The sequence below is a fragment of the Myotis myotis genome, unplaced genomic scaffold (assembly GCF_014108235.1).
Source record: "Myotis myotis isolate mMyoMyo1 unplaced genomic scaffold, mMyoMyo1.p scaffold_m19_p_6, whole genome shotgun sequence".
In the NCBI taxonomy this organism is placed as follows: Eukaryota; Metazoa; Chordata; class Mammalia; order Chiroptera; family Vespertilionidae; genus Myotis; species Myotis myotis.
The window spans coordinates 29,550,625-29,604,591 of NW_023416368.1; the positions used below are offsets into that span (position 1 = coordinate 29,550,625).

General features: G+C 40.3%; 1 protein-coding gene across 1 annotated transcript; it reads right to left on the reverse strand.

The window, feature by feature from the left end:
* Positions 1-2,649: 2,649 nt before the first annotated feature.
* UBE2D2 (ubiquitin conjugating enzyme E2 D2) lies at positions 2,650-53,548 on the reverse strand. Its single transcript, XM_036312213.1, has 7 exons — positions 53,075-53,548; positions 21,423-21,486; positions 13,511-13,542; positions 13,354-13,431; positions 13,162-13,267; positions 7,427-7,520; positions 2,650-4,312 (listed from the first exon to the last, which is right to left on the reverse strand). Exons 1-7 carry the CDS (start codon positions 53,096-53,098, stop codon positions 4,267-4,269), a joined length of 444 nt encoding a protein of 147 aa, XP_036168106.1. The 5' UTR covers positions 53,099-53,548; the 3' UTR covers positions 2,650-4,266.
* Between the last annotated feature and the right edge of the window lie 419 nt (positions 53,549-53,967).

The window sequence follows — 53,967 nt, forward strand, 5'->3', positions numbered from 1 at the left end:
TCAGTACTACGGAAGAAACAATAGGAGAACAAGTGACTCAGGGCAAGGAGAGATCGGTTCCTGGAAAAATGGTAGCTACCACCATTCATATCCTTCAAAGTCTGAAAAAGAATGCACAGCACATTTACCAAGGCTGCCACGGCTCTTCCCTGGACAGCAGTTACCAGAGACCTGGCCAGGCACTTAGTGGCTTCTTCTCGGCATTTCCAAATGTAGTCAACCATTTGCTTTCAGAGTACACCGTAGGGCAATCATGAGCCCTAGCCCTGGAAAAGGCATTCTACCAATAACTTATACAGGAGGTTAAAAACAAAAACCTCACTCAATTCAAAACTATTAAGTTGCTGTCTTGATGCTGAGATATTCATAGCTCTACATCTGCTAAGAGGCAGATTATACTTTGCCTTCAATGAGGTGCAGCTCCCCAAACAATTCAAAGATGAAAAGTGACTACTTAGAAAAATGTTGCCTCTGCCTCAACCAGTCCAGGAACAGTCAGAGAAAGGGCGAAGCTGGTTGTTGACTGTTGTTATCCATTCAGCCACTGAGACCTAAGGCCTTAAGGCTTTAGTAGTCCCAACTTTTGAACTTTCCCACTTATATTAACTAAGATAAAATATGGCAACAATGGGGGAATGAATATTATAAATACTAACCCTGGCAAAGTGATCCCATGGCCAGTTTTCATATTTCTAAGCTCATCCCAAGAATTGGCCTGGAAATAGTCAGAGGGCCTGAATATTAACCACTTACACCTGCCAGGGCTTAGGATGATTAGAATAAGATTTTGAAGAAAGGCTTTTGTCGGGTAGCAAACTTAGAGCCACTTTTCATCTAAGTGCATACACAACATAAGGAAAAATTAAATAGGGAACAGGCTCCAGGAATGTCCCGAAGGTCTATTTTCTCTTCTTAGATGTGTATGAATGAATATTTGACAGTCTACTACATTCACAGTTATTTTCGTATTAAAAATTTGCTTTCTCTTATATCACACCCATCAAAATAACCCATCATCACTTGAAATAAAGAGTACTCACAAATGAAATCAAGAGGTAATGGGTCCTTAACACTGGTGACTATTTTCTTCAGGGGCAATAAAGATGCTTATTTCTGAGTAGTAAGAAAATATATGTTCATAATTCAGAAGACCCAGGAACTGAAGAAAGTTCTATTAAAATCTCGCCACCAGGTGTTAGGCAGGGGTCCTTAAACTACGGCCCGCGGGCCACATGCAAATACAAATATTGTATATTGTTTTGTTTTTTTTACTTCAAAATAAGATATGTGCAGTGTGCATAGGAATTTGTTCATAGTTTTTTTTTAAACTATAGTCTGGCCCTCCAACGGTCTGAGGGACAGTGAACTGGCCCCCTGTTTAAAAAGTTTGAGGACCCCTGTATTAAGGAGTACCTTAGAGCAGACTGAAACAAAACCCACAGTTTCACCTTAATTGCAAACAAGGAACAGTTTACAACTATAATGTAGAAATAATTCATCTCTCTTGACAATCTACCTAGGGCTCAAAATAATTTGTTAAGGCAAAGAATGACTCAAAAAGTGTAATACTGGAGCAGTAGGAAGTACAATGATTGCCTCTATTGCTAGGTCAGGGCAGAGAACATGAATCCCTCTCTGACCACCACCATATCCTTCTCTCTATAGACCCTGCCACTCCCTACCTCAACAGCCTTTCTTCCAAGTCTTTGTACTACCCAAAGTATAGAAACCAGCAGGACAACGCTAACTTTGACCACTGGCCAATAACAGAGCATATAAGTATCTGAAATCATGTAGTTTCACTAAAAGAAACTACTCCAATTATAACTTGACACAGCACTCTATGTAATTAAGAAGCAAAGCAAAGCAAAGCAAAGCAAAGCAAAAGCAAAGCAAAGCAAAGCAAAGCAAAGCAAAGGGAAACCATACAATTGACATTCCCTTATAACCACTGCCTCACTAATCAGGGTTACTGCAAACAAGCTTTCACATGTGATAAAGCTGAGACACTCCTGTAAAAAGCAATGTGAGAACCATCCTGAGTGACACTTTTTTTGTTTGTTTGTTTGGTGAGTGGGGAAGGTGGCCTCCCTGACTGAGCCTTCATTCTGACCAAGGCATATATATATATGGACTGGACCAAATAAGCTCCACACTCAAATGAGCAAAACCAAACTGCATTCAAGGGTCTAATGTTTATGACTATGAAATCCCTTTCATTAGAAACTTGCACACCAGGATAACTACTTAGCACTTAAAAAAATACGGACACTTTTGTAAAAGTATTTACATTTTGACCTAATAAATAGTAATGAACTGGCAGCTCTCTAAGATAACAAAGAATCAGCTTTCAGGATGTGTGCAACTGACCCATAGTCAACAATATAGCTAATAGCAAGTCAAAAATTAATGAATTCCCACCTGCCCACGATAATGAGAATACAGGATAATTTTAAGTTAGAGCTCAATTTTAACTCCTTTCACCACAACTGTTAACAGTCAAACCTTCTTTGCAAGGTCAAGAATGCTAGAAATACTAATAAGTAACCAGCAGCTAAAATGCAACACTTTAATAGTTTTCAGGTTATGTCACACTTTAGTTCTGAGATGGGAGAATAGTGACACTGAAGATAAGACAAGTTGAACAAGTTTAAAACCAAAAGCAGTGGACATTTATTCCTCAATTTTTGTGCAAGAGTGTAAAGATGCATTTGAAAGAACCTGATGGCTAGTGAGCACCAGCCATGGCCTTCAGGCTGGCCAGGTTTACAATTAGATTAGGAGGAGGGGAAAAAAGGTAACTTGCCTAGTTCACACGAATGATGTTTCTGGCAAACACAGTTGTTTACAAGTTTCAAACTACATTTTACTAGAGTCAAGGGAAGACTTCAAAAAAGCCACATACAGTACAATTTAAAATGGAATGAACATCCTGCAATGTTAGTGCAAAGTAATTATGAAGACTCTCCAATACAAGATTGTGCTCATGTTTCCCAGGTTTGGTCAATGTTGCTCTTTTACAATCACAGAAGCTTAACTTACCAAATAGCAATGCCTTTGTTCTATGTCCTATGTATCAAGGGAATGTCACAAGGTTTTGGTGATATGCAGCTTGGTTTCATTAATAAAGCAAATTTCTTAGTTTAACAGTCATATTCCTGGAATACTACACATATAAATTTCATGGAAAAGCTTTTAAGCTTATGCCCTTATCATGTTCAGTGAAATTACTTTCAAGATATCCTTTTTACTATGTAAACTGGAATTGTTTCATGATTTTAAAATGCAACCAGTATAAATGAAAACGAAAAGCAGTGGACATTTAAAGAATAAGGGGAAAATCCACCACTAATCTCAGCTAGATAAAGTTCTTAAAATCAAAAAGCCTATTCACACAAAATTATATGTAATGACTGTAGTAATCAGTTTATTACACAGATTAATCATTCTTGAACGTACAAGCTCCAGAGGAGCAACTGGGTCTTTAAATATACACAAGTATTTCCATCAAATGAATTTTCACCCTTACATCCAGAAAGACCTAAGTAGTTAAAAACATAAGAAAAATAAGAGCTATTAGCTATGTATTAACTGAGAAACCACATACAAACCAAAGAATATGGAAGAGAGAAAGAGGGGCTGAAAGGACGAGGGTTAAAGGGTGGGGAAATGTAAGAGGTGGGAACAAAGCCCATCACACTTTATATACTAATAGCTCCAATCCAGTTAAACTTAGACCTTAAAATACAGGATGTGGGTAGATTTTAATCTGGTTGGTCATAACTTTCACCTAAGACGTAGGTCCTTCAGCATAAAATGAATACAGAAACAGCTTCATGTTCTTCGCCTTGCTTTTCATATCTGTTTTGAGTTTAAAAGGATTCCACTTAAAAAACATCTCCTACAGGTCAGTGGAGCTTTTCTTTCCCATCCAAGCACACAACATACCCACCACCCCTCAACTTGCAGTTATCCAAATTTAAGTCAATAGGAAAGCTTTTAGTCTCACACCTAGGTTATGTCTGAAGAACTGGCTTGTCACATACACACTTCTCTGCTAGGAGGCAATGTTGGTACAGAAGTACAGTATTTCTATTTGTTGTTCGAAGTATGTACAACACGCAGCACTGCTGTATCAGGTAAACATGTGCACAGGGGAAGATGAGGCGTGGGCTCATAGAAAGCAGTCAAATGGAAATCAAAAGGACTTTCTCTTTGAGAGTTCCCCTATCTTTATTTGTAGAGGTTATCCAATAATTTCTTTAATTACATCGCATACTTCTGAGTCCATTCCCGAGCTATTCTGTTGTACCTGTACACACAAAGAGAAGCTTAGCTTAACACAGGTGAGAAGTCAGTTAGAAGGCATCATTCATTATCCCATTTAGTAACATTTTTATCCTCTCTGGTGTTCTTTATTAAAAACCCATGTAGTACCATGGCAGGTGTGCTCAGTGGTTAAAGCGCTGACCTGAGCACCACAGGGTCTCAGTTTCGATTCCCAGTCAAGGGCATGTGCTTGGGTTGCAGGTTCAATCCCCAGCACTGATAGGAGCGCATGCAGGAGACAACTGATTGATGTTTCTCTCTCTCTCTCTCTCCCCCCTTCTCCCTACCCTGCTTCCATTCTCTAAAAATCAATGGGAAAAATATCCTCCGGTAAGGATGAACAAAAACAAACAAATAAACAAACACACACCCATAACTTGAGGGGGGAAATGTACATTCAAGTAAAACCACCTTTTACCCCAAATTTCTAATTTATTTAATGATAGTGGTAAAAAAAAGCTGTTAAGAGAAAAACAATGTCCTGAAAATGCTACTAATAGAGCAGCGGTTGCCAACTAGTGGTCCGCAGACTACTGGTGGTCCGTGAGGTCTGAAAGGTTGGCAACCACTGTAATAGAGGGTTCTGATTCAATTTTAGCATTTGCTGGCATACCCTTATTCTACACTTGCTTGACTTATTTCTAGGAAAGATCTTCAACCCTTGTTCATTTACTTGGAGTTCTTCAAACTATATACTTCTACATTATATGGTTCTTGAAATCATATACTTATAGTGATTAAATTGATATAATAATTTCCTCTGCCTCAATAAAATCACTAGTTCTGGCAGAATGTATTTTAACAATTTGGTTTCTAAAATGAATAGGTCTATTGCTCCAGAAGAACATTCTAGTAGTAAAATAAGGAGGCCAAAAGGTTCTACAATTCTTTGATTTAAAAAGGGATGCAGCCCTAACCGGGTTGGCTCAGTGGATAGAGCACTGGCCTGCGGACTGAAAGGTCCCAGGTTCGATTCCGGTCAAGGGCATGTACCTTCGTTGCAGGCACATCCCCAGTAGGAGGTGTGCAGGAGGCAGCTGGTCAATGTTTCTCTCTCATCGATGTTTCTAACTCTCTATCCCTCTCCCTTCCTCTCTGTAAAAATATCAATAAAATATATTTAAAAAAAAATAAAATAAAATAAAAAATAAAAAGGGATGCAGGCCCGGCCAGTGTTGCCCAGTGGTTGAATATCAACCCATGAACCAGGAGATCACAATTCATTTCCCAGTCAGGGCACATGTCTGGGTTGCAGGATCCATCCCCAGTAGCAGAGGTGGAAGGGGGGGACCTCCAGGAGGCCATTGATGTTTCTCTCTCTCTCCCTCTCCCTTCCTCTCTCTGAAATCAATAAAAACATATTAGCCCTAGCTGGTTTGGCTCAGTGGACAGAGCACTGGCACCATGGACTGAAGGGTCACAGTTTCAATTCCCAGTCAAAGGCATGTACCTCGGTTGCAGGCTAGATTCCCACCCTGGTTTGGGCCCATGTGGGAACAACCAATTTATGTGTGTCTGTCACATCGATGTTTCTCTCTCTCTGTCTCTCCCCCTCCCTTCTACTCTCTCTAAAAATCAATGGAAAAATATCCTCAGGTGAGGATAAACAACAAACACATATTTAAAAAACGATAAAAATAAATAAAAAGGGATGCAGGCAAGTTCTTCTGAACATTACAACCACAATGGCTTAGGAAATGCCTTTTTGTTATGCCCACAATTCCAGATATTTGACAAAATGGTTCTCTAATAAAAGAAATGTATTTGCATAAATTCACAAACAGAAAAAAGCATGATCTAATTTTATTCTGAATGCAGCCAGAAATACATGACTACAAAGACTATTTAGACCTAAATACAGACAAAACTAAACTAATAACCAATTGCTGTTACAATCCCCCAATGCCCCACCTAAAAATATGGTATCTAGCCTTGGCTGGTATGGCTCGGTTGGGTGAAGTGCCATCCCATACACCAAAAGGTTGCAGATTCAATTCCTGGTCAGGGCACATACCTAGGTTGCAGTTTCAGTCCACAACTCGGGGGGGGGGGGAGTACAAGAGGCAGCCAATTTATGTTTTTCTTTCCCCCATCCCCCGCTTTTGCCTTCCTCTAATAATAATAATAATAAAAAAACCTAACCCCTGTGTGAAGATCAAGAAAACACATACACACACAAACGTTGTATCTATATGCCTCGCTTATCCAGAAGGATTTAAATAATTCTTTAATTCTTTATATTTTAACTTTAGAAAATTATCCACTTTTCCCCATCTATTTCCTCCTATTTTAATGAATATACCAAAAAAAAAAAAAAAAGAAAAAGATCAGAATACTTTTAGTTACTATTTCTTTGGATATCCTGACCATTCTTAATAGTTTGTAGTACAATTCTAAAATATGTAAATTCTACATTAAGTTTCATTAAGTTTTATTTTTTTGAAGGAAATTTTGGGTTTTTATGTCTGGTGGCATTTATTCTCTTTCTTTTTTAAAAATATACCAAATGGTAGAAAAACAATTTCCTTTCCCCATTAATTTTCAAATACCTAAGATAAATGGGCTCTTGATGCAAAATGAGTTATAATATCAAAAGCCAAGAAGACATAAAACTGTTGAAAATATAATGCAGAAAAGTTTCTCTAGACCAGCTGTCGCCACCTTTCAGACCTCACGGGGGTCTGTGAGGTTTGACAGGTTGGTGACCGCTGCTCTAGACAGTAGGAGTCATATCAAATAATTAAGAGATAATACCAGCCCTGGCTGGGAAGCTCAGTTGGTTAGAGCATTGGCCCGATACACCAAAGTTGTGGGTTCAATCCCTGGTCAGGGCACATAAAAAAACCAACCAATGAATGCATTAATAAGCAAAACAACATATTAATGTCTCTCTCTCTCTCAAATCAATAAAAAGTATCAGTGTCATCTACATGTAATGATACTCAATGCAAACACTCCTCTTTTCTATCCCCAGGTGAGTGTATTAGGATTTCATTTTAAATATCTGATCCATACCCAGCCCTTAGTTAAGAAAGATGCGAGTCACAAACATTTCTACCCTACCACAAGTCCGTTTCTGTCTGGTGGCCATACTTACTTTTCTCTATCTGTTTTGTAGATCCGAGCAATCTCAGGCACTAAAGGATCATCTGGATTAGGATCACACAACAGAGAACAGATGGACAAGAGTACTAGAATGAAGAAAACATATAAATTAGTAAAGATAAAAGCAAAGAATTCAAAGAAACATGAGGTGCCAACACATGAGAAAATTCTAAGAATCTATTTATATTGCAGTGCCTAGCAGCTTTGTTAAGCTCTACCTAACTTTATAGTTATAGTAATCAACAAAGATTATAAGATTTCTCTATGCTTAAATCCCTAAGGAAGTTAGCCCAGGCTGGTGAAGTGACTTGCCCAATGTCCCATTAGTGAGTAATTATAGTGAAATTAGAATCCAGGTCTTCCAAATCCCAGACCAATGACACTTTTCAGAGCTCATAAACTTTCATTTTTTAGAAGCCCATGTTCAGGAATAAATGGCTTTCAAAATTCCAAAGAAACCACACTACTGAATGTTCTTAGTCAGAAATAACCAACATGAAATCCAACAATCACTGCTTTCTCAATGGCAGATATTACATTCAGATGCAATGGATTTGTTTCATTTTCAGTTGAAAACAATTTAGTCCAAAAACATAAAGGCTAGTATCTGCCCTCAAATGGGGCTAGCTATACTTATTACAGAGGGTACAATATACTTCTACTAAAATCTCAAATTCTTTTCAGTGACAATTTAGAATCTCATCTAAGCCATTTCCTCAGTGACAACCTGGAATATAGCAGAAAATCTCAATAGTACAATTTCCTCTGTTAAATTTGTTGTTAATTTATGTATTCATTATTGAATGTAAAAAGGAAGCCAAGGCCACTAATTACATAAAATCCAGTGGCTTCTGGTATACTGAAATAAATCCCAATCCTTCTATTCTGAGACTAATAGAACTCAGCTTTAATGTTTGGCAGTAAGAGATAATAATTCTGATCCCACTTGACTCCCAAAACATCAATTCAGCAGGAAAGGATTTATTCATTTTTCCTATCAAATCTATTTTGTAGAGATCAAGGGCTTCTGAGAGGTAAAGAAAAAGTTTACATGCCCTTTATCATTCAGTTTAACAAAAAAGCTATTTCCTTGCCTTAAGAATATATGGAAAATAAAAAACATCAGGAAAGATGTTTTCTGACTCTTCATTCCCGTTGCCCACAATTCTGGCAGATGGCATTCCCAAAACATCTTCTCTTCCCATTGTCAGGTGTATCACCTGATGCCCTCTTCAAGCACAGAACATCCTAACAGCAATTAGGAAAGATTTCATGTATTTCCTGGAAATGACAACAGGGAGTTATAGATTTTTGAATGTTCATGAAATTACTGACTATAAAAAGAAGAAACTTGTCCAGCCTATCAAACTGGGAAGAGTACAACTGATTCTTCACCTAAAATTAGAGTACAACTGATTCGTCACCTAAAATTAGACATACTACCAAAACAGTATCAGTTATAAATTTTTTTTATTAATATATATTTTTTATTGATTTCAGTGAGGAAGGGATAGGGAGAGAGAGAGAGAAACATCAATGATGAGAATCATTGATCAGCTGTCTCCTGCACGCCCCTCACTGGGGATTGAGCCCACAACTGGGGCATGTGTCCTTGACCGGAGCCGAACCCAGGACCCTTCAGTCCATAGGCCGACACTCTAGAACAGGGGTCCTCAAAGTTTTTAAACAGGGGGCCAGTTCACTGTCCCTCAGACCGTTGGAGGGCCGGACTATAGTTTAAAAAAAAAACTATGAACAAATTCCTATGCACACTGCACATATCTTATTTTGAAGTAAAAAAACAAAACAGGAACAAATACAATATTTGTATGTGCATGTGGCCCGCGGGCCGTAGTTTGAGGACCCCTGCTCTAGACACTGAGCCAAACCAGCTAGGGCTACAAATTTTCTTTATTTACAATTCCGATCATTCCAATAAGGCTATTTTAAAAGGTACATTTTAAAGAAATAACTTGTCTTTCTTTCCAGGAAAGGAAGCTGGAGTGGTGGTTATCTGGAGCTGGTAAAAGGATTCTTAGTATACTAGTTCCTTTAATTCGCAGAAAATTAATTTTGCCTTATACTGCACTATACCTTCCTTCACTGTAAAGAGACTAACTCCTATTTCTACAACCTGCATAGACTCTTCACTGAAATAACTAATTTTTCACCTACGTATACATCTTCATCTGTATATATTCATTTTCATTAGTGTCATAACCCATAGTCACTTCCAATTCTAAAAACATATAACAAAGAGGCTTTATGGCACATTTATCTGCTTAAGTTTTCAATATATTTAGATATCTAACATATATAGTCAAAGTAGAGTGAAATTCGAGTCAAAATTATGGCCCTTGAAAGCAGACTACATTAAAGGAAAAATTGCCCTGACTGGTATTTCTCAGTGGTTAGAGCGTTGGCCTGAGCGCTGAAGGATTGTAGGTTTGATTCCCTGTCAAGGGCACATACTTGCGCTACAACCAATCGATGTCTCTGTCTCTGTCTCTGTCTCTCTGTCTCTCTGTCTCTCTGTCTCTCTCTCTGCCTCTGTCTCTTACTGCCCCTCTCCCTTCCACTAAAAATCAATGGGAAAAAAAAATCCTCTGGTGAGGATTAACAAAAGAAAAAGGAGGAAAAAATTATTTTTACACACAAGACTCAGGTCTTTCGCAGAATTGCTTGCTCATACATTCCATTTACAAAAGGGAATCATTAAAACATTAAACCTAGATACCCTGATATAATCAAATTCACTAAAATGGCACCTCAATGATTTTAAAAGATAGCTACCCAGATAGAAGGAACATTAAGTCTAATAAAACTAGCAGCCCTTATGATTGAGAATAACTGAAAAATCAACACTAGGCACAGAAGAGGAAGGGAAAGAAATTTGTGGTAACAATTTCAGGTATACAGACCTCCCCACTTCCCAACACACACACACACACACACACACACACACACACACACACACACAATTCCACCTCTTTTGGACCCATTACTTTACTAGATTTATTTCTCTACTGCTAACTGCTACTTTGTGAATGAAGAGCAAGCAGGCCAAGAAGTCACAAGAAAAGTATATGAACACTTTCACAAGTAGCCCATGACGTGCAAGGGGCCTACAAAAAGAAAAGAGGCCACTTATCTCGAAAAATTATTTCCATTACAATTTTTAAAAACGTGGTCCTCTAATTCTTTGTTTTTAGTTTTGCCTAGAACCCCCCCAAATTTTAATTTAATGCCCCAGAGTTCTTGTTTCCTCTGAAAAATTAATGTCAGAGTATACAAGTCTTATAATAGTTATAACATGACAAATATACAACACTTTTTACAATAATAGTACCTTTATCCCAGTTATTTGAGTACTTATAAAGAATCAGTTAACTGTGCATTTTTGCTTTTTCAATCTTCGTAATAACCATGAAATAGTAATTATCATCCCTATTCTATAGATGAAAGAGAACAGAAACTTAGTTGTCTTAAGTCTCATTCAATAAGAGGTAAAGCTCATATTTGAATATGGGTAGTTAAAACCAGAATGAATCTATGTTCTTTAACATGAAACTATGCTTCCTCTTGTCTAAATGTGTACATTAAAGAAATGATAAACTATAAGATAGAAAACAAAAATATTTTTATACATCAAATTTCAGCACCGAGATACACAAAATGTTTCTTTGTAGCTATTTAATATACTTTTCCATATAACTTGTTATAGTGTATATTAATTTTATCTTTTCTGCTTTTTTCAAACACAGCATTTCCCCATTTTCACAATATTTGTAAGGCTCAATCCTCCTTTAAATGCACGTGTTAGAACTGATTTATTTCTTCCTCTATAGTTGGGCCTATAAATAATTCCTAATTTTCAGAAATAAATAGCACTGTCACAAATGTACTTGCACACAATGCTTTTTCATTATTTGGGGTTGTTTTCTTAATACAAATGAATAAAACCAGAATTACTGGGTCAGAGGGTATTAATTACTCAATCTCATCTCTTAATACATCCTGGGCTATACAAACCTATGCTTCTGTAGTATATGAACACTCATTGTAATGTACCTTATCAGCATTTAGTTTTCTTTTGGAAAGATCTTTTGTTAATTAAAAAAGTGAATAATGGGAACTATATTAATTTTCATTTCTTTATTTTGTTCCTTTCTGTCCTCTCATCCATTGGAATATAGGTTTTTTTCTCTTACTGATTTATACATGTTATTTGTATTGTAAATATATTAGCCCATTATCTTATTTACTAGAGGCCCGGTGCATGAATTTGTGCACCAGTGGGGTCCCTCGGCTTGGCCTGTGGGATCAGGCCTAAACCAGCTCTCCGATATCCCCCGAGGGGTTCTGGATTGCAAGAGGACGCAGGCCAGGCCTTGGGACCCCACTGGTGCACCATTGGGGCCAGGGAGGGATGCGGGAGGTTGGCCAGCAGGGGAAGGACCATGGGAGGGCTCCAGGGCATGTCTGGCCTGTCTTGCTCAGTCCCAATTGGCTGGACCCCAGCAGCAAGCTAACCTACTGGTCGGAGTGTCTGCCCCCTGGTAGTCAGTGCACGTCATAGTGAGCGGTTGAGCAGCCTTAGCATATCATTAGCATATTATGCTTTGATTGATTGAATGGATGACCAGAAGACTGGACACAGAGCATATTAGGCTTTTATCATATAGGATGGCCCATGGCTTATATTTGTATTTTGACAACTTTAACCCACTTGTGATTAAAGGTATGATATTGAAGGGTTGCACAATTTCAAATCAACACATCAGATAATGTTTATTAACTACCCAATCAGCTCACTGACATAAAAAAAAAAAAAAAAAAATCCCCGAGCTAGGTAAAAAAGGCTTAAGAACTAAAAATTTGTAGTCACAAAACAGTTCCAGGAATATAAAGTACAGCATGGGGAATATAGTCAATAATATTGTAATAACCATGTATGGTGCCAGGTGAGTACTTGAAATATCAGGAGGACCACTTTGTGAAGTATATGATTATCTAACCACTGTACTGTACACCTGAAACTTATACAAAATAATACTGAATGTAAACTGTAACTGAAAAATAAATAAAAATGTTATAATGTGAAAAAAAAAACCCATCTACTCATACAATTAATTATGTCTTATTTAAAGAGCTACTGGGCCCTGGCCGGCCTGGCTCAGAGGACAGAGCGTCGGCCTGTGGACTGAAGGGTCCCAGGTTCGATTCCGGCCAAGGGCACATGCCTGGGTTGTGGGCTCCATCCCCAGTGTGGGGTGTGCAGGAGGCAGCCAATCAATGATTCTCTCTCATCATTGATGTTTCTATCTCTCTCCTTCTCCCTTCCTCTCTGAAATCAATAAAGAAATATATTTAAAAAAAAAAAATAAAGAGCTACTGGATCTTTCATCACAAAATTAGTAACTAACTTTCTCTATACATTTTCAAATGCACAGGCAACTATATACCAAAGATTGTTAAGATGCTCAAATAAAAATTTATTTTCCAACCTATAGCATTTAGAATAGCAAAATGAACACAATAGTCACAACACAAAGAAATATATATACTTGAAAATCCAATGCTTTCCATTGGTCTCAAGATCTATTCAAAAATAAGGGGAATTGCTACTTTCTCTTAAAATAAATATAAGTAATTTTTAAAAATAACCTTAAGAAGACTTTTAAAACACAGTTCCTTTATCTTGATATTGAATACCCATTCCATTACCTTTTGAAATAGTTAGTGCTGGAGACCACTGTGACCGCAGAATATCAAGACAAATGCTGCCATTACTGTTAATATTTGGATGATAAATTCTTGTTGTAAATGCAACCTATAGAAAAAAGAAAAAAATTTTTGTAAACTGGTTTATTAGTATCATAGGAAACACATGAAAAGCAATTAACATATCCCAATTACCTTAGGTGGTTTGAAGGGATAATCTGTTGGGAAATGAATTGTCAAGAAAAATACTCCACCCTGATAGGGACTGTCGTTCTGTTGATAACAAGAAAAGTGGGATTAAAATGAATCAATTACATAAACTATTTATTCTGAAATTAATATGAATACTTACTGGCCCCATTATTGTAGCTTGCCAATGGAACACTGGAAAAGAACAACAACAAAATTACCATGAAGCAATATCCACACTGTACCTACATCATAACATTCCTCATTTAATCTCAGTTCATTTATAAGCAATATGATGAATCTTAGGCAGGATGAGGAATCTCTAAATCAAATTTTTTTAGCCTGAAGTGAGAAAAAGGACTAGCATGGTCTAGCACACTGATAAGATGCTCAATGAAAAAGTATTTGGGCTGAAACATGAAAATTCATGTCAAGGAGACAGAATTCTTGACAAGCTTCAAAGTTCCACTTTTAAACAGATATTTCCTCACCTCAAAGGATAAAAAAGAGCCAAAAAATTCAATTCTTTGATGTGTTATATCATTTCCCCAACACAGATATATATCATTTACTACAAAGTAGATAATACTCAAATTAGGAAAGAATAATTTTTACAAATGAGAAACAATTTCTAAAAGCTCTCTGTGTAGATGCTTAGAATTATTGGTTTCACAATAAAAAAAGAAAACATTAGCTGAAAGCTTAAAGCTTGATTATAAGCTCTAAGGGTAAGCCAAAGAAATTATAAAGTTGCATAATAATGAAATATTCTCTTCAAACAGCAAAAAATGACGCTTGTTCCATTTCAAGGGTGGTGTAACTAAGTACAGTATAGAGACCAAAAAGCCAGAGTTTTCACTTACAAGCAAGCTACTCAGCACTTAACATTCATACTAAGATCTTGGCAAACTAAGGGAAGTCATCACTGAGATTACATGTGAACAACCCAAACCAGCTAGGCTGTCACAAGGAGGAAATGTGAAAACTAAGAAGTCATATGAAAATCCAATGGAATGTCAGTCCAAATCCTCTACCTCTGCATGTGAAACTATGACTATGATTTTTTTGCTCCTCATTGAGGCCTGAACCCACAAATAGCAGCCTGTTTATTAGGAATTAAAAATGAAGGACATGCCCTGGCCAGTTTGGCTCAGTGGATGGAGCGTCGGCCTGCGGACTGGAGGATCCCGGGTTCGATTCTGGTCAGGGGCATGTGCCTTGGTTGTGGGCACATCCCCAGTGAGGGGCGTGCAGGAGGCAGCTGACCAATGTTTCTCTCTCATCGATGTTTCTGACTCTCTCTCCCTTCCTCTCTGTAAAAAATCAATAAAATATATTTTTTTAAAATGAAGGACAGGTATTGCTGAGGCTTCCCTTCTTAAGACTACTCTTCTGCCAATCAACTTCTTTAAAAATATGATTTTATTGATTTTTAGAGAGAGGGGGAAAAGAGAAAGATGGAAATATTGATCGCTGCCTCCTGCAAACCCTCTACTGGGGATCACTCCTTTTGTGGCCGAATAATATTCCATTGTATGTATATACCACATTTTGTTTATCCCTTCATCAGTTGTTGGATATTTGGGATGTTCACTTTTTTTGGCAATTATAAATAACGCTTCTATGAACACTTACGCACAAGTTTTTGTGTGAATATATGTTTTCATTTCTCTTGGATATATACCTAAGGAGTGAACTCACTGGGTCACATATGTGTTAATTTTTTGAGGACCTGCCAGACTGTTTTCCAAATTGGCTGTACCGTTTTTGTGTTCTAATCAGCAATGTATGAAGGTTCCAATTTCTCCACCTGCTCATCAACACTTGGTATTACAGTGGAACCTAATCTCTTGAACTTAATTTATTCCGGAAGGCCATTCAAAAACCAAATCATTTTTCCCCACTAGAAATAATGTAAATTGAATTAAGCCATTCCAGACCCCCCAATGATTCCCTATTTTAACCTTTCTTATATACAATACATCTCCACTTACTGTTTAACCTATAAACACTTTCAAAACAAAAAGAACATGAAATGTAAATGAAAATTAACAAAAAGCAAATGAACCGTAAAAATTGAAAATTTAACAATAATTATAAGCAGCAACAAAAGCAAAAAAAAATGAAAATATTCACAGCACAATATCCTGAAATTTTAACAGTGGTAAACTGATTCATATTCATTCGTGCATTCTCTTTGTCACCTAAGAGGTGCGTGACTGATCATACAGGTATCAGCATGAAAGGGTTGTCAGTTGAGAAGTGAATTGTTTGAGATGGGAGACGTTCAAGAAATGAGGTTCCACTGTATTTGCCTTTTTCATTCTAGCTATCCTAGTGGGTATAAAGTGAAATCTGCATTTCCTTAATGACTAATGATGTTGAGCATCTTTCCATGTGCTTATTGGCCACTTGTGTATTTTCTTTGAAGAAATGTCTATTCAGATCCTTTACCCATTTTAAAATTGGATTGGTTATATTGTTGAGTTTTAGTTTTTATAAATATACTAGAGGCCCGATACACAAAATTCGTGCATGGGGGTGAGGAGGGGGGTCCCCTCAGCCCAGCCTGCACCCTCTCCAATCTGGGACCCCTTGGGGGATGTCCGACTGCCAGAAACCGGCAGTTGGACATCCCTCTCACAATCCAGGACCACTGGCTCCTAACCACTACCTGTTTGCCTGCCTAATGCCCCTATAACTGCTCCTCTGCCTGCCTGATCGCCCCTAACTGCCTCTGCCTGCCTGCCTGGTCGCCCCTAACAGCCCTCCCCTTGCTGGCCTGGTCGCCCCCCAACGTGCATATGGCTGGGGTCCCTCAGCCTGGCCTGTGCCCTCTCACAGTCCAGGAGCCCTCGGGGGAAAGGATGCCCTCGGGGGAAAGGATGTCCTTGGGGGAGTGAGCCTAAGCCAGCAGTCAGACATCCTTAGCTCTGCTATGGAGGCGGGAGAGGCTCCCGCCACTGCTGCTGTGCTTGCCAGCTGTGAGCCCAGCTCAGGGCTTCTGGCTGAGTGGCACTCCCCCTGTGGGAGTGCACTGACCACCAGGGGGAGCATCTCCTACATTGAGCATCTGTCCCCTGGTGATCAGTGGGCATCACAGCGACTAGTTGCGCCATCATTTGGTCGATTTGCATATTAGCCTTTTATTATATAGGATGGGAGGGACTGACAGAGATCAGAGGGGAGGAGGATGGACATAGACAAAAGTGTGGTGATGGCCAGAGGTGGGGGGGCTGGGTAGAGGAGGGTAAAGGGGGGGAAATGGGAGACATCTATAATAGTGTCAACAATAGAGTAAAAACAACAATTATATATTACTACACTACACACCTATTAGGAAAAAGATACATTATGAACTATGTATTTACTACTTTGATAAAATTAAAAAATTTAAAAAGAAAGAATTTTGTCCAGAAAGGAGTGTTGTTGAAATGTTTTTATTTTTATTTTTTTTATTTTTATGGTAAAGCCAAGGAAACTTCAGAGCCCCTGTGAGGGCTGGATTTGTTCTGGGGGAGAGAGCAAGCAAGTTGCAACCAGCAGCATTTTGGATAACCTGCCTGAAATGATTTAAAAGAAAAAGGGACAGATTCCTCAAGCCTACAGTTATTTGTAATTTATTTTCTTATTCTAAATAAAGTCATTTTTGAACCTTATTTAAAAAAATCCCCCCCCCCTAAAATTAGTCTTTCAGGTTCAGTAAACTTTAGGCCTCACAAAACCTGTGTTAGTCCCTGAGGGTTGGGGTTCACAAAGGGGTTTGGATTCATTCATTATATTTATTTGCTCCTTTTAATTCTTGTTCTAGAGGGAGAGTGAGGACAGTTTTTTACTCAGTAATTTTTGTAAGAATTGTATTGGAACCTGCTCCTTCTTTGGCTGTTTACGGGTTTACCTTACTGGGAACTCACAGAGACTTTAAGCCCTTTGAAGATAGGGACAGAGCTGTATTGTGTTTCTATAATACAGACACAAAGTTAATACAACTTTTATAAATATTTGTTAAAGAAACTGATAAATTTCAGTGCCATGAGGCATTACTTTTCCTTCTGCTCCATCCCTTTGAGACTTTTGTGCAAAGCATAAGGCTGAGGGGATGAGTAGGTAGAGTGGAAGTAAAGTTGCTTTTTCTAAACACTAGATCCCATACTTTGATTTTACATAGTAGGTGCATTTCTGAATGACATTTTGAATTGGGTATATTAGATTTTGTTAATATCAACTCCCTTTACTCACAGAGATTATTTTTAATGATGTTTAAACGTTTCAGACTGTGAGGTGCAAAATATTTTGCTTATTTCAAGAATCTTTGTGCATTCTTCCTATAGTAAAGTGAATTACCAACATGGCACGTCTATTTGGGGGGGGGGGGCTTGCTTAAAATGGGGCACACTGGTACTAAATTCGGTTCTAATAATGACTAATTCGCACGCCCCGTGTGGAGTTAGATGGCTGTTGGACATAACCATTTTTGGTTCCATTGCTCCCACAGCACCTGCTTCAACCAGAGGCAGTGTCTTGACACTCCATGACCTCTCTGTCATGGCGACCGCAGGGCGTCTACTGCCTGAGGCTTCAGCAGTAAGCGGGGCGTTGACCTTCCCAAGATGGCGGCAACCCTGACAAACGCGCATAAGGTGCTGGGGTCCCCTCCGCTGAAGCGGAGCAGGGAGGCACAGGGTGAGAGCCGGCTGAACCAGACAGAGTTGCACCAACAGCTTCCCTCCTCAACCCCTCCCCTGCTGGTGGGCTGATGGCTGAGGGGAGCAGCAGCCACGGGAGCCTGAGGCACTGGTGCTGGCTGGGTGGGCGGGCACTTCTTCCCAGGGTTTTGGAGGGTATTGGGGGTGGAGACACGCCCCAGCCTCTGTGCTGGGATGGAGCTGGAAAGGAGGGAGGCTGCCCCCTCCCCCACTGCTGGGTGGGATGTTGTGGAGGAGGGGCTGTGGATCCCTAGCCCAGACCCACCCTCCCAGAGGCAGGTCGTGGGTTCAGGTGCTGCTGAGGCCGCTAGACCCTTGTGGGTGGGAAGGAGTGACTGGGCCTGCCCTGCAGCGAGTCCTGGCTCGGGTGTCTGAGCAGCGGGCAGATGGGCAGCAGGTAGCAAGAGTAGACAGAGAAACTGGCCCTGGGCCCGATAGGTCATGTGTGCAAAACTTCTGCCCAGGCAGTGCCGGGGCCACAGAGATGTGGCGGATAACAAAGCACTGGCATCTGAGACTTCGATGCTGGCACGGGGGTCTGAGAACCTGGCAGGGTGTGGGATGCGCCTCTTCTGCCTCCGCCTGGAATGGGGTCCGCTGCGCTGCCAGCAGGGGGAAGATAGGGGCTGGCCCAGCGCGAGCTGCTTGCTACCCACTGCAGCTCGCTAGTCCCCTATGGGCTGGGGGAAGGTGACCAGTCCGTCCTTTGGTCATCCTGGTCGTGACAGATACTGCCTTTTTATATATATATAGATGTTGGATAAATATGCCTTATCAGAAATTATGACCTGCAAAATTTCCCTCCCATACTGTGTCTTTTTGCTTTCTTAAAGATACCAATTGCAGCACCTAGATTTTAAATTTTGATGGATTCTAATTTCTCTTTTTTCGTTTTCTTTTATTGCTTATACTTTAGGAGTTTTATTTAACTTTCTCAGGTAACAAGTTTTCTATCTGAGAAAGAAATGTGATAGTATTAACTAGTTTAGAAGCAAAGGGAAATTACTTAAGCACACTGAAGAGAACTTAAAAAATGAAATTTAATCCCCAGACTTCAAACACTTTCAAGTAAAGATTAGCTATTCTCAACTTTGAGGAATTTGTCTTAAAACCACTTTTGAAAGAGCATACAAATGCAGGTACACTATATAATACTGTGGAATGACAACTAGAATCTGAAAACCTAAATATGCGACTACTCTGGGAACCTCTATGAGGCTCTCACTAGATTTTTTTCTAAAATAATTTACAACTTCTAACTCCACTCACCCAAAATATTATTGTGAAGCTTAAATGAGATAACATTTGTTTAAGTATTTGGCCTATCCTGTTTAGTATCAAGTACCATAGTTATTCATACTGGACAGGTCTAAATATAATAATGTATATGGGATTTTTCATCACATGCACTTGGTCTTATACTTTACTAGAGGCCCGGTGCATGAATTCATGCACCAGTGGGGTCCCTTGGCCTGGCCTGCAGGATCAGGCTGAAACTGGCTCTCCGACATCCCCCAAGGGGTCCTGGATTGTGATAGGGCGCAGGCCAGGCCTTGGGACCCCACTGGTGCACGATCAGGGCCAGGGAAGGATGTGGGAGGTTGGCCAGCCGGGGAGGGACCGCGGGAGGGCTCCAGGTGTCTCTGGCCCATCTCGCTCAGTCCTGATCAGCTGGACCCCAGCAACAAGCTAACCCACTAGTCGGAGTGTCTGCCCCCTGGTGGTCAGTGCATGTCATAGCATGCGGTTGAGCAGCCTTAGCATATCATTAGCATATTACACTTTGGTTGAACAGACAACCAGATGACTGGACACTTAGCATATTAGGTTTTTATTATATAGGATAACATCTATCTGTTTATCTGTAAAGCAATACTTATAATAGGGCCTTGCTTTGATTCTCACGGATTTAGCAAACTAAAAACAATATTTTTTGTATGTTTTTATTGATTTTTAGAGAGAGGAAAGGAGAGGGAGAGAAAAACATCTATTGGCTGTCTCCTGAACACCCCTTACTGGGGATTGAGCCTGCAACCTGGGCATGTGCCCTGACATCAAACCGAACCAGTGACTTCATGGTATATCAGAGGACGGCTCAACCAACTGAGTCACACCAGCAAGAGCTACAAACACCATTCTTAAGAAATATCAGGAAAAAATAGGTTTTAAACACAAGATAATATATAACTTCATGTTTACTTGTCTTAAGCTACACAATCTACTTCTCTTACACAAATGTTTCCAAGTATGGTCATTTTTTCTATTTGCTAAATGTTTCATTTTTTTTGTGAGTCTTGTGTAAAAAAATAATCAGTCTTATTCACTTATCTTCACTTTAAAAAAGGCTAGATGATGGTATACGGGGGGGGGGGGAAGCTATGTTGAGACAAAATGGAATGAAAGGAAAATTATTATCCAACATATGTGGTAAGATTTAATAAATTATTTTAGACAGGATTAAGCAGATACATTGGACATTAAAAATAAGCAAACTGGCTCTGGCCAGTATGCTTAATGATTAGAGTGTCAGCCCGTGGATCATAGGGTTGAGGGTTTGATTCCCGGTAAAGGGCACGTACTTCAGTTGTGGGCTTGATCACTGGGTGCATACAGGAGGCAACCACCAATGTGTCTGTCTGTCTGTCTGTCTCTCTCCCACTGCCCCCCCCCCCCGCTTTCCTCCCTTCCTCTTCGCTTCTCTCTCTAAAAATCAGTAAGAAAAAAATTGTTGGGTGAGGATTAAAAAAATATAACAAAATAAGCAAATTGTACCCATCAATACAAGTATGATCCAATAGAAAGACAGACACATGCATATACACACAATCATCCTTAGTATTATCTTAAAGAGCAATATCTAGTTGTACTAATATTATGTACCAAAATACCCAGATGGAGTGATTCAGTTGTTTGAGCATCATCCTGTGCACAGCAGGGTTGCTGGTCTGATTCCTGGTCAGGGCACATACCTGGGTTGCTAGTTTACACTGCCAGTTAGGGCACAGTCAGAAGGCAACTGATCAATGTTTCTCTCTCTCTCCTTTCCTCTTTATGCATGTTCTCAGGTGAGGAGTAAAAGGAAAAAAAAATACACAAATGGGGTGAAAGATAGATAGGAAGGGGTCAGAATAAATTACACAGACACTGTCTGGCAAAAGAGGTTCAAACTGTAATGAACAATACAGAAGATGATGGGATATACATAGAAGTGCATCTTTCATGGACAAGTAAGGGTAAACACTACCTCTTTCCTAAAGCAAAATTATCCTTCACCCAAAATAACCTTAGGAGAGGTAATTCATCAGTTCTGAAGTTCCCAGAGGCAAGTTATTGTACTCTTTTACTCTATTATTCCTTCTAAATACTTACTATCATCTCCAACAGGACCTGCTGAACACTGTGCTGGGGGGTCCCGGGCCAGGTCATTCAATTCCTTAAGAAAGGAGAAAGAAGAAATGTATTCAACATAAATCTGTTACCCATTAATACAATTTTTCACTATTACAATATTCTCTGTCCCACCAGTACAGCTCTTTTGGGAGCACTCCTTCAGAGTCAGAGAGGGGTGGATAGGTTAAAGTATTTTAGATTCTTAAGTACACATGTACGTTTTAAATAATGGATCATTTTTGCTTACAGTTCAGTAAGTAAATATAAGGTAAACATGATTATGTGACTAGAGTCACAGAACTATAAGGTTACATTTAAAGCTCTTGAAATCATAAATATTCCAAATTATATGAGACCATCTAACAAGATATTGATGTTTTCAGATGGTATCTACTACCAGGGTTACAAAGGTCGTAGAAAAAAACTTAAAAAAGGATACATTAAAAACGCTGGCTGAAGTTATCTATATTCTACACTAATAAAAGAGAAACATGGTAATTGGCGTACGACCGCTACCCTTTTCATTGGCTAATCAGCAAGATATGCAAATTAACTGTCAGCCAAGATGGCTGCCGGCAGCCAGGCAGCTTGAAACTAACATGAGGCTTGCTTGCCTCAGTGACGGAGGATCGTTGGAGGAAACCAATGTTCCCCGCCTGCGGCTGCAGGCCTCTGAGCGGGCAGTTTATGAAACATTGTAACAAATACCTCCGGACTTCAGCCAGCAGATTCGCAACATTGTGAGCAAAGGCCAGAAACCTACTTTTAGCACCGGAGGGAGGCCTAAGAGCTGGAGCCAAGCCTCAAGGTAAAGCTGGCCCAGAATAAAAAAAAAAAAAAGAAAAAAAGGAGCGGTTGGGAACTTCAGTCACTCCCAGCCTGAAAACAGCCCTCAGCCCCTCACCCAGAGTGGCCAGGCACCCCAGTGGGGACCCCCACCCTGATCCAGGACACCCTTCAGGGCAAACCAGCTGGCCCCACCCATGCACCAGGCCTCTACCCTATATAGTAAATGGGTAATATGACTCCCGGCACCGGGATCAGCGTGACAGGGGGCAGCGCCCAAACCCCCTGATCGCCCTGCGGCTCTGTGTGTGACAGGGGGCGGGGCCCCAACCCCCTGAGCAGCCCTGCTCTGTGCCTGATAAGGGGGAGCTCCCCAACCCCCCACCCCCACAGGCCCTGCTCTGTGTGTGATGGGGTAGAGCCATAACTTCCCCATCGGCCCTGCCCTGAGTGTGAGAGTGGCAGCACCCCAACCCCCTGATCGGCCCTGCTCTGTGGGTGATAGAGGGCGGCGCCCCAACCCCCTGATGGGCCCTGCTCTGTGTGTGACGGGGGCAGCGCCCCAACCCCCTGATTGGCCCTGCTCTGTGCGTGACAGGGGGTGGTGCCGCAACCTCCCCATCGACCCTGCCTTGAGTGTGATAGGGGACGGTGCCCCAACCCCCCAATTGGCCCTACCCTGAGCGTGACTGAGGGTGGCATCACAACCTCCCAATCTGCCCTGCTCTGTGCATGACGGGGCGGCACCCCAACTCCCCAATCGGCCCTGCTCTGAGCCCGACCAGGGGCTGCACTTAGGGATTGGGCCTGCCCTCTGCCACCCGGGAGCAGGCCTAAGCCAGCAGGTCGTTATCTCCCGAGGGGTCCCAGACTGCGAGAGGGCACAGGCCGGGCTGAGGGACCCCCCCCCCCCCGAGCGCACAAATTTTTGTGCACCGGGCCTCTAGTATATATATATATAATAGGCTAATTTGCTAAGTGTCCCTCCAACCATCTGACCAGTCGTTATGATGCACACTGACCACCAGGGGGGCAGATGCTCAACGCAGAAGCTGCCGTGACATGCACTGGCCATTTACAAAGAAATGGCACCACAGACCTGCCATGCTGACAAAGCAACACTCAGCTTCCCCAAGTGGGATACAGGCCCCGCCACCACCCTGGAGCAACAGCCCACCAAATCGCAGCCAACGCTGCCAAGACTCCATGGTGCAAAATGCAGCCCACAGCCCAGCCCAGCGCAGAAATGGTGGCTATGGGCAACGGGTAATGACGTCACGTAGCAACACCTGGCTTCCTCTCCCTAGCGACTAGCCTCCTTGGATATTCTTCAGCCCAGGAATACAACTTGCTTTATAGCCAAGTGCAAACATTTTACACTTTAACCAAATGTCTGTGAAGTGTTTTCACGTGCCTCATCTCATTTGATCCTCACAGAAGTCCTGGAGTAGGTAGGTAGGAGACTCAATAGAATCCTATTTTCTTTTCATTAGCCAGAAAACAGAGATTTAGAAATTTTAAAAACTTGCCGAAGCCGGTTTGGCTCAGTGGATAGAGCGTCGGCCTGCGGACTGAGAGGTCCTAGGTTCAATTCCGGTCAAGGGCATGTACCTGGGTTGCGGGCATATCCCCAGTAGGAGATGTGCAGGAGGCAGCTGATCGATGATTCTCTCTCATCGATGTTTCTAGCTCTCTGTCTCTCTCTCTTCCTCTCTGTAAAAAATGAATAAAATATATTTAAAAAAAAAAAAAGAAAGAAATTTTAAAAACTTGACCCGACTGAAAAGAAATGGTGGAACTTGAAAATGACTTCAGGTTTTCTCTCTGCGCAGAATATAGTCAAACACTGCTACAGTTAAATATTTCACCCTTTGTTCTTCCTGTGTGATCTGCAATAATAATCTGCTTCATGTTGATATTTACTGCTGTGTTGCTGACAACTACCTGAAAGAGAAGTTGGGGTGCTTCACTGGGCTGGAAAAAGTTTAGCTAAATCAGAGAGCAGGTCTAATTAAACAAATTTATATACTAGAGGCCTGGTGCACAAATTCGTGCACAGGTGGGGTCCCTCAGCCTGGCTGGCAATCGGGACCCATTGGGACCCATTGGGACCACCTAGTCCCTATCGGAGTGATCAGGGCCGGCCAGGGGGACTGCGGAAGGTTGACTATGGAAGCACACTGACCACCAGGGTGCAGCCCCTGCATTGAGCGTCTGCCCCCTGGTGGTAAGTGTGCATCATAGCAACCGGTCGACTGGTCGTTCAGTCACTTTGGCTTTTATATGTATAGATATAAAGCTCTCACTGGTGCCAATCTCACACATGTGTTTTCATCTGTCATTGTCAATCGTGAATTTGGTTGACACTTCTATTATAGAAAAAAGGCGAATAGTGATATTAAAATATTTCTAATTAACATCCTTTCAGTGTGCACCAATTCGTACACTGGGCCTCTAGTCCTATATAATAAAAGGCTAATATGCATATCGACCAAATAGCGGAACGACTGGTGGCAATGACATGCACTGACCACCAGGGGGCAGACGCTCAACGCAGGAGCTGCCCCCTGGTGATCAGTGTTCTCCCACAGGAGGACCGCTGCTCAGCCAGAAGCCCTGAGTCGGGCTCACGGCTGGTGAGAGCAGCAGCAGTGGCAGAAGCCTCTCCTGCCTCCATGGCAGGGCTAAGGATGTCCAAACTGCCAAGTTAGGCCCGCTTTGGGGAGCAGGCCTAAGCCATCAGTCGGACATCCCCCAAGGGCTTCCGGACTGCAAGAGGGCGCAGGCCGGGCTGAAGGAACCCCCCCACCCAAATGCACAAATCTTGTGCACCAAGCCTCTAGTTTTAACATAAGAGCCCACAAACAAGAGATTTTTTTACTGTGTGGAGATGCCTAAAAAAATTCAAGGCAGGAAATCATACTGTATTCCCTTTCCCTTTGGCTTGGTATTTGAGGTAAAATCAAGCTCTGGGGAAGGATTAGTTTAGATTTTATTTTTACAATATAACAGTAAAATTCAATATTTTTAAGTACGATAAAAACTACTTAGAATCTTAATTAGTTAACAAAGGTATGACTTTAATATTCCAAATACAATGGGGCCTTGACTTACGAGTGTCCCGACTAACGAGTTTTTCGAGATACGAGCTGTCTCTCAGCCGATTTTTTGCTTTGGGTTGCGAACTAAAATTCGGGTTACGAGCCAGCTTCAGATACCCCACTGCTAGTTGGCGCAGCGAACGGCACAGTGAATGCCACAACATCAGCCCAGCATCACGTGTCTCACTCGTTCACTTTTTGATTTGACATACGAGTAATCTGAGTTATGAGCTCCGTCACGGAACGAATTAAACTCGTAAGTCAAGGCCCCACTGTATTATATACTTTTCCATTTGTAATACCATAGTTATGTTAGCCCTTTCTGTTAACTTATTCAACCAAGTCATTTTGGTACATTATTCTGTTTTATCCTATCTGTAAGCTTGAGTACAAAGCATAAAAGTATAGAAATAAAATTTGTCTTTTTAAAATGCTGAGATTGAGATAAAGATTTAAGAATAATTACTTTCTCAAGTATCTCAATTTTTGGATTTTGTACCCCTCTACAACAAAGATTCCATATCCAACTCAAGAAAAAATTAACCTATATACAATGCCCATCCCCAAATGTTTGTAAAAAATGTCAGTACAACCAAGAATGCTTGCCTGATTTAAAACACAATTCTTTTTTTTTTTTCCTAATATAGCAATAGATTGCTACTAAAATATAATTTGGCTGTGGCTGGTGTGGCTCAGTTGGTTGGAGCAACGTCCCATACTCTGAAAGGTTACGGGTTCCATTCCTGGTCAGGTCATGTAAGGAAAACCACCAAACCATGTTCTCTCTCACATTGATGTTTCTCTTCCTCCTTTCCCTTCCCTCTAAAATCAATAAGCATATCCCTGGGTGAGGATTGAAAAAAAAAAATTTAACTGAACAAGCTATGCTGATGTCCTACCATGTTCATTAAATAAAATTTTACTTGTGACTTACCCTTAATATTTTGTTTCAAATTAAGTCACTTTTTTCCATGCTGAATGACATCAAGGTTTAACAATGAGAGCTAAATTTATTTAAGGTGAATATAAAATTCATTAGTCCATTTCATGAGCTAATATGATATAACTTAAAAAACCTAACCCAAACTTAGGCTAATACATTTAACACACTCATTCAACACTTCCTTGGTTCAAGGCACAGATATGGATTAATCTCACAAGCACTCTGCTAAGTGAAAGTAGTCAGACATAAAAAGACTACAGTCTGAAAAAGAAAAGACTATGTTCTGTATGATTCCATTAATATGATATTCAAGAAAAGGCAAATTTATATTGACAGAAAACATCAATAATAGTTCATGGGGAAGGAGGGAGGGATTTGGAGAGATTGACTATAAAGAACAATGAAAATGTGGGAAGTTATATCATGACTTTAGTAGAGATTGCACAATTATATATATATTTATCAAAACTCAGTGATATTTATAATTGTTGAATTTTATTGTATGTAATATATATTTCAAAGCTGTTTATTTTTTAGAAAACATATATCCATCCATCTTTGCATATGCATAAAATATTTCTGAAGAATATGCAAGAAACTATTAACAGTATTTGCCTTCAAGAAGAAAGCCTGCTTTGGAGGGGTAAGAATAGGAACTATATAGTCCTTTTATACCTTCTAAATTTGATAACAAGTATATTTATTTCCTATTTGAAAAATAAATGTCCAGTTCCTAACTGTAAATTTGGATTAAAATAACTATTAAAAGTTGTAACTGCCCAGCTGGTGTGGCTCAGTGGTTGAGCGTCAACCTATGTACCAGGAGGTCACAGTTTGATTCCAGGTCAGAACACATGCCCTGGTCGATCCCTAGTAGGAGGCATGCAGGAGGCAGCCAATTGAGGATTCTCTCTCATCATTGATGTTTCTCTTTCTCTCTCTTTCTTTCTTTCTCTCTCTCTTTTTCTCTCTCCCTTCCTCTTTGAAATTAAAGAAAAAATGTGTTTTTAAAAATAGATTCCCACTTTATGAGCCTTTAAAATAAATAAAATAAAATATGTAAATGTCGAATAGTTTTACCAGCTACACATAAGGATAATTACAGCCATAGGGGCTCTATATTTTTATGACTCCTTTTAAAAATATATTTCTTTATTGATTTCAGGGAGGTAGGGAGAAGGAGAGAGATAGAAACATCAATGATGAGAGAGAATCATTGATCGGCTGCTTCCTGCAAGTCCCCTACTGGGCATGGAGCCCGCAACACAGGCATGTGCCCTTGACTGGAATCAAATCTGGGACCCTTCCCACTGAGCCACGCTGGCTAGGGCTATTTTTATGACTTTCGAAGTACAATTCCTTTAGAGTTAGAATTCCTAGAAATATAAATTTTGGTACGACAGTACATACAGGAAGAACCATTGAAAGTATCTCAGACTTCCAGGCAAAGTGACAAAGATTACTTTTACTCTTTCCCCAAATCCTACTATAATAAGAGGAAACAGAAAAAATTTTTTTAAGGCTTAACCCACAAGTACAAAGAATGAGCAAGATAACAGCAGCAACACTTTTGGAAGCTACAAAGGAGACTGATAAGTGACAGTGACTTAGCAGTCACAAGAAGGTGAATCCTAATTAATGGGAAAAACTCAAGAAGGAACCAAATTTAATTTACAAAGCCTCAGAAGTTGACTGTTTGAAAGACTGTTTAAGTAGACAAGGATATAATCAGCAGTATCTGCAAAATGTGGGACAGTATATAGGATAAGGGACCTGTTTTATTCAACAAAAACAGTGTATGAAAAGCCCTGGCTCAGTTGTTTTATCATGGTCGCATCCTCCATGCACTAAAAGGTTGCTGGCTTGGGGATTCCCAGTCCAGGCACAAGCCCAGGTTGCAGGCTCTATCCCCAGTAGGGGGAGTGCAGTGGGCAGCTAATGGATGTTTTGCTATCATATTGATGTTTCTCTTTAAAAAAAAAAAAAAAAGTGACCCAGATCCACTGGCTCAGTTGGTTGAGCGTTGTCATGTGTACCACCAAAAGGTTATCAGTTTGATTCTCAGTCAGGGCACATACCTGGATTGTGGGTTTGGTCCCCAATTACAGAAGGCAACGGATCAATATTTCTCTCTCACATCAATGTGTTTCTCTCTCTCTCTCTCTCTCTCTCTCTCTCTCTCTCTCTCTCTCTCTCTCTCAGAATGTCCTTAAATGAGGATTAAAAGATTGAAAAAAAGCATATGAAAAAAGAAGGAAAGCTATATATTAGCAAAGACTTAAAAGATATCAACCAATTAGCTGACTTTGTTTATATATTGATTCAAACCAATCAAATATAAAAAAATCAAATTTGAAAGAAAAAATTTTTAACTGATTGGACATTTAGTATCAGGAAATTATTGTTAATATTATAGATATAATCATTGCATTTTTGTGTGTGTAATTTTTTAGAGTTCTTTTCTCTGGGTTTCTTAATCTGGTACTACAGACATTTGGGGCCAGATAATTCTGTTTTTTTGGAGCTCTCCTATACATTGTAGGATGTTTAGCAGCATCCTAGCCACTACCTTCTAAATGCCAGTAGCCTTCCAGCTGTGAAAACCAAAAGTGTCTACAAACAATGCCAAATGTCACCTGGTGGGCAAACTTGTCCCCAGTTGAGAACCACTGGCTTATCTCTCTTAGTAATACATTCTGAATTATTTACAGATAAAACCATATGATATTTGGTTGGCTTCAAAATAATCCAGTGAGGGTAGAAGAGATAATCAAGAATTAACACAAAATAAGGGATTATGGGGCACATAGAAATCTGTTATGGAACACTCAATGTTCGATTGTGCTTGAAAATTTTATTGCAGTTTATTGGACATCTATTTTATGTATTTTCCTATAGTGTATTATGTTTGTAATAAGGAAAATATAAAGGAAAAAAGTTAATTACAAATTCTCATATCCTGTAGTTGGTTGTTTAAAAACTTTCGGAAACATTTTGGCAATATCTTACAAAAAAATGAAAAGGCTCACACTCTAGAACCAAACAATTTTACTGACTATAAAGAGAAGCACCCATGTGCATTAAGAGACATGTATGGGGAATATTTGAAGCTTAAGTGTTTGCAGCAAAATCTTGGAAACAAATATCTATCATAAGGGAAGAATTTTTTAAAAATGTATTGTTGGTATATTTGTGTTCCATGAAAATACATGTTATATGAAATGTATACAGACAATCCCTGGCTTATAATGGTTCCACTTACAATTTTTTGACTTTACAATGGTGGGAAAATGATACACATTCATTAGAAACCGTACTCTGAATTTTGATCTTTTCCTTGGGCTAGCAACATGTGGTATGATACTCTCATGACACTGGGCAGTGGCAGTTTGCCACAGCTCCCAGTCAGCCACATGATCATGAGGGTAAATAACCAATATTCTACAATGTACTATGTTGCTATCATTTTCTAAATATTGTGTTTTGGGTTTTCATATCCCATCATGTCTAAAAACACCTATCTGTGTCTCCTGCTTCTGGTGAAAAGAGGAAGGCAATTACTCTTGAGATTAAACTCAAGATAACTGCCCAACTATAGGCTAACTTAAGTGTTCTAAGCAAGTATAAGACAGACTAGGCTAAGTAAGTTATGATGTTCAGTAGGCTAGGTGACTTGCATGCATTTTTGACAGGACGTTTTCAACTCACAATGGGTTTATCGGAAAGAAATTCCATTGTAAATTGAGGAGAATCTGCATATTTCCTTAACATCTATGTAAATTATGACAACATTCAAAACAACACTATCTGTTGCTTATGGATAAAAATCTTAAAACTTTAAAATGTACAACTAATAAAATGATGTCTAGATCACTTCTCTGACTCTGGAATCCTCCAGTGAAAGTCCTCCCCACCCAAGCAACAGGCTGGTTTGTTCTCTGGAGAGGATAAAACAGGTCTTAGAACTAAGAGACACTAACAAGGGCATGGAAGATGTATGAAAAACAGGAAGGTTAAGTGAACGTTTCCATACACACTTTGTTCACAGTGGTTCTGAGAACACTCTAAGCCTAGCCTATACCTTCCAGGCAGGAGATTAAATGATCCTTGAGAAAACTTGACCAACATAAGATAAAGAGCTATACAATTTACTGGCATTTGTGGTTCATCTGGAGAAATAGCCAGGCCAGTAAACCATAAATTGAATTCCACAGTTGCCAAACCTTACCCCCATATGCTCAGACCTTTTAATCAGTTTGTTATGCCCTACTCTTAGAGAATCAGCCATATGATTCATCTTCAACACCTTCAAAAACCAAAACAATGTAGAGGAAAAAAGCAGTAAGAAACAAAGACCATACAGGAAGAAGAAAATGTCAAAACAAACAAACAAACAAAAAACTATCATAAATACCCTTAAAGCAGGGGTCCTCAAACTTTTTAAAAAGGGGGCCAGTTCACTGTCCCTCAGACTGTTGGAGGGCCAGACTATAGTTTAAAAAAAAACTATGAACAAATTCCTATGCACACTGCACATATCTTATTTTGAAGTAAAAAAACAAAACGGGCCGAAACCGGTTTGGCTCAGTGGATAGAGCGTCGGCCTGCGGACTGAAGGGTCCCAGGTTCGATTCCGGTCAGGGGCATGTACCTGGGTTGCGGACACGTCCCCAGTGGGGGATGTGCAGGAGGCAGCTGATCGATGTTTCTCTCTCATCGATGTTTCTAACTCTCTATCTCTTTCCCTTCCTCTCTGTGGAAAATCAATAAAATATATTAAAAAAAAAAAAGACTTTAAAAAAAAACAACACGGGAACAAATACAATATTTGTATTTGCATGTGGCCCGCGGGCCGTAATTTGAGGACCCCTGCCTTAAAGGTAAGAAAAGCTATTGCTCCTATGAAATAAGAACAAAATCCTTAAAACAAATAAACATATTCTGGGAATGAGAAAGTGTTTCATAAAATACATAAAAGACTTGCAGTATTATTTACAATAACCAAGATATAGAAGCAACCCAAATGCCCATCAATAGACAAGTGGATAAAAAAGCTGTGGTACATATACAATGGAGTATTACTTGTCCTTAAAAAAAAGAACGAAATCTTACATTTGTAACAACATGGATGGACCTACAGTGTATTATGTTAAGTGAAATAAATCAGACAGAGAAGGATAAATATCACGTGATTTCACTTACAGGTGGAGTCTAAAGAGCAAAATAAGCAAAGAACACAGAAACTGACTCATAAATACAGAGATCAGACTGATGGCTGCCAGAGGGGAGAGGGAGTTGGGGGGCTGGATGAAAAAGGTGAAGAGATTAAGTACAGATTGGCAGTCATAAAACAGTCACGGGGATGTAAATACAGCATAGGGAATATAGTCAATAATATTGCTATAACTGTACAGTGCCAGGTGGGTGTTTAAAATATCAGGGAGCTCTAGCCAGTTTGCTCAGTGGATAGAGCATCAACCCATGGACTGAAGGGTCCTGGATTCAATTCCAGTCAAGGGCACATACCTTGGTTGCAGGCTGGATCCCCAGCTCTAGTCGAGGCACATATGGGAGGCAACCAATCTATGTGTCTCTCTCTCACTGATGTTTCTTTCTCTCTGTCTCACCCCTTCCCTTCCACTGTCTCTAAAAATAAATGGAAAAATATCTTTGGGTAACAAAAATAAAATATCAGGGAGACCACTTTGTAAAGTATATGACTGTCTACTCAATGAAACTAATACAAAATAATACTGAATGTAAACTGGAATTAAAAAATAAAATAAAATAAAAAGGAAGTAGATAAAAGACAAAGATGGAAAGTAGAAATGAAAATATAGGAAGACTAGTCCAAATCCATGCAATGTCCATAAAAATTCCAACTGTGTTTTTTTTTTGCTGTTTTATTTTACAGAAATGGCAAGCTGATCCTTAAGTTCATATGCGAATGCAAGGGACCCAAACACAAAACAATTTCGGGAAAGAACAAAGTTGGAAGACACACAGTTCCTGATTTCAAAACTTAATATAAATTCCAGTATTCAAGACAGTATGGTACTAGTATAAGAACAGACATATAGATCAACAAAAAAGAATTGAGAGTCCAGAAATAAAACCATACATTAATGACCAATTGGTTTTTGACACAGCTGCCAAAACAATTCAGTGGGAGAAAGAGTAGTCTTTTCAACAAATGGTGCTAGGAGAACTAATCCATACAAATGATGAATTGAGAATTCTCCTACCTCACACGATCTACGAAACTTAACGTAAAATAGATAAAAGACCACCATTTCACACCCGTAGAGATATTTACTATAAAAACAAACAAACAAAAACAAAATAATAACTGTGGGTGAGGATGTAGAAAAACTGGAACCCTTGTGCACTGTTAATGAAAATGTAAAATGGTACAGCTACTGTGGAAAACAGTATTGGCAGTTCCTCAAAAAATTAAAAATAGAATTACCATATGATCTAGCAATTCTAAGTATATACCCCAAGAGAAGGGTCTAAAAGAGAATTTGCACACCAATGTTCATAGCAGTATAATTCAGAATACCTAAAAAGTGTAAGCAATCCAGCCCTGGCCAGTGTTACTCAGTGAACCAGAAGGTCTTAGGTTCAATTCCTGGTCAAGGGCACATACCTGGGTTGCAGGTTTGATTCCCAGTCCCAGTCGCTTCCCTTCCACTCTCTCTCTAAAAATCAATGGAGAGAAACCAAGATGGCGGCATAGGTAAACACCGGAGTTAGCTGCCTCGAACAACCACTTCACAAATACAACTAAAAGACGCAACGGACATCACCCAGAACCACAGGAAAGCTGGCTGAGGGGAAATTCTTCAACTAGAAGGAAAGAGAACAGCATACGAGACTCAGAGGAGGCGCAGTGCGGAAAATACAAAGGTGCGGAGGTATGCGCGGAGAGGGCTGGTAGCTGAGGGCGCAGTTGTCGTTTTCAATCGGGAGGGAGTCTCAGATTCTGAGCTCCAGTTCTGGGCGAGTCTCTAGGGACCCAGACTCAAACGGGAGAAGCGGGACTGTCTAGCATCGGTCAGAACGCGAAGGCAGTTTTCTCTCCGAGGTTTGCAGCGGTTGCTGGGACTCTGAGAGACAGAGCCTCTGGGGACTGGACTGAGAGCAGCCATAACTGCTCCCTCCGCCCGCCCTGTTTGATCCCATGTGACCCGCCCAAGCCCTGCACAGAGCCATTTGCCAGATAGCCTCAGGCAAAGGCTAGATTAGCACCTCCCTAGAGGACAGAAGTTTTCCCACTGCAGACACAGCTGATTCTCACAGCCAGTTGGCCTGGAGGTCAAATACCCCTAGTATTAACTACAACAATCAAGGCTTAACTACAACAAGACTGCGCACAAAGACCACTAGGGGGTGCACCAAGAAAGCAAAAAAAATGCAGAGACAAAGAAACAGGACAAAACTGTCAATGGAGGATATTGAGTTCAGAACCACACTTTTAAGGTCTCTCAAGAACTGTCTAAAAGCCGCCGATAAAGTTATTGAGATCCTCAAGAAATCTAATGAGACCCTCGATGTTATGATAAAGAACCAAGTAGAAATTAAGCATACACGGACTGAAATAACAAATATTATACAGACTCCCAACAGCAGACCAGAGGAGCGCAAGAATCAAGGCAAAGATGTGAAATACGAAGAAGCAAAAAACACCCAACCAGAAGAGCAAAATGAAAAAAGAATCCGAAAATACGAAGATAGTGTAAGGAGCCTCTGGGACAGCTTCAAGCGTACCAACATCAGAATTATAGGGGTGCCAGAAGATGAGAGAGACCAAGATATTGAAAACCTATTTGAAGAAATAATGACAGAAAACTTCCCCTACCTGGTGAAAGAAATGGACTTACAAGTCCAGGAAGCACAGAGAAGCCCAAACAAAAGGAATCCAAAGAGGACCACACCAAGACACATCATAATTAAAATGCCAAGAGCAAAAGATAAAGAGAGAATCTTAAAAGCAGCAAGAGAAAGAAACTCAGTTACCTTCAAGGGAATACCCATACGACTGTCAGCTGATTTCTCAACAGAAACTTTGCAGGCCAGAAGGGAATGGCAAGAAATATTCAAAGTGATGAATGCCAAGAACCTACAAGATTACTTTATCCAGCAAAGCTATCATTCAGAATTGAAGGTCAGATAAAGAGCTTCACAGATAAGGAAAAGCTAAAGGAGTTCATCACCACCAAACCAGTATTATATGAAATGCTGAAAGGTATCCTTTAAGAAGAGGAAGAAGAAGAAAAAGAAAAAGGTAAAGATACTAATTATGAACAACAAATATGCATCTATCAACAAGTGAATCTAAGAATCAAGTGAATAAATAATCTGATGAACAGAATGAACTGGTGATTATAATAGAATCAGGGACATAGAAAGGGAATGGACTCACTATTCTTGGTGGGGAAAGGGGTGTGGGAGATGCGGGAAGAGACTGGACAAAAATTGTGCACCTAGGGATGAGGACGGGGGGGGGGGGGGGTAAGGACAGAGAGTGGGTGGGAACTGGGTGGAGGGGAGCTATGGGGGGAAAAAAGAGGAACAAATATAATAATCTGAACAATAAAGATTTACTAAAATAAAAAAATACAAATCAATGGAAAAAAATATCCTTGACTGAGGATTAACATATATATAATAATAAAAGTGTAATATGCTAATTAGACCAGACAGCCGATGTCCTTCTGGACGAAGCTGGGGGACTGCGAGGGCAGAGCCCCTTGCATGAATTTTGTGCATCGGGCCTCTAGTAAATAAATAAATTAAAATGTAAGCAATCCAAGTGTCCAACAGTAGATAAATGGATAGGCAAAATGGGGTATATACATAAAATGGAATACTATTTAGCCTTAAAAAATGGAATACTATTTAGCCTTAAAAAATGGATGAATGAGCTAAGTCATTCACAAATGGATAAATACTATATGATTACACTTATAAGAAATCTAGTCAAAATAGAAAAAGTTGATTAGTGGTTGCAAGGGGCTGAGAGGAGAGAGGATGGGAGTTATTGTTCAATGGGTATACAGTTTCAGTTGTGAAAGATAAGAAAGTTCCCAAGATGGATGGTGATAATGGTTGCAGAACAATATGAATGTACTTATTACCACTGAATTGTATGGTAGCCTTGGTTGGGAAGTTCAGTTGGCTAGAGTCGTCCTGATACACCAAAGTTTTGGGTTTGATCCTGGTCAGAGCACATACAAGAATCTACCAGTGAATGCATGAATAAGTGGAACAACAAGTTGATGTCTGTCTGTCTCTCTCCCTAAAATCAGTAAGTAAAAATATTGTTAATATGATAAATTTTGTATATCCATAAAGCCAGTGAAAAGGCAACCCACAAAATGAGAAAAACATTTTGCAAATTACATATCTGATCATGTTTTAGTATCCAGAATATATAAGAAATTCTTACAGCTCAATAAAAAGGCAACCCATCTTAAAAATGGGCAAAGGATACACATTTCTCCAAAGAGGATATACTAGTATATGGCCAATGAGCATATGAAGAGATGCTCAACATCATTTAGTCATTAGAAAAATGCAAACCATAATCACAATGATGTAACACTTGAGATGTACTAGGAGAGCTATCACCAAAATAATAAAGTAACAAGCACTGGTGAGGATGTAGAGAAAGTGGAAACCTCAAAAATTGTTGGTGGGAATGTTATATAGTACAGCCAGTTTGGTTCTCAAAAAGTTAAACAGAATGACCACACGATTCAGCAATTCTACTTGTAGGCATATATCCAAGAGGAATGAAAACATATGCTCACAAAATTTTTGTGTCCGCAAGAAGCAGAGGCCGAAGTAACTGCTTGAGCTAAAGCTGACCCAAAATTTTTGAAAAATAAGTTCATAGCAGTATTTTTTAATAGTTACAAAGTGGAAACAACCCAAATGCACATCAGATCATAAATGGAAGAATAAAATGTGTTGTACCTTTACAATGGAATATTATTATTCAGCTATCAAAAGGCATTACATACTAATACATACTACAACTTGGCTAAATCTTGAAAACACTGAACAAAAGCAGCCAGACACAAAAGGTCTCATATTGTATAATGTAATTTATATGAAATGTCCAGAACAGGCGAATCCCAATTAATGGGGGGTAGGGTTGGGGATCAGTCGACAAAGTCCAACATCCAAAAATAGTTTTTAAAAAGGGAGAACAGAGAAAATGAAGTTAATGAAACCATGGGGGGAGGGGAGAAATGATTCAAGAAAAGATCTCAAAACTTCAGAACATGCATTTATGGCTCAAAAAAGATCAACTGAATACCCCCCAAAATAAATGAAAATTGACCTACACCACCACACATCATGAAATTTTACAACATCGAGGACAAAGAAAACCTATAAGCTTTCAGAAATGAAACTGTTCACATATATATAGGATCAGGAACTAGAATGGTTTTGGATTGAACAGCAATACTGGAAACTAGAAGACAAGGAAAACACTTACTACAAAATAAAAAACAATGCCACCACTACTGGTGGTCCTATCTCAGGCTCTAAGATTAGAGAGATCAAGTTATGTTCGTGGTGCAGCCTAAGAAACTAATAGCTGGCTCCTTTCCAAATGCCAATAAGCACTGCTAGCTTCAAGTTGTTCCTCAAAGTCTGAACAATTTTCTTAACCTTCTATCAATAGAATACTATTTATTTGTATATGACCTCATACAATTTAATTTCCACATCAAGTTATAGATTCAATAAAGAATGAAAATAACACACATATACTGAAAAAATAAAAAGGTACTGCATAAGTATGTTTTGGGATTGCCACTGCAAGTCAAACAGATTTTATTTATTAGAGGTTTGTCCTATATGATAGAACTAAAGGTCATAACTATTTCTCTCTTGAAAAGAAATTCAAATTTCTGTCTTAAATCAATTTAATCAGTCTTATAGCAATTCACAGTTTTAAAAAGAGCCTACAAACATATACAATATACTCCTGGTAAGATCAATAATTTAAAAGTTTTTATTATTTGTTATTCACAAAAGTGAAGCACAATGATTAAATATAAAAATAACTTTTCGGCCCTAGCCAGCTTGGCTCAGTGGATAGAGCATCAGCCTGTGGACTGAAGGGTCCCAGGTTCGATTCCGGCCAAGGGCACATGCCTGGGTTGCGGGCTTGATCCCCAGTGGGGGATGTGCAGGAGGCACCCAATCAATGATTCTCTCTCATCATTGATGTTTCTATCTCTCTCTCCTTCTCCCTTCCTCTCTGAAATCAATAAAGAAATATATTTAATAAAATAAAATAACCTTTCAATGGACAGGAATCTGGCCTATTACTAAACTAAGTGATGATATATTATTGTCTTAATGCAATAAGTAAAGTAGGGGAGGTTCTAAAAGTAATTCCCCATCACTTACAACAATGCACCCTTATCAAAACATGAATATTTCTAATTATGCAAAGATGTCAAGCTCATTAATTATCAAGAGAAGCCATCGCTCCTGACTAAACTTTAACACTTTAAGATAAATTAGGTAGGTCTGAATCTTAAGCTGGAGCAGAAAGTACATAGGTATTGGCCATATCAGTATCCAAAATCTTTTTTTTAATATATTTTTATTGATTTCAGAGAGGAAGGGAGAGGGAGAGATAGAAACATCGATGAGAGAGAATCATTGATCGACTGCCTCCTGCATGCCCCCCCCCCCCCCTTGGGGATTGAGCCTGCAACCTGGGCATGTGCCCTAACCAGGAATGGAACCATGACCTTCTGGTTCATAGGTCGATGCTCAACTACTGAGCCATGCTAGCTGGGCTAAACCTTTTTTTTTTTAATATATTTTATTGATTTTTTACAGAGAGGAAGGGAGAGGGAGAGGGATACAGAGTTAGAAACATCGATGAGAGAGAAACATCAGCTGCCTCCTGCACACTCCCCACTGGGGATGTGCCCGCAACCAAGGTACATGCCCCTGACTGGAATCGAACCTGGGACCCCCTGAGTCCGCAGGCCGGTGCTCTATCCACTGAGCCAAACCGGTTAGGGCTAAAACCTTTTTTATACATAAAATATTTTATAATGAAAGATAAATTTTGGGACTCCAGATATTTTTAGGAGACTACTGATTACTAAAGTTAGCAAAAATTGTCTCAGAATAGTAATACTAAACTAAAATTATGGTCTTAGTTTTCTCTAAGAATGGGCTATAGAAAATGCTATGTTCCCTAGCTTGGAAAAGTACTATGTGGTCACCATCACTGGGTTGAACTTCTGTTTTAAATTATGTTCTACATGACTAGCACTACTGTTTTAAATAGTTTTTAATCTAATTATTTAGGTCAAATAAATCATGTATTTTACTTAGTTTTCTAAAAATGGTGTCTGGCCAGAGTGGCTCAGTTGGTTGAGCTTGTCCTGTGCACTGAAAGGTTGCGGGATCGAGTCCAAGTCTGGGCATGTACAGAAGGCAACTGATAGATGTTTCTCTTTCACAATGATGTTTTTATCTTACTCTCCCTTTCTCTCTCTAAGCATGTTCTCAAGTGAAGATTAAAAAAACAAAAAAAAGCACTGGTTGGTTTGGCTCAGTGGTTAAAGCATCAGCCCTCTGACTGAAGAGTCAAGGGTTCAATTCCCCAAGGCATGTACACCTAGGTTGCAGGCTCAATGCCAGGCCCAGGGTGCAAACGGGAGGCAATAAATTGATGTGTCTCTCTCACATCAACGTTTCTCTGCCTCCTCCCTCCCCTCCACTCTCTCTCTAAAAAAAAAAAAAAAAAAAAAGAAAAGAAAAATCAATGAAGAGAATATTCTCAGGAGAGGATTAAAAAAAAAAATGGTGGCCGAAACCGGTTTTGCTCAGTGGATAGAGCGTCAGCCTGCGGACTGAAAGGTCCCGGGTTCGATTCCGGTCAAGGGCATGTACCTGGGTTGCGGGCACATCCCCAGTGGGAGATGTGCAAGAGGCAGCTGGTCGATGTTTCTCTCTCATCGATGTTTCTAACTCTCTATCTCTCTCTTCCTCTCTGTGAAAAATCAATAAAATATATTAAAAAAAAAAAATGGTGAGGACATCCACAGAGGGATGGACATGACCCAGTACAGGATGTCCAAGTCAGGACAGAGTTAAAAAGGGCATCTGCGGAGAGCAAGAATGCTATCTATGTAGGTGAGCCACAGCAATGGGAGGTTGATTATATACAGGGGAACTGATCAAATGAGTTAATAAATATATTAAGAACTATAGAAGACAGGTTTCTCACTGTCAGAAAAGGAATACCAATACTGACAAAAAGAATTATAGGACAAGTCCTATCGTATTGAACTGTAGCCCCAGGCAACTCTGAGCCAGAACCACCTAAGACAGTGATGGTGAACCTTTTGAGCTCAGCGTGTCAGCATTTTGAAAAACCCTAACTTAACTCTGGTGCCGTGTCACAAATAGAAATTTTTTGATATCTGCAACCATAGTAAAACAAAGACTTTTATTTTATATATTTAAATGCCATTTAACAAAGAAAAATCAACCAAAAAAATGAGTTCGCGTGTCACAGGTTCGCCATCACTGACCTAAGACATTCTCAGATTCCTGATCTTCAGAAATTATGTGACAATAAATGCTTATTATTTTAAGCAGCTAAATTCTGGGTACTTTCCTATGCAGGATTAGATTTTAAAAAAATACAAACAGGCTAAGTACATGTCTCCTAATAAATCACTTATTCACTATGAAGGGAAAAGGAATGCTGGTAGATATCACCTTAGTCAAGAGATGGAAGTAAAAATTCCCAGTAATGGGTCAAAGTAAAACTGCATACTCCCTGACAGAATCCAACCAAGATCATACACTACTTCATAGGATACAAAAAATGGGATACGGCACTGCTACTGTGATATTCCTTCGAAAGATATATGGCTTAAATCTGATCACGAGAAAATATCAGACAAACCCAAGCTGAGGGACATTCTCCAAAATAACAAATATTATAAGACATTGCTTTTACAATACCATGGAGTTGTGTATTTGTTTTTCTTTTTCTTTTCTTTTTTTGTTGGGGTGGTGGCAATGAAGTGAAATGCTAAACAGACAAGATTGACACCTAAGATTTTAAGATTCCACGGGTCGACATTACTGGACTATCATTTCTAAAAGTATCAAGGTCACGAAGCCAAGGAAAAACTAAGGGAATGAAAGACACTAAAGACAGATAACTAAATGCAAGGTAACTCTGGACTGGATCCTTTCCTATACATATAGGACATTATTGGCACAACTGGCAAAACTTGAAGGGGGTCTGGGAATGAGAAGGCAGTGAGATCTCAATGGAAATTTCCTAATTTTGATGACTGTATTGTGATTGTGTAGAATAATGTCACTGTTTGTAAGAAATACACATTAAAGTATTTGGGGTAGATGAGGCATCATGTTGACAATTTACTCTAAAATAGTTAAAGAAAAAATATTCTAAGTATTGTATTTGTAACTTTTGTAGGTTTGAAATTGTTTCAAAATTTTAGAAAATTAGCCCAACCAGTATGGCTGTGGTTGAGCGTCAAACTATGAACCAGGAGGTCACGGTTTGATTCCCAGTCAGGGTACTTGTCCGGTTTGTGGTTAGAGGATATACTGGATTGAATAGTCCCCAAAAAGATATGTGGCATATCTTAATTCCTGGGAAATGTGAAGGTTATTTGGAAAAAAAGGGTCTTTTGTAGATATAATTAAATTAAGGATTTTTTTTTATTTTTTAATTTTAAAAATATATTTTATTGCTTTTTTACAGAGAGGAAGGGAGAGGGATAGAGAGTTAGAAACATCAATGAGAGAGAAATATTGATCAGCTGCCTTCTGCACACCCCTCAACTGGGGATGTGCCCACAACCAAGGTACATGCCCTTGACCGGAATCGAACCTGGGACCTTTCAGTCCACAGGCCGATGCTCTATCCACTGAGCCAAACCAATTAGGGCAATTAAGGATTTTTTAAAAATTTACTTACTGGTTTTTAAAGAGAAAGGGAGAGAGAAACATCGATTTTGTTATTCCACTTATTTATGCATTGATTGGTTGCTTCTTTTTTTTAAAATATATCTTTATTGATTTCAGAGAGGAAGGGAGAAGGAAAGAGAGAGATAGAAAGATCAATGATGAGAGAGAACCACTAATTGGTTGCCTCTTGCACGTCCCCTAATGGGGATCAAGCCTGCAACCCAGGCATGTGCCCTCAACCAGAATCGAACCTGGAACCCTTCAGTCCACAGGCTGACGCTCTATCCACTGAGCCAAACCAGCTAGGGCGACTGGTTGTTTCTTTTATGTGCCCTGACCAGGGATCAAACCTGCAACCTTGAGGTATCAGGACAACACTCTAACTAATTGAGCTAACCTGATCAGGGCCTTAAATTAAGGATCTTGCCCTAGCCAGTTAAGCTTAGTGGATAGAGAGTCAGCCTGTGGACTGAAGCGTCCCAGGTTTGATTCTGGTCAAGGGCATATGCCCAGGTTGTGGGCTCAATCCCCAGTAGGGGGCGTGCAGGAGACAGCTGATCAATGAATCTCTCTCATCATTGATGTTTCTGTCTCTCCCCCTTTCCCTTCCTCTCTGAAATCAATAAAAAATATGTATTTTTTTAAAAATTAAGGATCTTGATAAGATCATCCTGGATTACATGTGTAAGCCTTAAATTTAATATTAGTGTCCTTATAAGAGACAAAAGTGGAGAAGACACACACAGAGGGTACGGTGATAAAGATGAAGGCAGACTGAAGGGGTGTCGCCACAAATTAAGGAAGCCAAGGAATGCTTAACAGCCAGCCACCAGAAGAAGTGTAACCCAGAGGGAGTGTAACCCTGCTGATTTTGGACTTCTGAGCTCCAATACTGTGAGAGGATAAACCCTGTTGTCTTAAGCCATTTAGTTATTTGGTAATTTAGGGTAACCCTATGAAACTAATATAGATGGTAAATAAGGAGACATTTAATCTAAAGGAAATCTATGATTCCCATTAGTATACTATTATTTTAAGGAATCTACTTCTAAACAGGTATCATTGTCACTTCTGTAAAACAACTCTGATTTTTCAAAAATGCCATCTGATACAAGCCCTTAAGAAGTTGGCAAAGGAATACTATCATTTATACTGGCATGATGCTCTACAAGTGGTAGGGGGAAGTGCTCAAAGGACAGCAGCAGATACTTCTATTACAAGATGTTAAAGAGAATTGTTTTCACTTCTAAACCAACAAAAATATCACATGTATTAGAAACACATTCAGGAGACAATATTTTGAAGACTGTTGAAAAATTTGGAATTCAGTCGTTTCCACTTAGAAATATTATAAGACATTACTTTTACAACACCATGGTGTTTTCTTTTTTTGTTTGGGATAGCAATGAAGTGAAATGCTAAACAGACAACACTGACACCTAAGATTTCAAGATTCTACCAATTCCATGGATCAACATTACTGGGCAGTTAACCCACAGAGATAATTAATATTAAAAACTACCTTTTGCCCTGGCCACGTGGCTCATTTGGTTGAGTGTCTTCCCTTACACCAAAAAGGTTGAGGTTCAATTCCCGGTCAGGGCACATACAGGAGGCAACTGATCAATGTTTCTCACATAGATGTTTCTCTCTTCTCCTTCTCTCTCTCTCTCTCTCTCTCTCTCTCTCTCTCTCTCTCTCTCTCTCTCTCTCTCTCCTCTCCTCTCCTCTCCTCTCCTCCCCCCCCCCTCTCAAAATCAATAAAAACATATCCTTGGGTGAGGATTTCAAAACAAAAACTACCTTTATGTAGTCCATATTTTCTTTCTACTCATCCTCTACAGGCTTGCAGGGTATGTGACATTATCTCCATTCTGTAGACAAGGAAGGTGAGGCTAAAGAAAACCAGCTAAGTGAGTTGCCTAAGGCCACACTGTTAGAACAAGACTCAGTAGGCATGGTGCTCCAAAATCCCACTATTTTGTCCCCACCACACAACTTGCTGTTGGCATTTCCTGAATGTTGTTGGCAAAACAGAATGCCTACTATGCATCAGGCATTTAGTAATATGAAGGGAATATAACAACTAAGACAAACTTTGACCAGGAGAGCTAAGCCTAGAGGGGGGAATAATCAATCATGTCCAAATACTAAGAAACAGTTATAAAATGGAACCCTACTGCCTGCATGCCTGGGGTATACCTCACAGAGAAGCCTTTCTGTTGGATCTTCAATGATGAATAAAGAATTCAGCAGAATACATTCTTGTATAAGGAAAAGTACAATGACTATAGGAAAATGATGCTGAGTAGGACCAATCAGAACTGTTTCCATTACAGTGATATTTCTCTTGAGATACTAATATGTATTATAGGAATAAAGGTGGCAATATTTTTTGCCCTAAATTTTGTCCACTTTTAATACTTAAAACAAACAAAAAACCCACCCTCACCTGAGGATGTTTACAAATTTGAGAGAGAAATATCAATCAGTTGCCTCCCTTATAGACCCCAACCAACTGGGGGATCCAAGAGCAACCTAGATATGTGCCCTGACCAAGAATCCAACCCGCAACCTTTTTGGTGTGAGGGACTACACTCCAATCAACTGAGCCACCTGGCTGGAGCCACTTTTAATACGTTTTTAAGAAATACTACATATTTCTGCACATTTAAAGGAATAACCTGCCTCAAGAAACTTGCACACACAAAGCAAATGATAACCAATGTTCTGGTGCACAAACAGCATTTAATCATAGGCCTTACTATTTGACTCCATAATCTCTCTTATTTCTTGTTATAATTCAATATACATTTGCGAAGTTATTTTAATAAAAGATTATTGTATATTAAATATTTCTACTATACTAACCCATTCCCCACTGACTTATAGCTAGAATACGGAAGTTATAAATAAAAATCAAAGTTGGCACTTTCAGCAGTGCGTCAGCCAGGGTGCAGAGGCACAGGACTGGCACCATGTTCCTGACTGCACCACAACCGCATTCCTAGCCAGCAGTGGATCGAAAAGCAGCAGCGACTGCAATCTGTGTCCTTCCATGCGAAGCAGAACCTGGTCTGAGATGAAGGCAGAGAATCACTAATGGCCCCGCAGGAGTTGGGGTACACTGCACCTTCAGGGCGGTTGCCTTCCAGGCCCATCAAGGCATCCAGCAAGGCCAAGTTCCCACAGCATAGGACGCTGGTCAACCCTTTCAGCCACCTCAATGTTACCAAAAAGTGGTTCTTACCTGGGGCTGCCCAGGAACCACTAGAATGGTGGTTCTCAACCTTCCTAATGCCACGACCCTTTAAAACAGTTCCTCATGTTGTGGTGACCCCCAACCATAAATTATTTTCGTTGCTACTTCATAACTGTAATTTTGCTACTGTTATGAATCGTAATGTAAATATCTGATATGCAGGATGTATTTTCATTGTTAAAAATTGAACATAATTAAAGCATAGTGATTAATCACAAAAACAATATGTAATTATATATGTGTTTTCCGATGGTCTTAGGTGACCCCTGTGAAAGGGTTGTTCGACCCCCAGGTTGAGAACCGCTGCACTAGAAGAATGTGACTTTTGAGGAGACTTGACTTCGGGCGGTAAACATACAATAGAATATACAGATGATGTATTGTTGTATTGTATACCTGAAACCTGTGTAATTTTATTAACCAACTAAAGGCCCAATGCACAAAATTTGTGCACTGGAGGCAGAATGTCCCTCAGCCCAGCCTGCACCCTCTCACAGTCCAGGAGCCCTTAGGGGATGTCCAACTGATGGCTTAGGCCTGCTCTCCTGCTGCACTCACCAGCCGTGAGCCTGGCTCAGGGCTTCTGGCTGAGCTGCACTCCCCCTGTGGGAGTGCACTGACCACCAGGGGGCAGCTCCTGCATTGAGCATCTGCCCCCTGGTGGTCAGTGCACATCATAGTGACTGGTCGTTCTGCTGTTCAGTCAATTTGGATATTACCCTTTTATTATATAGGATGTCACCCCAATAAATTCAATTTTTAAAAAGAATGTAAATAAAAATTAAAGTCCTTCGATTTTTAAACCCAAAGTCAGATTATTTTAAAATAAAACATGAGCAAAGCATAGACTTCTATTTTTTTAAACTAGGTGGCCTATGAAACAATGTTGGTACTAGACTAATTGTATAAATATTGGAAATTGACAGCTTTCATTCTTTTGCTACAATGCACCTGCTTGAAACAAATTTTCATATTATACTATAATGAAAACAATATACAATAACATATTTAATGCAGAACCTGATGAAGATCCCTTTTATTATATAAGAAAACACGATTCTTCAAGTGTATCTTACTTTATAACAAAACGACAATGAATGAAGGTCTATCTTAATATATTTTGTTTTTAAGTAATTTAATTTTGTGTTTGTGATATTTTGATTATATATTTTTATCAATTTACCTGGTACCATTTGTGCTGTCAATTTTAATCCAAGTGTGCATTATTTCATGAACTCATTTGTACCCATAAATAACAGTAGTTTGAAAAGTATTCTAATACAGTTGGAAAACACTAGATATGAGGAAAGAGGAGGCAGTTTATCACAATCTGAGGGAAATGAGTGATAACCATGTTAACTGTTACAAAAGTTAAATAAAAACTGAGGTATCCGCCGAGACCGGTTTGGCTCAGTGGATAGAGCGTCGGCCTGCGGACTGAAGGGTCCCAGGTTCGATTCCGGTCAAGGGCATGTGCCTGGGTTGTGGGCACTTCCCCGGTGGGGGATGTGCAGGAGGCAGCTGATCGATGTTTCTAACTCTCTATCTCTCTCTCTTCCTCTCTGTGAAAAATCAATAAAATATATTAAAAAAAAAACACAAAAAACTGAGGTATCCACTGAATCTGGCAATTAAGTAACCTTCCTAATAAACTGTGAACAGACTATTCTTTCAAGAACTTTTTGGCACTGAAATGCCAGAGATGGGAAGGATAAAGAAGAGGAAGGCATTGGCTCTAGTGGGGGAAGGGAGTTAAAGGTTTTTTTGTTTGTTTTGTTTTTAGGATGAGGGAAATCCTGGATAACTTTGGATGCTGAGGGGAATTAGTAGAGAAGATATTGGAACTAGGAGCACAGGGACAATTACTAGAGAGCAAGGATCTGGCAGAAAGAGAAAGATGGAAACTAAAGTTAGCTTGGCAAAGGGGAAACTATAGCTTATCCAAAGAAAAGTGGCTGGAGAAAAGAGAAAGAAGAACAATGATTAAGAGAATTTTCGAGCAATGGCTGGCTCTGTAGCCAAGAATACTTTAATCTAAATCCTGGCTCTTCCTACCATAACCATATAATGATAGGCAAGTTTGTTTACGTCTCCAAGTCTCCATTGTCTCATCTAACCAGGGAGAACAGAATTCTAATAGGGATATTCAGGAGATTAAGTAATTCTGATACAGCGTACTCTAAATATGGTAGCTGTGGGGATTTGTTTTGTTTTGAAAGGCTTCAAAGGAAATAAAGAAAAAATAAAACAAATTCACACTTAAAAAAACTTCTATTTTCTCTGTAAAATAGGTAATTGGTCAGCCTGTGGACTGAAGGGTCCCAGGTTCGATTCCGGTCATGGGCATGTACCTTGGTTGCGGGCACATCCCCAGTTGGGAGTGTGCAGGAGGCAGCTGAATGAATGTTTCTCTCTCATTGATGTTTCTAACTCTCTATACCTCTCCCTTTCTCTCTGTAAAAAATCAATAAAATATATTAAAAAATAAAATAGGTAATTGGGTCACCTACTGAGATTAAAAGCGTTTAAGGAGGCAAGAAAGTGATTCTTAACCTTTTTGGAGAGATTAACAAACTAATTTGACTCATGAATATATGGCGGATACAACATCCAAACTTTGCATAGTTTTAAGGGAGTTAGAGATACCTCTCCAATAATAAAGAGATGTTGAGGAAAAGATCTTCTGGTTCCAGAGCATAGTTTTAAATACCCAATTGTTTGAACACAAGAAAAAAATTGCATCTTCTATTTACATACCTAACTGCTATATAAGGGGTACATGGCCTGCCAGAAAGACACTGGACACAGTCAAGAAATCCAGGTTCTTGATCCAACCCTAGTAAGTCACAGGGCCTTTTCAGAAAGCAGCTCTAAGATGTGTTGCAGTGCTAAACTTTTATGATTTTAGTAGGGGTCCCGGATTGCGAGAGGGCAGTTCTCAGGTGACACATTCTGGAATCAGGCTCCCTCCTCTCTGGTTACAGGTGTGTCACCGGAGAACCGCAGCTGCCGAGTCACTGAAGCTCGGCAGCTCCTGTGTTGAGTATCTGCCCCCTGGTGGTCAGTACGCATCATAGCTACCAGTCGGCCCGGTCGCTTAGGCTTTTATATATATATAGATTACTTGGTATATCGATGACTCTGTAGTTAAAAGAACAAATGATATTTTATTTTTCTACATTATCATTTATTACGGCTTTGAAGGTTTGCCTAGGAACCTAACCAGCAAAACTTTATTTCTACAGAAAAAACAAGCGTGCTTCTGCATTTCTGCAGATGTTCCTGGCAGCATCAGGCATGAGTCAGGTATCCTAGGAACTGCCTAGGATATTTCAGCAGTCCTCTCTCTCTGGGCTAAAATATCCAGAAATGGACTTTGTCAACACTTCCTCTTTGTCAGGCAACAGTACAGTAATACTCAGGGGAGACTTTAAAGAAAACCTAGATTTGCCTGGATGGTGTTGCTCAGTGGTTGAGCGCTGACCTATGAACCAAGAGGTCAGGGCACATACCCAAGTTGTAGACTCTATCCCCAACAGGGAACATGCAAGAGGCAGTTAATCAATGATTCTCTCTCATCATTGATGTTTCTATCTCTCTCCCTCTCCCTTCCTTTCTGAAATCAATCTCTCTCTCTCTCTCTCTCTCTCTCTCTCTCTCTCTCTCTCTATATATATATATATATATATATATTTATGTTTTAAAGAAAACCTAGATTTACTAACAATTCCTCTTCAATGGTGGCTATTTAAATTACATGTAAATAGCAACCTAGAAAAGGAAAAGAAAGTTTTTCAACTCAATGAATTTTTTGTAAAGCATCCTTTTCTAAACAAACAAACAAAAATAATAACTTCCTGGAGATTTCAAGCTTACCTTTTGGAATAAGACAGTATGTCTGCTTTCCAAGACAGAATTAATTCAAACAGCTATCTTCAGCCAACCATTGATTACATTAAGATTCCCAGTACTCCACGGGACTATTTGCAAATTTGTCTCATCATTTTGACTGGAATTCACTCAATCCTTACCTCTGATAATATTAATGTAAAACTACTTGTATCACACTTCTAGTACAGTATTTTAAAATAAGTTTTTTAAAATTTAGTAAATTTGTAAGTGTTTCAACTCCTTTCCCATATCTTTAAGAATCAACCTTTGGTAATTTCCAAATCTTAGACATTTTGAAAGTATGCAGTCTACAGAAAGATGATTCCTAACATGAACACATCATAATGAAGTTAAGATTAAGACGTAAACTTCTTCTATGGAATCAGTGCATCTACTAAATTGGCTTTCCCTATAACCTTACACATAACTATATAAAACCTAAGCAAAGTTAATTAGAAGTTTACGTGAACTACCTAATCTTGCTCATCTACATAAAGCAATACTTTGAAACTTTTAAAAAGATAGAAAATATTATTTAATCCTTACACTCCTGAACCTCACTTACTAAACCTCACTTTTGTTATTTTTAATTCACACATTAAACTGGTGCCTACCAACCTACCAAAAGAGTGTGGTGGTTGTTTTAAAATTTGAATTGGTTGTCAAAAATCTGGATTTGTTGTTTTGGAAGGAAGGAAGGAAGGAAGGAAGGAAGGAAGGGAGGGCGGGAGGGAGGGAGGGAGGGAGGGAGGGAGGAAAGCAAACGAAAAGAGAAAAGAAAAGGAAGGAAAGAAAGGAAGAAAGACAGATCTGGCAACATTAGGCTCACAGATTCTAGCAACAGCAACACTTGGAGAAATTTGGGTAGCAGCTGCACTCTTCTGACAGCACATGCAACTTCTAGCTCTCCCACCCCCACCCCCACTTCTCTTTGCTCACTGTAGTTACCTGCCTGGCCTTTATAACCATCAGAGTTTGTAATCTTTATTTTACTGAGAATTGTATGTATGTATGTATGTATTGCCTCTTAAGGAGCCTTAACAGAAGCTAGTCATAAAAATCTTTATCATGGTTACAGAGAACAAATTGATGGTCACTGAGAGGGGTATTGGGAGAATGGGTGAAAAAAAGTGAAAAGGATTAAGAAATACAAACTGCCAGTTATAAACATAGTCACGAGAATATAAAGTACAGCATAGGGAATACAGACAATAATATTGCAATAACTATCTATGGTGTCAGGTGTATACTAGACTTATTGGGATAATCACTTTGTAAGGTACATAAATGTCTAGTCACTATGTTGTACATCTGAAACTAATAAAAATATTGATGTCAACTGTAATTGGAAGATATATTTTTTAAAATCTTCAACATAGTAACAGACTAAATCAAGTCCTGGCCTGTATGGCTCAGTTGGTTGAACATTGTCTAATGTACCAAAAGGTCGCTGTTCAATTCTGATCAGAGCACACACCTGGATTGTGGGATTGATCCCCAGTAGGGAATGTGCGATCCGTGTCTCTCTCTCTCCCTAAAATCAATAAAAACGTATTTTGAAGGGGGGAAAAAAAAAGAAATAGACTAAATCAAGTAATGATCCTGGCAGTAAAGCTATGTATAACAAATGTTAACTATAACTAGCAGAATACCATTAAAATGTACAAGGCACTGTTGATGTTAAGAAAAGTTTTTAGCATTCTAACTGGTCTGTCTTTACTCTAAGAATCAAGATATTCAGCCTTAAACTGTTCCCAAGAATAAAGAAATTAACCCTGTATTTCAATCTATGGTACTGTAAGAGCACCAAAAAGCCTCCTGCATATGTATATAACAAAAGTAAAAAGAAAAACAGGAAGCGAGTTAAAAAGGTCTCTGATCAACCAAAGAGACCACACAGTTCACAGAATACATGAAGCCCTCTTCATCCAGAGCCTACTGGATCTTATTTTAGACATAATTTTAATAAGCTCCGTGATCTGGTTTCTCAGCCCACAACAGATGAGATGCAGCCAACTAGAAAAAGTCTGGGGGTGGTGCTGCTAGAGGCAAACACTCAAAGCATCAAAATCAAAGCTCAAGACTTATAAAGTCAGCAGAAAAACCTCAAAACATAGCAGGCTGGGGCCATGTGCTGTTAGATACAAACAATCCCAGAGGGTCCCGATCCCTGCACAAAACTACACTGGATGTTCATAATGACCCTCTTTGGTACACTGTTAAAACATAGGGTCAGGAGATCTTAAAGTGTATATCAAAATGAAGTCCATCAAAAGCTATTTCCAAATAAGACATGGCATTGTCAAATTCACAGAATACTATTTCCCTGTCAAAGAAACAAGATAAGGAATTCCTCAAGATGCCACGTGTCAAATGTACTTGTTCTTAGCAAAATCTTATTAGAACCCTGATGCAGCAGTTCTGATAGTTGAGAGGGTATTCAAATAGAACTAGTTTTTCCAGAGAATGATAATTGGGAAGGTTCAAGACCAAGTCCAATTATATAAGCCACCTAAACCTAAGTCTTTTGGGGATCCCACTGTAGATACATTACTAGGGCTAAGGATAAGATAGGATTGATCTCATCCATACCTGGGTAAGTCTGCAACTTAAAATTGGTGTCATACAAAAAGTTTGAGGGGAAAACCTTCATTTTGTTTTCACAATCTTATTGACTGGTATACCAAATAAATTTTATTTTTCTAATCCCTGGTAGTCTCAGAAGCTGAACCATACTTAAGGAGGGCTCTAGGTAATAAACCAGGGAGAAAAACGGTTAATATTGGGTTTCAAAAATTCAATTATCATTGTATAACCTTGATTTCCCTTATTAAAATTTGTATACGGTCATATTTTAGAGAAAATTTAGATAATATCTAGTAACTCTAAGGAACCATATTACTGGGGGCAAATATATTTAAAAATTAAAATGCATGTTTTGAGAGCTATTCCCCTCTCTGAAAGAAACACAGATATCAATCAATGTAGAGATGAAAGGCTACATTTCTTGACTGTAAGTTATTACACATTATACTCACTCCTCTTCAGGTTTTAAAATAAGTGCACAATTTTCTACAGGTAGAATCTCAAGTTGACAACTTCCCAATTAGCCTCTATCTATAGGAACCTAGTAACTCCTAAAAGCCTTAAAAATAACGCATATACATTTTTACTTCGATTACCATTCCTGGATGGGCTCCTGCCCCTTGAATGGTTCTTTAAGAGATATTGGATTAAGGTTCAAGCTTCTTTTAACAAATAACCTGCTTCCTTTCAGTACAAGATTTACTATTTCTAAATTCTGCCCTTTTTCATTTGTTAGAAATCAAAGAAGCCAAAGAATTTGGTAAGCATCTAACCTAATTTACAGTAACCAGTGGGATTAATTTCACTTTAAAGGTCTTTTATCAAGAATAAAATGAAGACCAACTGCTGAGCTGCAGTGTTTAGATTGTCCAACAATCTGCATTTTCACTGAGTTTAAGGCAAAGTGGAAACTGGTTCTCTTCCCCTTGTATCTCTATCCCATCCTTCAGGATCTACTTCTAAGTGGCTAGGTTTAATACAGCAAGTGAAACGCCAAACAAAAATCGCCAGTGGCACTTCCCCACAGAAAGAAGAAGAAAAGAGACAGCGAAAGATACTAGAAAGTTACAATATTGCGGGGGGAGGGGGTGTACCCTAAATTGTAAGCCAAGCCAATATTATAGAAGCAGTATTAGGAAAACCTCCGTATAAATAACTAAATAGAGAACCCTTTGTCTTAAAGGGCAAAGAAGTCCCTCCTAATGGAAAAAATCTAGCAAAATCCCTTCTAAATTAAAACGGTCTCTCTGAACGTATCACCTAATTTAATCTTAAAAGAAAACTGCGTAATATTCTCCAGTAGCTTTCAATGCTCAGGTTTCTACCTCTACCCTCGCCAATCTAACAGCTTTTCTATTAGATCCACTCCTGCAAACTTGCAGTGTTAATTTCTGACGACACCTGGCAATCTCAAGGAATAAAATGCTTCTCCCTCGACTCCCCTCCCCATCAAAGGGCTCGTGTGCTTTTCCTTCCGAACTTCCTACTCTAACAGTTTCTGAGCAGGTAGAGTGGACCGAAGTGTGCGGCCTCGAGGTGGGCGAACTTAAGAAACGCTGTGGGTCGGACAAAAAGGCTCTGTCGGTCCATCTGAGGTACCGGCCCCGAGCTCAGGTGGTTCCGCGGAGGGGGCCAGGAGGAGGGTGGGGCAGAGAACCGGCCAAGATGGGGCGAGCGCCTTCGACCTCGGCCGACGGGGCTCCCCCACGCCCCAGCCCCAGCCCCCCCTCCTGGCAGCTCGGACAATGACCCTCCAGCGCAGCAGCCCCGGGCCGGAGAGAGACCCCGGGGCTCCACACCACGCAGAGCCTGGGAAGGAGGCTGGGGAGGAACGCTGAGCAGACGAACGCCCCTCCGGCCTAAGCGCGGGGTGCGCGCCGGGGCCTCCGCGGGCGCCATCACAAGGAGCGGGGTGTGAAGGCCGCCCGGCGAGGCCCTCGCCCGTAGCCGTGTCCGAAGAGGCCGCGAGCCCGGCGGAGGCGACGGCGGGACGTGCAGGCCGCAGCCTGCTGCTCAGCCAGCGGCCCCAACGCACCGCCGACCTCCGGCCGCTTACCTTGTGGATTCTCTTCAGAGCCATCGTGGAAGGCGGGTGGCGGCCGCCCCCGGAGCGGGGACGGGGACAGGGAAGGGACGGGGAAGGGGCGAAGGAGAGCGAGGCCGCCTCGGTGATCGCGGGTCTCGACCGGAGAAGATGGAAAGCTCGGCAGCGCGGGCCCGGCGGGACCAACTGAGGGCCGAGGCCCGCTCGGCTCCTGAGCCTGCCGCAGCGGTCACCGCATCACCCGGCAGCGGCCTCTTTATGCGCTGCCGCCCGAGCAGCCGCCACCGCCGCCGCGGTAGGGGCCTCTTCCTTCTCAGCTCAGCGCCGCCTCCTCGGCCGTCGCGAATCCCTCCGCCGTGGACTGAGCCCAGGCCTCGGGCTCGGCCGGCGCCTCCCGGTCGGGCAGCCGGAGGGACAGCCTGCTGCAGGTGGACCGAGGGACGCGCGGGTGGACGGGCGGGCGGCGCCGCCGGGGTGGGGCCGCCCGAGCGCGGGGTGGGCCCAGGCCGAGGGGCAGGTCGGGAGGCGCGGGGATTGGCGGGCCAAGGGAAGGAGGGCCGGGCTGCGCCGGCGGCGGAGGGATACGGGCCGCCCCTGTGAGGATCTTACGTGCCTCCGCCGTCGCCGCCACGGCCGCGGAGAGGCTGACGCCAAGAAGCTCAGGGAAGAGATCTCGCGAGAGCCGTTGCGCGGGTCGAGGGTCCTCACGCGCCGTGACCCTGGATTCTCTTGCTTCGGGTCACCCACGCGAGTGTCTTCGGTGGTCGGTAAACGTTTAAAGTGGAAAGTTTTCCAGGTCACTTGGTCGTCCCCATAGCATAGAGTCTGTGTGCCATAGACCGATCCGGGAGGAGGCAGTAATGCCCGCTGCATCGGTCCTGAAGGAAGAAGGGACTTGCCCAAGG

Bases quoted from the DNA above. Each gene is read 5' to 3' on its own strand.
- UBE2D2 (XM_036312213.1), bottom strand. From the start codon at position 53,098: ATGGCTCTGAAGAGAATCCACAAG. The intron at 21,487-53,074 runs GTAAGCGGCCGG...TCCTTTCTTAAG, and splicing joins CTCTGAAGAGAATCCACAAG to GAATTGAATGACCTGGCCCG. The intron at 4,313-7,426 runs GTAAGTATGGCC...TTGTGTGTACAG, and splicing joins TACAAAACAGATAGAGAAAA to GTACAACAGAATAGCTCGGG.